This window comes from Hyperolius riggenbachi, chromosome 5 (assembly GCF_040937935.1).
Source record: "Hyperolius riggenbachi isolate aHypRig1 chromosome 5, aHypRig1.pri, whole genome shotgun sequence".
NCBI lineage: Eukaryota > Metazoa > Chordata > Amphibia > Anura > Hyperoliidae > Hyperolius > Hyperolius riggenbachi.
The window spans coordinates 278397855-278469943 of record NC_090650.1 but is presented as its reverse complement, the minus strand read 5'-3'; the positions used below and the strand labels follow the sequence as shown (position 1 = coordinate 278469943).

General features: G+C 41.6%; 1 long non-coding RNA gene across 2 annotated transcripts; it reads left to right on the top strand.

Moving 5' to 3' along the window:
- The first annotated feature begins 22219 nt into the window (after positions 1–22219).
- LOC137518748 (uncharacterized) lies at positions 22220–54132 on the top strand. Of its 2 annotated transcripts, none has more exons than XR_011020890.1 (3): positions 22220–22309; positions 36786–36932; positions 53878–54132. It is a non-coding gene; the product is annotated as an uncharacterized lncRNA (long non-coding RNA). The 2 variants fall into 2 exon arrangements; XR_011020891.1 differs by lacking the exon at positions 53878–54132 and adding an exon at positions 39624–39811.
- Positions 54133–72089: the final 17957 nt, after the last annotated feature.

Sequence of the window (72089 nt, the reverse complement as noted above, 5' to 3'; positions counted from 1 at the left end):
CAGAGAGCTCTGTTGGTGGGGTCAGATCACCCCCAGGTGTGTTTGTTTATTTTTTTTTAATCTTTACTTTATTTTTTTTTATTAAATGTCACTACCGCCTACCAAGCTGAGATGTGCGCAATCTCCTGCAAAAGCCAGCCCCAGGACTTGACGCCCGATTAGGCGGTCCTGGAGCGGTCACGCCCATAGGTAGTTAATCCCTTGGCAAACCATGTATTGTTGTTGCGCAATTTCAGTGTGGGGCATCTTTTAGGACTGTCTTCTACTTGTCTTGTTTTTGCTTATTTTTTAAAATCAAGGATTCATTCGGATCGCTTAGGGCTAGATGCTATATATGTACACACACACAGATACTGTCATCAGCAGGGCTCAGGACTTGATCCGTTCCTTCATACAACAATTTGGGACTGAGTGCTATATTGACAAGTGGCTCGCTAACCAGCTATTGTTTTTTTTTTTTAATTTGGACTGCAGTTTGGTTCATTGTTTTTAGAAAGGATATAAAACTCTGTCCATTAGGAAGAGGATGAACTTGTCTAAACAGGAAAGCAGGAAATGTTGGCACCGGCGGCTAGTGGAGATTTGGATGCCCCATAGGCGCTAATGCAAATATCGTTAATAAAAGAAGAAATTTGGGTGCCCGATAAATATCGTTTTCAACATTAGAACATTAACATTTTTGAAATATGTTATGGTTTTGAAACTTGCATTGTTATAGTTTTTGTCATATTATTTTGTTTGTATGTACAAATGTTAAGTTATCAAATATGTTATTGTTTCTACGTTTGTAAGGATGTTTGTGCTGGGGGGATGGTTAGGGTTAGGCACCACCAGGGGGGTCTTAGGGTTAGGCTCCACCATGGGATGGTTCTGTGTGAGAGTAGGGTTAGGTTAAGCTGTATCTTTTTCATTTTCATTTCCCATCTGTTTTAAAATGATACTTATCGTTTACATGTTTTCTGCTTCACTTTGCGCCCAGTTGAAAACGATCTTTATAGGTTGCTATGATTTTGTTTTCCAGCTGCGCCCATTTTTTTCTTGCAACTCTATTGCAGGCACGCCTGAACAGGTAGTGGCTTTATCTCCCAGTAGTTACTCTTTTGCTGACAGGAGCTTTAGCAAAGGTAATCTAGACGTGTGCTGCCTTACTTTAAATAGTTTACTATAAAATGTTCTTCTCTCAAACATACTAAACTAGAAAGCAGCTTATTTTACCAGAGGCTTCTTATGATCATTAAACATTTTTTTTATAACAGACAAGCCAAGGAATGTACTTTTTCTAAACCATTTATGGTTTTATAAACGTTTGTCTCACATCTATATGAATGACATATTTACCATATCATAAAGTAGTATACTTTGCCTGGTGACAGCTATAGATCAGTTGAACCTCTCAAATCATTCTTTTCTTCATCATTAATTCCCAACTTTTTGCTTCCCTTTTAACTCCAAGCTGGAGTGATTTAAAAGTGCCTTTCTTCTCATATCACTCAGAGTGTGAACAAAGCTAACATGAAAGTGCTGTAGATAGGTAATCCAGGGGTCAGGAATCTGATCTATTTGGCTTCTATTACACTATTATACTTGGAGTGATAAGTTCAGGTCTCTATTACGTTATTATGCTTTCCAAGATATGCTTCCTAGCTTTAGCTGTTTGAAGATTTGAGTAAGTCTGTTGACTATTCTGACACAGAGAAGCTTAATTTGAGATTTTATGCGGCAAATAAGGCTACAAAAAGGTTTATACAGTATGTGAAATGGGACACAGATTTAAGCTTATTAACATAGGATTCTGTATTCCAAGGATGCAACATTTTATTTTAGCAACTTAAACATTCGATAGCATTTTAAAAATTGAAGGAGCCCTCAATTCAAGCATTGAGGTTTGCAGCACAATAAATGTCCATGTAAGAGACGAGGATAAAGTGAACCCCAGTGAGGAAGAAAGATGCCATACAAGCTTGCACCAGTTGGACATATCAATCCTTTATGCTTAAAGGGAACCTAAACCAAGTAAAATTATTTAAAATAAACTGACGGCAAGGTAATTATGCAATATTTACTTCCAGGTACATCATGTACCTGGAAGTAAATATTGCATACTTACCTTGCCGTCGGTTCCTCTCAGAAGCTCACCATTTTTTTCTAACAATGACTACTTCTAGTTCCGACTAGATCTAGTCAGAACTTAAAACCTTAGGGCCCTTTTACACAATATCAGTTGCTATCAGTTATAACTGAAACTGATATGCAAGGTAATGTCCATGTTTCCCAATGGCTCAAGTGAACAATTTCACAGGTTAATGGAGTGCTGACCTGGAAGCTGTTATGGGGTCATTGCCATTTTTAAAATAGAGGACAGAGAAATCCATTGATCCCAGTGGACAAATAGAATGGAGAGAGGAGAAAGATATTGAGGAGTAGACAACGCAGGAGGTAAGTATGACTTTGTGTATGTTTATTTTGACTTTTATTTTTCAGTAGTTCAGGTTTGCTTTAAGACTCATCTGATTGTACACGTACAACAGCTGCTTTCTTTAGTGTACTGCTTCCTAGGGCAACAACTCCCCACTTCCATGCGTTGCTCCCCATTTGCAGCCTCCCTTTTTTCATTTCCAGCCTCCTCTTCCATACGTAGCAACCTTTCATCTCCAGCCTCCACACTGGACAGGAGATACCCTAGGTCTGGACCATGTGACCTTTCCAGAATCTGGCCCTGGTGATGCAACCTCAGCAGCTCTTCCTCCTTATCCATGGACCTATGAGGCCAAGCTTGCAGGTCCATATGTAACCTTGTGCATGTGTGTCACTGCAATGGACACTCACACCAAGGGTTAAATATGCAATTACTTTTTGTGTGAAGTGCTGCTGTAAAGGGAGCCTGCAGGTGCCGCCAGGGGGAGCCTATGAGCAGGAAACAAGCAAGAGAAGCTGGACATGTGCAGGGGGAAATGGCAGTTTTGTTTTGGCAGTTGAAGGCTAGTGAGGGGGAGGAGCCTAGGGAGCTATTGGGACTGAGTTGATGATGCAACAAGAAATGAGCTTGATGTGTGATGATATGTAGGAGAGGTACAAAAGAGCAGTGATTTGTGAGACAGACTGAGCAAGGCATAGCCACAGACAAGGGAGCACAGTCACAGATAAGAGAGCACAACTTACAACTAAATCAAGGAAGAGAAAGTGAGCTGCAAGCATTACAGGAGAGGAGAGCGACCACTCACAACTACAGGCCTATAAAGAGCAGCATTACTGGAGAGATAAGCCAGAAGAGAAATAAAAAGGAAAAGACCAAGAAAGTAAAAATAACCTGTAACGGAGTGAGGTAACAGAAAACAGCAGAGACACGACAGTGACACAGAGACAGCAGCACAGCAATGCATACAAGAGTGAGACAGAGAAACAAGTGACAGATTACAGAAAAAGAGTGAAGACTGCAGTGCAGTGTCTGGAGAGATTGTGTGACCTCAGCTGGCAGACAAGCTACAGAGGAAACAGTAGTAAAGAAACCTTATAAAGACAGCGGTGAAGAGGTGGCAGACAGCAGAGTGTTGTGTGAGGAAAATTCTTGCAAGTTAATGCTAATAAACTGTATCACATATTTGTTTCTTGAACTAGGCCTGATCCTAGCAGGCTGAAGCTATATAATAGGCCTACCTATACTCATTCTGCTGAAAAAGAAGCATATGAATGTGTTTTGTCTCTGAACTTTTTATACTTATGATTTAATACAAATATTTCTTTAAAAGAACTTGATTGGTGTCTGTAGGATTTCTTTACAGTTCATGCATTCTGGAGGTGTTACATATGCAACACTTACCTGCTGGGTCTGTGGAGGATAATGCATACTACTTCAACATCTGACATAAAAAATACATTTTTCAGGTCTTGCAGAAAATGGAGATAAAAGTCACCAATAATTACTTTCAGACCTAATTGTTCACGTATATTTTATGCTAAATAGTGCAAGACCAGAAGGTGGGAGGTAAAATCATGCTAAATTAGTCATGTAAACATTTGCGCTATCAGTTCTCAGGGATTCGTAGACTAGGAACTTCCCTAGTTTGTCTGCTTTTCCATACTACAATCAAGATCATTTACATACACTATTTAGAATACATCCAGCTTCATGTGAATTTAAACCATGGTCTGTTAAAATTTTGCTGTGTGTGTTTGTCCTGCCTCTTGGGCTTACCATTTCTTTTACCTATCCGACATGGTGACTGTAGCAGAATAGGCTAGCATATGTGGACCCCCTGATTCTAGCCACATCCCATGAAATTTGCATGCATGGTCAGGTAAGTTCATCTTCAAAGTTTTTTTTTTTCCATGTAGATATGTATGCCACTGTGGACGCACTAACTGTGTAGGATTTGCATCTGCTACCAGCATAGCTACCAGCATGGCAACCCGGAATGTGTTCGCTTTGTCGTTCCAGGATGACCTTACATCTTTTTGGTATGTGGAACCATCAATCTCTATTTTATTGTAGCTTTTAGGTGTTCAGCTCAGAGGGAACATGACACCCTAATGACTATTGGTGCCCTAATATTATCAATCCCTGGGAATCAGAGTAGAGAGCTCCAACATTCATAACTAATACATGATTTAAACTATTGACATCAAACCAAAACTGTAATTTCAGTTTTGACTTATCGGACTTACTTTTTGAACTTCATCAAAATGGCTTCCTTTCCATATTTTAAATAACAATTCTACTCAAAACTGATATCTTAGTTTTCAATAGAATAGATCGATAACTTCAGATGAGCACATTATGTACTTCCATTGACAGCTGATTTATTTTATAAATTTCCTCTGAATTAATTGGTATTATCCACAGCTATAGAAAAGAAATTCCAGTTTTAAATATGGCAACTTTTTTTTTTCTGGGGTGAAGGTCTTCATCGAGGTAGATTTGTAATTGCTTGTGAATTTTACATCTTCAGTAAAAATATGGAACAAAATAAATGAGGAAGGTCCAGTAAACAAGATGATTTGTGGCATTTTAATTATTTCACTAACACAACACACTAGTAAGAAAAATTAAATATACATAATCCGTTAAAGCAATTTATTATGTGACAAATACAAGATAGCAACCCGCAGTCCCAGTTATGAGGCTAGTGTGATGTGCCAACGCTAATGGGAAGCTGCCCAATTCTGCTTGTGTCTGTCTGTTCACCTGATAGAGAAAAATATTATGATGTTAATGGCAAGATGCTTTTAAGTCCTTATAACATAACTGTTCTTTTATCATACCCTATTCTCCTGGTCATATTTAATAACATCTTACACTGAACAATGGCATGCAGTAAACCATATCAGGCAACTGGAATTGGGTTTCACATTGAAACCAAATATTAAATTGATGTTAAAGGTTAACTTACTGCACATCATGGGACACTTTGATCACAGCACAGGAATGTTACATTTTCAACTTTAATCCCAAAAACTGAGAAAGTTATAAAAAACGACCAGTGTCAAGTAGGAGTAATTCTCCATTTTTGCAGTAACATCTCTTTTTAACCCAACTCTTTCAAGTAGTATTTCACATCTTAAAATCACCAGGCAAAAACAACAATACTGAAGAAAAAAAAACATCTTCCAGGTTCATAACCATTGCAAGGTACTGTACTGTCTTTCTTTGCCTCTTTGACATATCTTCTCAGAACTGATTACCTATCTCTCTATGATGAACTCTGCTTGAACACCTCCTTAGCGGTAACCCCGTGCTGGGCACGGGGTAAGCCGCCGGAGGGTGCCGCTCAGGCCCTGCTGGGCCGATTTTCATAATTTTTTTTTTGCTGGACGCAGCTAGCACTTTGCTAGCTGCGCCAGCACTCTGATCGCCGCCGGCCCCCGCCCGATCGCCGCTATTTGCTGCGGCGCGCGGCCCCCCCCCCCAGACCCCAGCGCTGCCTGGCCAATCAGTGCCAGGCAGCGCCGAGGGGTGGCCCGGGACTCCCAATGACGTCCCGACGTCAGTGACGTCGGTGACGTCATCCCGCCCCGTCGCCATGGCGACGGGGGAAGCCCTCCAGGAAATCCCGTTCTATGAACGGGATTTCCTGATCGGAGATCGCCGAAGGCGATCAAAGCGGGCGGGGGGATGCCGCTCAGCAGCGGCTATCATGTAGCGAGCCCTCGGCTCGCTACATGATTAAAAAAAAAAAAATTTAAAAAAAAACTGCTGCGCTCCCTCCTGGCGGTATTTTTCATACCGCCAAGGAGGTTAAGGAGGCTGCATACAATCGCTAAACATATTCAATTTTACAGTTTTTCAATAAAAGTGATCAGTTGCAGGAAAAAATAAAAAGTTTTATTTTTGTTTTTTTGAGCCAACTCCTTTGTGCATGCCGCTCCCCTGCCCATCTCCTGATGTCATGAATGCATTGGCCCCTCATCCCTTCCAACCCTCCCCCCCCCCACCACCACCACCACCACCACCACAACAACAGGATGCATTGTCATCTACACAGCTGACACATGTCTGTACAGGCCAGCCTAGCGATGTATCGATCCCCGGGTACCGATTCCCAACAGGCAACATCAGTCAAAGGTGTGTATGCAGACACAGATTACATTTGATTTCAATATCACTTCTGCACAGATGATTCTATTTAATTTGTGTCTTCTCTCATCCTAAAACAGGAGCATAGCAGAACAGATTATTTTCCCACAATCTCAATCTAACTTCCTGCCTGAAATAACAATAAAGAGTGCTAGCATTTCAGCAATCCCAGAGCCACAACTAACTGCTGAGGGAAATATTTGATTCCACAACATTTGTTTTAGCTAGATTACTCATGTAATCACTAACTATTTTTTATCATATTCCTTTTAGAACTATATCCCATTTTTATACCCCCCTCCATTCCTTTAGCTCCCCACATCCTGCCCCCCCCCCCCCCCCCCATTCCTTTAGATTGTGCTCTCACCCTTTGGATTGAATTGGATTTTGGATTTTGTTTTGTTTTTTTTGTGTCTTGCAATTTGTTATTCATTTTATTCATCATGTTACTTTTGTCACTGTAATTACCAATTCTGTATTTTGTACCAATTCTGTATTTTGTATATTGTACACTATTATCTCAATTATGCTCCCTATGCACTATATGCACCATATAATGCCATAAACAAACAGTTGAGTTTATTGGCTTTTCCCTAATTGGCTTTAGACTATGATGGATTTATGGCTATGGTAGGGATTAAATGTTGAGCTTTTGTTAAGGACAGCTAGTGACAAGACTACTGCGCACTCTGTAAAGTGCTGCAGAAGATATCATCTCTATACAAATAATAAATAGCAATAATAATCTGATGTTGATGTAACATCGCTGTATTATATAACCATGTAAATGACAATGCACTATAATGACAGTAGATAAAAAGAATTATGGTAATAATAATGAACTGTTAATGGTTGGGAAGATAGGTAAACCACTTTTCTGATTATTGAATTAAAATTAACAATTGTTACATTGTTTAAAAAAATAGATAGAAATGATAGATAAAATAGATAAAATTATAGATCGGAAAAAAATCTTGCTTTTAGTTAGATACAGAGTAACAGATTGCCCAGCAAGCTCATGGTGAACCAAAACTCCTTGAAGTGTGTAAGTGGCTAAAAAAGACCAAAAATCCCTCTTACTAAAAATGTTATGCAAAACAAAAGTTTATATAGAAGTTATAGAAGTTATTTTTGATTATTCAGGTTGGAGTGAGAATATAAGGTCTCCTACAACACATCACTGCTGGATATGCAAAGTGTCCCTTTGTTGTCCTTAAAAGCCAGACACACCTCCAGAACTGCTGAAATGCAATGATGTATCAGCTTGTTAATCATAGAGCCACACTAATCCTACATGCATACAGACTGTTTTGGACTGGTTGGTCCTCATTAGTGCATGGCATGGATTAATGTGGCTCTTTGAGGTGGGACTTAAAACACCTAGATTAACAGTTTGCCCAGCAAGCTCATGGTGAACCACAACTCCTAGGAGTGTGTAAGGGGCTAAAAATGACCAAAGCCTAATCGAACTTCTTCTTTCAGCTTGTATCATCAATGGCACCCTCTCACTGCATGGTCTGGTGGCGAACATGCGCTGTGCACTCTGGAGTTTTCCAAAGGGATTAGTGTAGCAGGAGAGCTGCAGTGATTTCACTAGTGGGGGTGTCAGAGACAGGGTGGGGAGGACACCTGGCTTTAGTCTGTGGCCTAGACACACAGCCAGGATTATTAAAAAAAACTATCTGCACCAACAAACGCAAGAGATGGTATGACCCTCACAAAGTCCTGATGATGAAACCCTCAAGCCTCTCTGCGATTGGTTGCAGAAACAATTTGTAGTAGGATTCCTTAGTGGGCAGTGCCGGAAAGTCAGTGTGTGGGGGAGGACGGGACACCTGGCTCCGGTGTTCTTACATCGGCTGGCACTCTGTGCTAGGACCTCGGGGAACAGTTGCTTTGGAGAGGAATACAGCTTGGGGTTCCACAAGATGGCACTGCACCATGGACATACTAGGTTTAGCATATTTTTTCTCCTGGCTTTTGTCCTTTAAACCTAGATGGTCAGATGTGTCTTATGGTGTATAAACTAAAGTAGCTTTGTTTTAATACAGGTACTACTTCAAATGTACTAAGGAACCTCAAGTGAGAGACATACAACTTCATTCTCTTGTGAACAACGCCAGTCACTTGGCTGCCATCATGAGCTGTTGGCTCTAGCTGCTTTTGAGTCACACACCTGCTGTAAACATTCAGTCAGTGGAGTCAGACCAAATCCAAAGCATCTGATCTACATGTTCATTCAGGGCCAGCAACTTACATATTAGATGCAGAGAATCAGTATGGGAGACAGGCAACTGACACTTTTATTAGAGTATTACTAAGTATTCCTCTCATTTCAATAACCTTTAACTTTGGACTAAATAGTGTTTTGTTTAAAGTGTACCTGAGGCGATATGTGACATGATGAGATAAACATGTGTATGTACAGTACAAAACATTAACCACTTCTGTACCACGTGTTTTTTTGCTGATCGGTGCTGCGTGGGCTCTCCAGCCCGCAGCACCGATCAGATAGCAGCCAGGCCGATCAGACTTCCCAACTTTTTCCCCACTAGGGGGATGACCTGCTGGGGGGTCTGATCGCCGCCGCCTGCTTGCGCTTGCGGGGGGCTCTTCAAATCCCCCCTCCGCAGCGCTTACTGGCCTCCTTCCCCTTCCCTCCCTCTCCCTCCCCCTGTGAGCGGTGCGCCTGATGGGATAGGCTTTAGCCTATCAGATGCCGGCGATCCCCGGCCAATCAGAGGCCGGGGATCGCCGATCTCCTCTACGGCGCTGCTGCGCAGCAGCGCCGTATATATGTAAACACCAGGGAAGATCTTCCCCGTGTGTTTACATTTATCCTGCGAGCCGCGATCGGCGGCTCGCAGGGTGTTCACGGAGACTCCCTCCGTGAACTGACATGGAACGGCCGCTCATACGAGTGGCCGTTTCCATGGAATCCACTTCAGGATTCAGGGGCGTACTTAAGCGTACGCAGAATCCTAAAGTGGTTAATATCCAGGCTGATTTACTTGTTTTATTTTGCTGCCTAAAAGACTTAATTTCTAGGCATGGAAGTGACAGCTTCTGTCTTGTCAGTAACTTGTGGGAAATACACTATAGAAAACATCACTGATAAGCAAATTACAGCCATAAAAGTTTTCCTGGCAGAATACAACTTCTGAGTGCAGGGAGAGATACAATACATTAACTATTGACATGTTTTCTAATTCTGGGACACTTAATAGGCTGCCAGTGATTAGAGACAGTAAAACATTTAACCTACTTTTTAAATGTTTAAATATAAAAGAAAACTCTGGGATACTTAAAGAGAATCTGTATTGTTAAAATCGCACAAAAGTAAACATACCAGTGCGTTAGGGGACATCTCCTATTACCCTCTGACACAATTTCGCCGCTCCTCGCCGCATTAAAAGTGGTTAAAAACAGTTTTAAAAAGTTTGTTTATAAACAAACAAAATGGCCACCAAAACAGGAAGTAGGTTGATGTACAGTATGTCCACACATAGAAAATACATCCATACACAACCAGGCTGTATACAGCCTTCCTTTTGAATCTCAAGAGATCATTTGTGTGTTTCTTTCCCCCTGTTCTCATGCACTGAAGTTTCAGGCTGCTTGTTTCTTCCTGCAAACAGCTTTGCCCTTGTCTGTAATTCTTCAGTATGTGAAAGCCCAGCCAGCTCAGAGAACGATTTATCCAGCTTGTAAAAGATAAGAGAGAAGAGAGAAGCTGCTCTAATCCTAAATAACACACAGGCAGTGTGCATAGAGGGGCCTGGAAGGGGGAGTTCATAGCAGAACCACAACACTGAAGAACTTGGCAGCCTTCCAGACACAGGCTGACAAGTCTGACAGGGGAAAGATACATTGATTTATTACAGAGACAGTGATAGTATAAAGTGCTGCAGTAAGCCAGAACACATTAGAATAGCTTTTTGAACTTGTAGGATGATAAAAAACAGGATGTCATTTTTGTTACGGAGTCTCTTTAAAAAGTCACTTTTAGAAGTAGGAGAATAAATATAATTGTTTGTCTCATCAGTTTATTTTCACCTCGGGTTCACTTTAAAATCAGCTTTAAAAAGAGAGCATGCAGCACAGTTCTCTTGCTGAAATAAGTATCATAATTAACTAACGTTCACTAGCTTCCCAGTTAGAAATGTAATGGAAAGCAAAAGCATAGGATGCATGAAAGTAGCTGAAACCTCTAATAGATAGCTATTGGATTTTAATTAGCCTGACACTGCTATTTAAATCTGCTGCTATACTTATGTACAGTTATTATTATAAGTCATACAAGTTGATAAACAGAGGGAAATCAGGAGGAGAGGAAATCAGCATTTAATGTACATTAATAATTAGTCTTTGCATTATGGCATTAAATAAGGTCACACATGTTACAAGTACATTTAAATATGTGTCACGAATGTTCCTGTGCTTTTATTAACGGTTATTATGATTAGTATGATTATTACACTTCTATAAGGAAAGCCGGGGTGACTAAAAGGAGGTGGCACGATCTGTTTTCTTGCCATCTCTGCAGGGTCCCCCTTTCCTTTAAATTATGAAAAAGAAATGATGAAAAACTGTAAAATAGTATTGGATGTACATTTTTCCCAGAGTAAATTGTACTGTACAGTAATTTATTTTCTTTCTAGGTAGCTCTCTCTTAAAGGAAATGTTTTTAGTCTGATGGCTCCAACCTCTTGCCAACAGGTTCTGTGTTCTCAGGGTTTTTTTAAACAAAAAAAAACAAAAATGAACCTGAACCAAGTAAAAAATGTTTTAAAATAAACACATGATGTACCTGCAAATATTACATGTTTACCTCGCCATCAGTTCCTCTCAGAAGCTCACCATTTTCTTCTCACAATGATTCCTTACAGTTCTCACAAGATTTTGACAGAACTGAAATATACTAGTTGCTGTCCATTATATATCAGTTGCTGTCAGTTATAACTGAAAGGACAACTGATGAGCAAGGTAATGTCCATGTTTCCCTATGGCTCATGTGGGGTATATTAAAGTTTAACAGTGTGCTGTCCAGGTATCTGTTATGGGGTAATGGCTATTTTCAAAATGGAGGACAGAGAATTCCATTGATCACAGTGGACAAACAGGACGCAGGAGAGGAGAGAGAGATACGTAGACTACATGGGAGGTAAGTATGATGTGTGTATGTTTATTTTGACTTTTCATTTTAATTTCATGTTTGCTTTCAAGCACACTGAATGGCAGTTGCTTAGTCCAACTGCCACAATAGTGTGCAAGCAAATAGACTGGCCTTTTGACATATTTGTATTATTATTATTATTATTTATTGGATTTATATAGCGCCAACATATTACGCAGCGCTGTACAATAAATTTGTAGAGATCATTGTGAGTAAATGTATGTAAAAGAATAAAGGGACACTTAGGTTTTCCCATGAGTAGAAGAAACAGTCCAAAACCTAATGGTTGCATGGCTCATGGTGCCATGACATCTTCTGCAGCACTTGCTTTGTCACACTATATATTCCACATAGGAGCAAAAAATGGAATCCTAGTCTAACACTCATACAATAGTCTAAGGCCAATCTGTATGCATGTATGGTCAGTATTTTTGTGGGATGAGGTAGGAAACTGGCATTCCTGGAGAAAACCTAAACAAACATGAGGAACAGATACAAACTGCAATTAGAAAATGTCTTGGAACTCAAGAATGCTATGCCTTCTTTTACTGTGCTAATGAAGTGATATAGATTTTCTACCAGATTAGGGTTAGGGATAGGGAAAGGAGATATTGAACTTATGGTGGTTTATCATTAAGCAAAATATATTTTAAATAAGACAAGGTTTAGGGATAGGACTGTCTGTTTCTGGAGAATAAACTGACTTTTCCACTGCATGGGGCTATCACTAGGCCTAACTCTGAGCTTTAATTTCATTTTTTTCACTTCACTGACACAGTGAAATGAAGGATAGCGCTTTCTCCTTTCAGCGCTAGAGATCCTAGTTTAAAGCTAGGCAAGTACACTATCTGTGTGGAGTTTGTATGTTCTCCCTGTTTTGCTTAAGTTTCTTCTACAAACCCTTGTTTCCTTAAATACCCCAACAATAAACTAATAGATGTATTGGTTCCACCCACAACTGGCCTTAGATTGTGGTAGGAACATAGGAAGATTAGGACTAAGATTAAGAGTGTGAGAATTTCTTATGGAAAGTTAGTGACATGATTATGTACTCAGTAAAGCACTTCAGAAGTGTTCAGGCCTAAATAAATGCACAATACCAGTAACAAAATAATAATAATAATAATAATAATAATAATAATAATAATAATAATAATAATAGATAAGATGATTATGTAATTATAAGTTCTTATTCAAGGAAAACTTGAATACTTATTCAACTTATTCAAGGAAAAATTCTACTTCAATGAGAAATTCTTCTTTGTGGAGAATTTAAATTTAGGATAGTTAATGAGGATTCAGAATAGTTAATTGTGTAATAAAAAAAAAGGATAAAAAAAATTATATTTTCTCACAGACTTTAATGGTCGAAATCTGAATTGCAGCTGAAACATGGAAGATGAATTTCAAGTTGATTTCCAGCTACAAAAAATTCAACCTCGAAGCCTAACCATCATGCTCAACTGACCCTAACATCTAACCAAAACCAAACACTAACCTGCTGAAACCCTAACCTACCCTGGTCTTGCTTTCCCATGAAATTACTGACCCTTATCTGCGGAAATGGGGTGTCCCAACTGAACTCTCCCATTGCTTGTGCTCAAGTTACCAAGTTCTAGTATTTCCTGCTTCATTATTTATAAGATGGTGGAATTAGAATTAGTCACCCAATGAGAAGAACTCCCAATTTTCTATACAGGCCTCTTCTGCTCATGTTCAAGGTCTGAGTGTGCTGCAGACTCAATGCATGACATGATGCATATCTAACAACTTACCTTCAATATCGTACACCAAAATTCACAAAAAAGCAAAGTTCAAGGGGTCTAAATCAGATGTTAACATTGCCTGAAACCTCTCGATCCTCTGATTCTTTTAACCCTTCAACAACAGCCAAATAAAGTAAAACTGCAGAGTGTGCCTTCCCCAGCCTGCATACATTTAAAAAAGTTGCGGTCAAATTTAGGCGCGATTTATCGGGAAAAGAAAAATATCGTAATTTAGAAATATCGATAATTTAACAGTATTTGTAATGTAAAATTTATAATTCTGATTATTATTATTACAGGTATAAAACAGATGTGAGATGAAAACGAAAATATAATGTTAAATATTGTAATGTAATTCAACAACATAGCTTAACCCAACCCTACTCTCACACAGAACACTCCCTTGGTGGTGCTTAACCCTAACCACCCCCCTAGTGGTGCCTAACCCTAACCCCCCATGGTGGTGGCTAACCCTAAATGTACCTAACCCTACTCTGACACAGAACCCTCCCTGTACCTATCCTTAACCCCTAGACCCCCCTGGTGGTGCCTAACCCTAACCACCACCCCTGGTGGTGCATAACCCTAAAACTCCCCTGGTGGTGTCTAACCCTAACCACCCCCCTGGTGGTGTCTAACCCTAAATTATCATAAATACTTCATATAATATCGTAAATAGAAATGTCAAATATCATTATTATATCTGTACAGTGAATGTTATATTTTCGTAATTACAAAATGATATGTATTTGGACAGAATTTGCTTACATTCCATCATTAAACATGTTCATTTACCGTTATTACACCAAAAGACTTTTTAAGTTATGGTTATGACTGACGTTTTTCTTTATTTAGCGTTATGATATTCGTTCTGATATATTATCATAAACTTTAAATTACCGATATTACCGATTCCACAACAAAATTAGGAATATTACCGAGTTTACTTTATCGATTTACATAAAATATCGATTTTAGGCACTTGCGCCCAAACATATGCAAAATTGAGTGTAAATTTACAAAAACGATAATTAACATTAGAAATATAGCCGCGCCCAAATCTATTAGCGCTATTTTTAGATGATCCGCCCAGCCTGGCAGGGTATGCCAAATGGGCAGCAGATAGCTTTTATAGTTACCTGTCTGGACTGCTGGATCGACTTTTTCTCTCCCCCCGCGCGGCAGAGATATAACCCCGACATGTCTCTGTTCCGATCGCATGATATGACATGTGATCATGATCCAGGAGATGATGTCAGCGTTACAGCACTGCCCAGTGGTGGAAGAGGGGTGATGGAAGATCTTCTTTCATCACTCCTTTTCACCACCAGGTGGCACTGTAATGTTGACACAGTCTCCTGGATCCAATCACATGTCGTATCATTTCATTAGATGTGATTGGGACCCAGAAGATCTGTCAGAAGTTCAGAGCCATGGCAGGAGGAAGAGAAGAATCCATTTGGAACAGGTAATTATAACTGCACTAGACCAACAACATTTTGCCGGCAAAGGTTTACATTGCATGGCAGTCTTCAAACCAAAAATGTTGTTTGAAGCTGCTAATGGGTTAAACAGAATGCTAGAATGATTTCACCTATGGTAATTGTGTTAACGGCAATACTAACAATATTTATCTACTGCAGTAACAAAAATGGAGCAGTTGCAGTTTTAGTTGTAATTTTTCTCTAGAGTGATAATTCCTTAGTGCCTATGTATGATTGGCACATTCCCAGCAGAATTCTTCCTATGTTGTTTATTTTCTATTCAAGGATTCACACAAATGCTCTTATCTCTACAAAAAACATTGCTGTTAGTGCCATATCAAAATCTGCTTTGCCAGTGACTTGAACATGCTTGGGAATATACTGTATGACATGACATCAATTACACTTAAGAGTGATGATGTCAAGAGTTGTGAAATGTCTCTAGGCAGACAGAGTGACAGAGTGAGATGAAGCCAATGTGTGAACTCTATGCAGGGGCCTCCTCATAAAACCAATTTCACAAACTGGTGAGATAAGCAAACATCTATAAAATTCTAACACTGTAGATTTGCTTTTTTACACATCAGATGTGACTTAAAACAAAGTAAAATGATCTCATTAGATATCCTTCCAACTGTTGCAATTGTATATTGTGTCACTAGAATGTAAAACAAGAGAAGTAAAAAAAAACGCTGGTTAAAAGAAAAGAAAAAGTGGGCCACAAACTAGTTGACCTTTTTTATTGATATGCGGCCGACTTGATCATTTGATCGAATTTGCTAGATATCAATGATGCAAATGATTTCCAAATGATCCATTATTAGCAAAAATCGATCCATTCAATCAATCGCAGCAGATAGAAAATTTCGCTCAATTAACAGTCTGTTGCTAGCAACGTTCGATGATGGCCCGATCAAAACAGAGCAGAGCTTCTATCTCCTGTCCATTGTAGAGATGGGAAGTTCGGATCTTTTCAATGATTCGAATCGGATCATTGAAAAGATCCGGATCTTTGATCCGAATCTCGAATCATTTTACTAGGGAAGCATTCGGGGGTGAAATGACTAGCAGGACAGGACTTTCTCTGCAGTGGACAGAGAAGGGGAGGGGGTGGACGGACAGAGAAGGGGAGGGGGTGGACGGACAGAGAAGGGGAGGGGGTGGACGGACAGAGAAGGGGAGGGTGGTGGACAGACAGAGAAGGGAGGAAGTGGACGAAGAGGGGTGAGCAGAGAGCAGAAATGTTTTTTGCACACATTACCCACATGTTGCAATCATATGCTCACAGTGAAAGCAAGCATTCCCCACCCCAATGTGTCCTGTTTTCACCTCCAACACGCATCATAAATGTAGGGAGAAGTGAAGTGCAGCTGTTTAGAGCTGAGTGCAGGAGGATCATATTGCACAGCAATCACAGTGCCTGCCCTTCTAGCCCAGCACGCTGTCTGCAGAGTTACTGAGCTGTGCTTCTGAGCCAAAAGTTTCCCATTTGTTCACTATGCAGCACTACGGAACAGACAGCCTAAAATCAGCAGCACATTCCAGCCAGTATGTGTGCTCTACACATATCTGGCAGTGGCACCGATGTCCCCTCTCTCTCATCTACCTGTCCCTGCAAGGCTGGCTCCCCTCCAACAGAGCGATCCATCTCTGCTCTGCTTCCAGGACCCCGCTGCCCACTGAGAGGGGGGCGTGCCGCTCCTGGCTCCACCCCCTTTTTCATCCGAATAATTCATTTTGGTGATCCGGATGATTCGACTCACAAAAGAGATTCGGATCAAAGATCCGAATCGTTCATGATCCGGACAACGGTTCTGGTGTCTTCTCTCCCTGCTGGCTGCTACCTTTTTTCACTTCCATGTCCCCAGGTGCTTGTGTAACATAACTAAAACACTGGAGGCCTCTAGTGGTCACGTAAGTTGCATGCCACACTGCCCCTTGTGTCTGTCCTCACATCACACAGACCCCCAGGACTCAGGAGAGAAGAGCTGAGACTCATGGGCAGACAGGTGAGCTGCACTGCACAGTCCGGGGAAGAGGAGTTGCTGTAATCAAGGAAAGTAATTCAAGGGTTCCCGGATCCTCACATAGCCTACTATCCTAGTGCAAGGTTCCTCTTCATCTTCTGGCTGTGCCCCCAGACATGAAGGAGTGCATCTCGACTGGGTCTATGCGAGTAAGATCTGCATAGGGCTAGTGAAACAAAGCTAATCTGGCAAGGCTTTTTACTTAGGTGCACTTGCATTTCATCTTACTAAGCATGTGCAGAGGTTACTCGTGCATGCAGTCCACCCAGTCCAGATGCACTTATCCACAGCAGGAAGTGCAGCAAGAAGACAGATATTCAATAAGCTTTTGTCAAACCATTATAGATAGAGGGATTCTGCACAGGAACAGTGAGCTTTAGAAGGAGCTAGAAGCTTCTGGACCATTCAGGGGCTTTCCACTACTGAGGTAAGAACTTTTTTCCCCTGATTACGTGTTTCTTTTAAATGCTATAAAGTAGAATCCCTTTATAGTAAACTCCAAGGGACCAGGAGAGGTAGTTTACTATATCAGAATCGGTCATCCATTGTATATTTATACAGATGCATTTGCTGGGACCTGAGGACTGAGTTTACTATATCTAGAGGTTTACTATATCAGAGATTACTATAACCAAATTCTACTGTATATAAAAAAAGAAACAAAAGAAGAGGGACGTCCCATTCAAAGTTACCCTTTTACCCTCCTCACTACCACAGACTTAACCCCCATTCAGCTAAATCTAATCCTAGTGCTTAAATTTAGCGGCATTGTTCCGACCAACACCCACGCTGTTACCCCATAACCTCTTGGAGAGTTAATGGAAGTGGAGACGGGACCCTTGTCCAAAATTGGGTCAAGGATGCCACAACTTACATATGATCTCAGCTGGATAGGATGGAGTGCAAAATCACTTCTGTCTATTTCTTGACCATCAAGGCTGCATGCTCCCATATGGGAACTACAGAGGTGACTAATAAAGATGTCTGCATGCAAAATGATAACCAAGGTAACTGCAGCAGTGGACATCACTCCACTTTGGCATAACTATAAATATCCTCACTTGGCGACTATTCATAGAGGTTATTGGCATGCAGATCTGAGAGGAAAGCAGTTCTACCCAAAGAGCTCCTTTCCATTGCAACGCAAAGCCGCACATTACTCCCAGGGGGGGCGGAGCTTGCGATCCCATTTATTATACTGTATGTGACGCAATCTCACCAAAATTTAGGCTACCATGGTGTATCGTATTTAATAAATTTAGGCATTCAGTGGTGAATCGCAGCGCATGTATGAAAACAGCAGACAGTGCAGTCTATGCACTGTTTGCTGTCCCCGCGATTGCGTTTCCATAGGCACACCTGAAAGTCTGCATATGGAAATGAGCCCTTAGTAAATTCGACAAAAAGCAACTGTGATGGACCTCTCTTCCCACAGCCTAGTCTAGAGTGGCAGGGACATCCTGTCCAGCATTCTTTCAAACAAACTTATCCAAGGTTAGTTCCTGCTAAAGTCAGTTTTATACTGATTTGGCACACTGCCTTACGCAAACAGCGTAATGCAGGTTTTGCAAGTAGCGTAACTAGCGTTATACATAGAATGTATACACTGCAGGTATAACATGTTTTGTTGGCCGTCCTTTAATGTACTAGTCATACATTACAAATGTACACTGTATATTTAAAGCGGGTTATGATATTTGCATAACCCATATTATGATGATTGTGTAAAATCCAGTAATCTTTATGTCTGTGTATAGTAAAGATTGCTGGATGAGCCCCACAGGTAATTATGATGACTACAAGTGTTGTGTTTAGGTCCACCAGTAACTTTTCTTTCCACTCCCTATCCCCTCAGATTATAACCTTGTTGAGGGCGAGGCAGAGCTCTCTCACCTATTGTATCTTGGTATTGCTGTATTAATTGTGACTGATCCTTTTATGTGTATTTAGTACACGATGCATAATACAAATTTTAATGATCTACAGTATACTGCCTTTGTTAATCCCGGAAAGGCATCTGCAAAATAGTTGAAAATGAAATCTGTTGGCACCATATATCAATAACAATAATATTAATCATTCAGCAAGGAGCAGACTATGAAAAATGTTAGTGATGATGACATGTCAACATGTAGAAGATAAACAGAAACATGAAGTCATGAAATGATAACATACTTCCAAAACACATAATATTGGTGTTGTGCATATCTTTTCTGTGTTACTAATTCTAAATGCTGCTAGTTTTACATTTCCAACATAGAGAGATTACCATCTGTTTCTTCATTAAACGGCATTCTTCACTAACACACCTTGCTGGGGCCTTGCTGGAAGTTCACTCTCCTACACATTCTTTACTTTATTTGGACTTTCTATCAGAGACATAAATAAAAATGAAAGGATGGACTCCATAGTGAAACGGTTGTTGTGTTGTATCATGTGTGCTTCCATGAAAAACAACTCCATTAGTGAGACTTATGCCAATGCAGATTGTTGCCAGTTTCAGAATAAAATTCATCATTTTCAGGAAGCAGTATTGGATGAACTATATCTGACAAATTAGTCTGATCCATGTAAGTAAATGGTTAAAGTTGTAGTATACCACCTCTTCTATAATGCAGCCTTGGTCACTAATGAAATATGAAAAGATGATTGGGAGTTTATTGAGTAAAACAGATGGGCGAATCATTTCACCAAGCTTGAGACTTGACAAAGGAGGGGTAAATATGCAGGAGTTGGAAATGTAAAAGCCAGTGCTATGCCACACTAATGTAAGGGTAATATGTGATGTCTGGCATGCTCACATGCTGTGCTCACCTAAGGTCTTACGTAGCTTTCCCATTTTATGTTTTGTATTTATAATGAGGTATACTATCAGAAACAATCCAATTATAAAAGTATTGCAGAAAGACATACATACTGATTAGTATAGTGCCATGGGCAAAACATTTTACTTGCAGCACAACAAATACATTCACCATAGCCTTTAGCAGGCTAAATAATTATATACCAAGTGTTACATGTAAGTGCTACAAAGCAGACTTTGACAATCTGGGTAAGGTAGTAAAAGTGTGTGTACTTTAAAGGACAACTAAAGTGGGAGGATCATGGAGGCTGCCATATTTATTTCATTTTAAACAATACCAGTTGCCTGGCAGCCCTGCTTATCTATTTGGTTGCAGTAGTGTATGAATCACACCACAAACAAGCATGCAGCTAATCTTGTCAGATCTGACAATAATGTCAGAAACACCTGATCTGCTGCATGCTTGTTCAGGGTCTATGGCTAAAAGTATTGCAGGCAGAGTATCAACAGGACAGCCAGGCAAATGGTATTGCTTAAAAGGAAATAAATATGGCAGCCCCCATATCCCTCTCACTTCAGTTGTCCTTTCAGGATAATTAAGCCGGATGCTGTAATATTGCATTGCTTCAAGACACTGTATATCTCAATAGGGATGAGCGAGAATACAAAGTTTTCATGGTGAATGGGGCCTTTCTCACTTACCAAAGTTTCACGGGAGACAGATTGTACATTCTTTTATTTCACTTTTATTTTACTGTTTAAGACAGTGATGTGTTGGATTGTGTTATGCCGGCACTGATTGCACCAGATACGTGTAGCAAAAAAAATTGTACAGTCATTTCACTCTTTAAGAAACAGATGTGCTGTATAGCATTGCACCAGCAGTGATCACACTAGACTGGTGTTGAAAAAAAATGTACATTCATTTATTTCACTGTTTAAGGCACTTACATGTTTGTAGCAGCACTAATTGCACCATATAGTTGTACCAAAAATGATCTTAGGTCTTGCTTAGGACATGGACATGTTGGATAGCATTGCACCATTAGCCAACACTGCCTCTACCTGCAGCTGTTGCCCCCTTCAGTATCAGTATTACATTGACGTGACTTGTATATACATTTGTCTGTGGGATTTCTGATGCAGTTCACCCAGCTCATGCTGCCAAGTAACAATGCAGTCCATGAGGTCCATCCTCTTGCTGCTGTTGGTGCCTTTCAGTATTCCATTGATGCTACAAGTATGTACACTTATGGGTGGCATTGCTGATCCACTCCAATCAGTTCATGCTGCCAGTTAGAAATGCAGTCTCCCTGACAATAGCTGATCAGAGGCCACACAATGCTACTGCTCTCACTAACAAATGCTCTGTCTCATGTCTTCCAACCTTGGGTCTATTGTCACAGTGTTACTTCCATACACCTTTCTGAGAGCATTCATTCCTCTTCATGAGAGAATTCATTCCAGATGTCATCCAGTTCAAGATACTAGTAATGCAGTCTCCTGCTGTTTTATTGGTAGAGACTGCTGCTAGTGGGCTGAGCCAACACGTATTGCCATCATTCCTCAACCTCATGTCCTGCTCAAAGGGAACCTGAAGCAAGAAGTATATGAACACTGCCATATTTCTTTCCTTTTAAACAATACCAGTTACTTGGCAGTGTTGCTGATCTATTTGGCTGCAGTAGTGTCTGAATCACACCAGAAACAAGCATGCAGCTAATCTTGTTAGATTCAACAACAATGTCAGAATCACCTGATCTGCTGCATGCTTGTCCAGGGTCTAGAGCTAAAGGTATTAATGGCTGATTTTATGAAGGATTTCTTTATTGTATTGACTATTGTACGGAGCCTTCTACTTCTTATAGCTCAAGAGTCTGCCCTAGGACTTAGAATAAACCAGGGCTGTGGAGTCGGTAAAAAAATCTTCCAACGCCAACTCCTCACTTTATGAAATCACAGACTCCAACTCCGGGTACCCAAAATTGCTCCAACTCCGACTCCACAGCCCTGGAATAAACTAGTAATATTTTACATGAAATGTTTGCTTCCATATTACAAAAGACTAGTGAAGTTGTTTTGTACTCAATGACAATGGGTAACCGAGACAAAACAGCATAATCCATACTGCTTCAGAGTGCTACACATAACTAATGTGTGATTTCAGCTTCTGCTTGGCTGTGGCCTAAAATGGCAATTGCTAAATCTTGCCCTAGGCTCGCTAAAGCGTTTATACAATTTTTTTGTAATGATGTTGCATATATCTATATCATTGTTTACATTTTGCAAAACATTTTCTCTGTACTTAAAAACGCACAATCTGTGATATGCAAATGTCAGTTTGATAGCATCAACTATTATAACTGCTGTCAACAAGATTGAACTGGAGACATTGTATAAAGGATACAGGGCACATGTAAGCCTGTGTAACATAATTAAACTACAACATTTCCAGATCAGTTATCTGACGGCACGCGGGCAAGTAAGGAAAATGTTAAAATGAACAATACACATACAAGGATAGTAAATAAACAATGTGGGACAGAGGAGGCACTGCAGCATCACAGCCTGGAGGCAGGAACTCACAGGGGGGAACAGCGGTTTAATGTCTTTAAAGGCTTTAAGGATGGTAAAGAGATATCGCTTAGCATAGTTATTCATTGTTCCACTAAGATGATCTTTTATCCTGCCTTTTTTTCCTCAAATGTGAATCATATTCACATTTTATGCCCAGATATACATGCTTTGAGAAACACATACAAACAATGTGAAGTTACTTTTCACCTATTTGCTACTCTCGAAAAGTAGGTTTAGAAGGAAAAGTGTAGTTTTAAACAGGTTTATTTAACTGGAATGTTAGTATAGAGAAGCTGGTAGCCGCAATCCCGAAACAGCTAAAAGAAGCACCAGCTAATTTGGCTGCTCGCTAAAATAGCGGCTGCCCTTTTGATCCTGGAGATTAAGGATAGGCGGGGAGTTAAGAGTGGGGGGTGGTTAAAGTTAGGTGACCACAAAAGTTAAGATTAGACGGTGGAAGGTTAAGGTTAGGTGACCACTGGAGTTAAGGTTAGTTGCCCCCGACCAATGGGGGGGGGGGGTTGTTAAAGTTAGGCACCCCCCACCTAAGGGGGGGTTAAGGTTCGGCCCCCCACAGGCTATCTCTGTGTTGGTTTGGGATTTTACATACATGTTTATTTCATCATGTCACATGTCAGTTCAGGTAACCCTTAAAAGTTTTGCATCAACCAAACACTGCTGCTACAATCTGTACTCTTCTGCTCCTTATTGTCAAGGTGCCTGAAAGCAAGAACAAACATGTCTGGCTTTCAGAGCATATAACAGCAGTCAGGATTGCATAATGTACCACTGGTCATAAAAGTACAAAATAACTGTAACAACATAAACCTCAAGTTCAGGGTCAATTGTTTTATATGTATTTAATATTAATAATACATTACTACAAATCAAATCTAAAAAGTTTAATCAAAACATTGTAGTGATTAAACTAGAAAATACCTGCTGCACCAGTTCACAGATCAACCTATACTCACCAACAACCTGCTTACACCACCCTCCAACCTTCCTTTCCCATCATTCTGAAGCTGATCATCCCACTAAACACTGAAATCCATAACAGGCTACTAGCCAGTAGGGAGTCATGGCATCAGCTGGCAGAGCAATCACAGCTCCCCTGTCAAGCACTCCTCCTCCCTGTATGCCCATGTGACTATAAGGGGAGTGGTTCCGACTCTCTGGGATTGTGCCGGTGATGGTAGGCTCTATAAATCAGTGCAGCAGGTTTCCCTTTTTTATTTGGAAATGTTTTCAATAAAACTTTCAATACACAATTATTAAAAATGAGTTTCTATTAAAGACATATAAAACCAGCCCTAATGTGGGCTTTAACCGGTTAGCAGCCCTGCCCTCCTTATCTTGTGTGAGATAACTTAGGGCAGGGCATCCTCAGCTGGCTCATCTCAGGCTGCTTAAAGGAATACTATCGATGTATGCATTTATTTTTAAATGCTGTATGTTGTAGCACACATTAGGACAAGTACTAGGAGCTATTTGATTCCTCACACAGCTGTTCCTCTCAGCTGTAAAATCCTCCGTCAGTTTTGGCGTCAGTGTTGGATACAAAATGTATCTAATACTGAGCTCCCAGAGGGCTAGACCATGTCTCTGCAAAGGGGAGATGCTATCAACTCCTCAGTTTATAGTTTAATTATCACCTTGCTGAAAGAATCTTGTTGATATGGTGGTAAGGGGTTAAAGATTCTAGCAATGTGTGTTTATTATCTTTGCTTCTCTTTACTGATAAAGATACTAATAATGCTAATTGTAGACAGTGGTCTGCCCCTCTCAGCAGCTTGTAAAGTGGATGCAGCCTGGAGTGAATCACCTCAAGCAGGCAGCCAGTCTGAGTGTAAACACAGACTCGTGGTATATAGCTAGTTATATTCCAGCAATATTCCAGCTCATTTAGTTACCTGTTACCACCTCAGATCAGCCTATTTCTCCTCATGTTTGCTGCATGCTGTGAGTGACACAGTGAAATATATTTGTGAGCTGTGTGACAGAGTAACTAAGCAGCTCAGGGTGACCCAAACTACTATGAGCTGTGTGAGAAATGAATTTTTAAGCAGGGATAGTGAGAGAGAGACCTGGGTGAATAAATAAAGTGCCCCTAGCACTAGTGGTAATGTGTACACTAATATAGAGTATTAAAAAAAAAAATGTCGTTTCAATCGATAGTACTCCTTTAATGCAAGCCAATGAAGAGCGTGCGCAGGGAGCAATAAGCGATTTGTTATTTATCTCCTCTGGACGCAGGACCGTCTCTCTTCTTCCCTCGCCAAGCTGTAAGTGTGATATCCTCCTCCGGGTCCCGATCACATGTTAGGACATGTGATTAGGACAAGAGGAGGATGTCAACATTAGAGTGCCACTCAGTGGGGAAGAAAAGCCAATAGGCCAACTTTACCCTTCATGTAAAGCAGCATCCCCCACTCCATATGCAGTCACCCAATCCCATGCGGACTATCTATAGTATGTACAGCAGCACCTCTCTTTCATATACACCTCTCTTGGGAAGAAGAACCCCTTGTTCCTTGTGTTGTTCCCCTTTTGCAGTTTCCCTTTTATTTTTGCAGCCTCCTACTCCATATGCAGCTGTCCCTCTTCCATGTCCAGCTGCCCCTTATTCTGGGGAGAGACATTGGGAGGCAGGAAAAGATGTTTTGCTGCAGCACACATTTTTTTCTTATAAAGGCTGTTAAAAGATTAAAGCAAACCAGAAGAGTATAAGAATTAGGTGGCCAGGGAGTTAGCCATTCAGCACCTTCTGTCACTAACCTAAATATACGCTCTATGCCACAGTCATCACTCCTGACTGGCGTAAGCAAATTTTGCACCACAAATGCAGTATCCTGTGACCATCTATTTTTTTCTAACTTCAGGTTTGCTATAAATACATAACAAAGTAAAAAAAAAAAAAAAAAAGTATGCAACAGTTTTCCAAAGAGCTAAATAAATAATAATGGACCTACCTTCTGTCTGCGCAGTTCTTGCCAAATTAACACTGACATTTCTGTGCTTTCCAAGGCTATTGAGGAGTCAATTAGTAGGCATAGTCTGTGAGAAAATCGATCTCCCTATGAACAAAACCCAGAAAGGTTAAGTTACTTTATAAAAAGGAAATCTATGTGATGGAGCAGCTTAAAACAGGTGTTTTGTTAAACAAGAAACTAACATCTCTAGTTTTTCAGTTAGGCAAAAACAACATCCTGAATTTTATGGGAAAGTCTTCCATTATCAACTCCCCAGTGTAATGCATCCCTGTATTATCCAATAGTTAAAAACAAAAGTCTGGTTGTTAGATTGTTGCCAGTCTTACAGATAATGACTGTAGTGCCTTTTTGCAAGGCCTTTTCATTTTTATATTACTTTTATCATCCATTCATCCAGTTTCTTTAATTTAATTTGTGCTGCACAGAAATTAAATCACAGTTAAACATCAGTCACAGTAATAGCATTGTTTAAAATCTAAAATGATTTAATTCTGTAAATGTTGTCACATATCTGCCTGAATTGCAGCAGGGCAGCAAGAGAAGCTCTAAATAACCACATATAAACAGACAACAATAGGTGGTGGAGCAATGACTTCATTTGCAGCCTATCACATGGCACACTAAACAGATGCCATTCAACATTGTTGTTCCAATAAAATAGGCATGGGTTGAAAGAAACTTCTATTTACAATAGTGCTAAATGCAACATAAGGGTTCTGACCAAGTGAGCACATGAATGTGAGAAACATGGTTGATAGATCTCCCCTTTTATTGCATGTATTTGTTTATTCTATAATATTCAGCTCTCTGACTTTAGAGTTGTTCTATATTGTAGGCCAAGCTCATACTATGCATGTATCAAATATGTCATAAACAAAAAATGCCCCTATTTCACTTCATTCTTCCCACGTGCTTGAAATGACCACTGTATGGGCTGGTGCACACCAGAGCAGTTCTGGAGCATTTTTAAAAACGCTAGAGATTTGAAAACTGCTTGGGTAATGTATTTCAGTGGGCTGGTGCACACCAGAGCGGTTCGTTTTTTCCACAAACGCAAACTCGGGGGCTGCAGCATTTTTTTTTGTTTCTGCCTCAATGTTATATAAGTATAGGAAAATGGAAAACTGCTCTGAAAAACTCTAGATCAGAGCGGTTTTCCAGGCGTTTTTGTTACAGTAGCTGTTCGGTAACACCTTTACTGTAACAATATATGAAATCTGCTATACAAAAACACTCCAAAAACGCTAGGCATGTTTAGAAAATCTCTCTAAACATGTCTAGATCGCTCTGAAAATCTGCTTCAAAAACCTCTAGCGTTTTGCGGATCTGATAGAGGTTTTTGGTGTGCACTGGCATATAGAGGCACGATTCAGCGCACGACATTATGGTAGGCAGAGCAGAAGAAGCCAGAAAAGGCAAATGAGTATTAAAAGTATAATTTTACATAATCATAGAGCAATAAAAAAAAAAGAAATTATGTTGTTGTCTGTGCCCACATAAGGTGAGCTTGCTGAGTGAGTAGCGATTGGTGATTGGCCATTGCTTAGACAAGGTAAGCTATACTATGTGCTGAAAGTTCAAAAGGACCACATTTTACATCTGAAAATAGTGTTTAAAATGGGAACTTGCCTTTCATAAGTTCTTCATTATATAGGTCATCCTGTGCCCATCCTCCCCCTTACAAATAGAACAGCCCCCAATCCCTTATGCAGAATACTTCAAAATCCTCTCAACATATCCAGGGCAACGATTTTAATTACATGTAAGACATGCCAAATTTCAGCTTTGGACTAGGTTATAAATACAGAGATGCCAAGCTGTTATTGGACCCAAAGCTGTGATACTCCGTTTTGTTGATTGCCTGATGAAGCAGGATTGTGCCCGTGAAACGCGTAGCAGTATTTTATAGGAGTATGTGAATAAATTGTCTGAATCGCAAGCAACAGCATCGTGTCTGTTTTTGAGTGGCAGGTCCACCGCCGCCACCTGAATATTTTAAATGTTTTAGCATATTTTACTCTTTTGGCGCCTCTGTACACCTTTACGTTAGGTTATAAATATGGACTTTTTATAGCAAATTTTGGGGTCAGGAGTAGGGAAGGATAAGTACTTTGTTCCATGCTGTTCATGTGCCTACTGGGGCAAATTATTTTTACTTCACATTCCCGTGACATGGGCACAAATATAAATCAAGGGTGTCATAGGGGAAGAAAGTGAGCAATCACAGTAAAAACTTGAAAGACGTATTACTTCTTCCTCACTCAGCATTTGTCAACATTGCTGCCCTGTTAAAAAGATTTACTAGCTTCCTGTTTAGGCAAGAAGTGAGAAGACTTCTCCCCACGGGGTCGAAAGCAATAAAGAAAAACTAAGGTTGCAACTGTTTCATAAGCTAACAAAAATTAGAATAAAACTTTTGGGCCAGGCCGAACTTGAAATTTCCCATAGAGGTACCATGATTTTAACATTTCATGACAATGAGTTCCCATGTAGTAATGATCTCTTTTTGCAAACAAATGATTGAAAGAAATGAGTAATGAATCCAACAACAGATCAAAGTATATCTTGAATAATCCAGATTTACTATATATGGCTTCGGGTTGGGTTGAAAATATTTAAACATTCGCTTATCAAAGCCTACAATTTGTTATACCTTTCCAGCATTCGTTCCGCACACTGATCATTTTCACATTAGCAGTTATTTACACTCTCCTTGTTTTGGATGACTGAAAAGCACAGCCTGTCAAAGAGCCCATTCGTTTTCATCCATTCAAATATATTCATAGCGCTAAGAAAAATACAAATGTCATAAAAATCAAATAAAAATTATAATACAAATTGGTGTTCATGTCACTAAAACTCATTTTCTGGGTTTGTACCATTGTACATTTCGTGCCTGTCCTGCACAGCAGGGGGGCAACTAACATTGGCTTCAATCTCCTTTGGCACAGCGCACATCCCACATCCTCAGAATGTATTAACCTACATAGAAATGGTTTACATTCCCAGCCTAATAAACAAGTATATGAATATTTTGGAAAATATCTGAAAGACCAATTTTCTAAAGCACTCAGCTCTAATGATAAATGCATCTGCACCAGAGCAAAGCCTTACTGTATGCATGGGGGAAAAAATCATGATCTGCCTCCCATTTGTTTTACGCAAATCAGTCTTGAATATTAAAAAAGCTACTGAACTAAATTGGCTAATTTATTAATGGTTAAGCGACATCCTTTTGCAGTATCATACTGCAGGCTAAATTTAACATCTGTTTCAAAGCTATATAATTTGCTAATAGAAAAGGTTATGTCTAGATAGATAATAGTGTCTCTTAAACATTAAAATTAAATAAAGCTCCCGGCTGTTTGTTGAAATTCTGAACTAAATTTATTTAGAAACTTTTTTTTATGCAAAGCAGTCACTTTTGCTTTATGCTCCACAGCAGGGAATATAATAAGCTCAAAATATTAGTTAGAACCTAACGGAAGGGAAAAAAAACATTAGTTTTCCAGAAAAAAAGAAATAACTGCTTGCTCTCTGGATATTATTTTTAAGGTGTGACACTGGTTTGACTCTTTTAGTCATCTATGTCAATCAGAGTCTTTCTGACTTATACTTTTGCAGGTCTGGGTTCCAGTGCAAAAAACAATCCCTCATAAAGTGCAACAAAAGCCCTATAGTTATAGTGATACACTGATGGCATCCAACGTAGGCCCTTAGGCAGTGGGAAGGTCAACAGTCGTTTTGTTTGATCTATTGGCCATGTTGGAAGGTAGAGATGGCCCGAACCGTTCGACCGTGAACTTATTCGCGCGAACTTCGGTGGTTTGGGTTCGTGGTGAACTGCAAACTATATGCGAGTTCGACCGGCCCCCTATACTACATCATTAGGTTCAACTTTGACCCTATACATCACAGTCAGCAGACACAGGGTAGCCAATCAGGCTAAACTCCCTCCTGGAGACTGCAGGCAGTCACACGGCATGCAGGCAGAGATGCTGTGTGTGGGGACTGACTTAGTCTTTATGCAGGCCTGACCGTGCTTTGCAGACCACGTGGTCAGATGGACCCTTGACCCAACTCTGTGTGCCAGAGATGACACCACTTGCCTTTCAACATCATGGTACAGTTTGGGTATCGCCTTTTTTGAGAAATAATTGCGGCCTGGTATCTTCCACTGCGGTGTGTGGCTTTGCTTTTGTGTGCTGCTTTTCCTCAGGTGGTCATCCCACTGCAGTTTGTGCTTTGTCATCATGTGCCTTCGTAAGGAAGTTGTCCCTATGCGGGTCTTGGTCTTTCCACGGCTCAATTTTTGGTGGCAGAGAGTACAGATGGCATTTCCCTCATCTGAGGCTGACACACAAAAAAAATTCCACACCACTGAGCCCTGGGGTGATGGCACTTTGGTGGTGGCGGCCGATTGAGTGTTAAGTGGGGTGCCAGAATCAGAACAGGAGGAGGAAGATATGTCACGCTTCCGTGCGGAAGCTGGGGAAGATGAGGTGTTCTGTGTTAAATAGTCAATTACGTCCTGACAATCTTGGGGGTTGATGGCACGCGCCTTCTGAACACTGTACTTTGGTCCAGGGCCACATGAAATCATGACAGCATGACTTAGAACAGACCTGCCAGGTGGCCTGCCTCTGCCTGTTTTGCCTATATTGGGGTGGAGGATGAAGTGAAATATATGCACTGACTTGACTAATACAATGTGCAGTCACACAGGTGCAGTGAACAGGTATGCAGAGACTGGTATCAATACAATGTGCAGCTGTCACACACACAGGTACCGTGAAAAGGTGCAGTGGCTGACTGGAATACAACACTGCATGCGCTCACGTAGGTAGGTAGGTGCATTGAACAGGTGGGTATGCAGTGATTGTTATTACAAATGTGCAGCTGTCACACACACAGGTACCGTGAACAGGTGCAGTGACTGGTGGTATATAACACTGCGTACACTCAAGTAGGTAGGTAGGTGCAGTGAATAGATGGGTATGCAGTGATTGGTATTACAAATGTGCAGCTGTCACACACACAGGTAGTCACTGAATGTGCTGAGCGCAGTAGGAATTACAGAGGGGCCAAGGTCCAGCAGCTGCGACTTACTGACAGGGCTGTATATGCAACACAAGTGTCTGTGGGACACACACACACAAAAAAATAGATCACAAGAACAACATTAGCTCTCAAAACAGCTGTTGAGGAGGAGGAGTGCTTTTTAGCAATAAGTATCAGCAAGAAGGAGCAACCTAACAAGCCTAACACTAAGCTTTCCCTATGTCAGCAGGTTCTCTCCCTTCTCTAATTACTGCAGCCACACGAGTAAGTGAAAAGGCTGATGCTACATGCGTCCAGGGTCCAGGACTCCAGGCGGATTCCTGAATTTTGAAGGCCGCTGCTAGCAGCGGTCACTATGATAATTTTTCTGGTGCGTGTACATGCCTGCCTAATTTTTCTGGCTGCACTGCAGCTGCAACAATAAAACAAAAGGCAATTACATGTGTCAATTCCCCTTCGCGATCGTTCCGTTGCCGCGGTGAAAGGGCTTGCGTATCACAATGAAGCAATGACCGACGGCTATATGAGTGTCTCGGGGGGGGGGGGGGCACCCAAGATAATAGCCCACCCAAGATAATAAGGTTGTTGCTTCATTGTGGACAGACCAAATGCAATTAGCTGGACTGTCACTGTTCTGTCATTGAGCTACCTCAACCCGGCGACCATATGGGCTGGAAAGCCGCCATCACCTGCACTCTCGTCTTGGTGCGCACCAGTCCAGCACGGCCGTCACTACACAAACAGCTGTGTGCGGTGCGTTACACAGTGAGTTTGGTCTGTCAGTGTGAAGCAGTACACTAATTACACTACCTGATTGATGTATACAGATGCAAGATGTTTTAAAGCACTTTAGCCCTCCAATTTAGCATGCAATGTGATTTCTGCCTTTAAAACGCTGCTGTGCGTCAAATCCAGATTTTTCCCGGGGACTTTTGGCATTTATCCCACTCCTCCATGCAAAAACTCAGATGTTAGACCCCTTAAAACATCTTTTCCATCACTTTTGTGGCCAGCATAAATGTTTCTAGTTTTCAAAGTTCGCCTCCCCATCGAAGTCTATTGCGGTTCGAAAAGTTTGCGCGAACCAAACTTTTTGCGGAGGTTTGCGTTCGAGGTTCGCGAACCTAAAATCTGAGGTTTGAGCCATCTCTATTGGAAAGTTCTCATACATTTTTTAGAAAAAAATCTGAATAATCAGAATCAGAATCAATTTATTTTCGCCAAGTAAGTTTGCACCTACAAGGAATTTGTCTTGGCAGTTGCTTAACAAACACAAACAAAAACAATACAAGGACAGACAGTGTGAATATTACAAGTTAAGGACGTTATAAGTATAGTGGCAGTAAGCAATGTGAGAATTGTTCATGTTTAGTTCTGTGCTGATTACTTTCAGTCCTAGCAGCTCTAACGTGGTTCAGCATTAAGTATGGCTACCGCTTGAGGAAAAAAACTGTTCCTGTGTCTAGAGGTTTTGGTAGCGATTGACCGGAATCTTACTCCTGAAGGCATGCGCTGGAAGATGGAGTGAGCTGGGTGAGAGGGGTCAGAGGCAATTTTGGTTGCTCTCTTTCTGCACCTGCTAGTGTAAAGATCCTGCAGGGAAGGTAAGCTACAGCCAATTATCCTTTCCGCTGATCTGATGATGCGCTGCAACCTCCCCTTTTCTAATGCTGAGCAGGAGCCGAACCATACAGTCATAGTTGATGTTTTGGTGGATTCGATGATTGCAGTGTAGAACTGCACCATTAGATTTTGAGGTAGGCCAAACTTTTTCAGCTGCCGTAGATGGTACATTCTCTGTTGTGCTTTCTTGACAATAGTGGCAGTGTTGTTGTCCCATTTTCAGTCGTTTGAGATCGTGGACCCAAGAAACTTGAATGACTCTACTTGGGTTATTGTGGATCCATTTATGGTTAAGGGGAAGTGCTGGGGGGGGGAGATCTCCTAAAGTCTATTATCATCTCCATAGTTTTGAGAGCATTTAGTTCCAAGTTGTTGCTGCTGCACCAGGAGGAAAGCTGTCCCACCACATGCCTGTATGCATACTCATCCCCGTTTTGAATGAGACCAACAACTGTTGTGTCGTCTGCAAACTTCAGAACCTTAACAGATGGATCTGTGGAGGTGCAGTCATTGGTGTAAAGTGAGTACAGCAGTGGGGAAAGCACACAGCCCTGGGGTGCACCAGTACTGACTGTCAGAGAGCTTGATGTGAGTTTACCAAGTCTAACATGCTGTCTTCTGTCGGTTAATAAGTCAGTTATCCATTTGCAGATGGGTTCAGGTATGTGTAGCTGGGAGAGCTTGCTGTGCAGCAGGGATGGAATTATGGTATTAAATGCAGAGCTGAAATCTATAAATAAAATCCTGGTGTAGATTCCTGGGATATCTAAATGTATGATTAGTAGATTTGATTTTTTTTCAAACAATGCAATCAACCAAGAAAATTGGTATAAAGGCCAAGTTCGTATTATTAGTGGTGTATACACTAAGATTAGACCAAAAGATTGAACTAGGACTACCAATATAAATGTTTGGTATGGTAGACAGTGTAGGGCGGTTGAAGTAGCCATTTACAGGATACTGGGCTTTATTCAATTCACTTTTTTCCTACGTTTTTTTCCCTAGGTAATGATGTTATTCCTTAATAATAAATTGCCTTTTAAGCTATTATGAAGCAAGAATAATTTTGACTTTATCTCCTGCTTTTGGTGCTTTTTCCACTGCAGACTGCTGAAAAGTTATTTTAAACATAAGATAAAAAATTATCTCCTAGGAGAAAGATTTGGAGAAACAGTGAATTGAAAAAGGCCCACTGTGAGTTAACATATTACCCAATATATTGGCCTGAAATAAGGCATAAATGAACTGTCTGTAAACTCCACATACACAGGGCTTATCGCTTCTGTGTTAAAGGGACCCTGAGCAGGTGTTAAAAATTAAATAGTGACTTACCTGGGGCTTCATCCAGCCCACCGTAGGCCACACAGTCCCCCGGCGTCCTCCTGGCTCCCCCCCAGTTCCAGCTGGCTGCTCTGTTATGGGACGACTTCGGCTTGAAGTCGTCAGGCCTGCTACCCGCTATGCCGATATGCGTAATCACGCCGGCCGTGTGATCAAGCCGGGTGGCGTGAGAAAGAATTCAGCGCATGCGTGGTTCTCTAATATTGAACCGCGCATGCGCAGGACTCTCATGCCAGTTGGCATGATGACCCTTAGCCGGTCAGCGTGATTACGCATATCGGCAAAGCGGGAAGCAGGCCTGGGGACTTCAGGCCGAAGTCGTCCTATAACGGAGCCGCCAGCCGGGACCGGGAGAAGAGCCAGGAGGACGCTGCTTGCAGCCTACAGTGGGCTGGAAGAAGCCCCAGGTAAGTCACTATTTCATTTGTAACGAGTGTTCAGGGTCCCTTTAAAGTAGAAGAAAGAGTAACTTTTTCTCCTGAGTTTTCTCCTTGGGGATATTTTCACAACTTGTTGTCAATAAATTGCAAGCAAGAAAGTTCACAAAATAATTTCCATAGTAATTTTTCACCTACTTTTTGGTGCTGTGCTTAACATTTTTTTTAAAGAGAAGAATTATCGCCTTGAAGAAAACTCAGGAGAAAACGATAATTGCATATGGGCCATTGGTCATATGCAACTCACTTTTTCTCCTGAGTTTTTTTCCTGGGAGATCCTTTTTTTATCTTCTCTGTAAAACAACTTTTCAGCACTTTGCAATTGTAAAAGTACCAAAAAGTCATTGAAAAAGAACTAAGTACAATCAGATAGCTGCGCTCAGTCTGTGCAAAAGATTCCTCTTACTCCTGTAGTTTCCTCTTGAGTATGGATACACCTCAAATGATAAACAAACAGAACACCATATGATAGTGCAGGCTGTTAAACAAACTCAACACCCCGTAGTGCACAACACATATACAGGCTTACTACACTTGTGAGGGTAGGGGCGGAGGACCACCTCCACCAACCACAAACAGACGCTCCCCTCAAATGCCTATATCTTCCCTGCTCACCGTCATGCAGTCAGGTGGATACTTGGCAGGGGCACCTTTAAAGAGAAACTCCAACCAAGAATTGAACTTTTTCCCAATCAGTAGCTGATACCCCATTTTACATGAGAAAGACAATGATTTTCACAAACAGACCATCAGGGGGCGCTGTGTGACTGATTTTGTGCTGAAACCCCTCCCACAAGAGGCTCTGAAGACCGCGGTACTGCTGGCAAACAGTTACAATGTAACAATGTTCAGAGACAGGAAATAGCTGTTATTAGCTGTCTAACAGACAGAGCAGCTAGAAACAGCTAAATAACCTGCCCACAGTAACAATGTCACCATGTAATAAATGTCAGAATGTGAATCTGGGAGAGGAAAGATTTTACAATGAGCAAACACTGACTAAATCATTTATACATAATTATGGTAAAAAATGAAGCACTTTTTTTACTACATTATTTTCACTGGAGTTCCTCTTTAAATGGCATTCCTCTGTGTATGATTGCTAATCACCAGTATGCCTGTTTAGTATCTCTGTCCTTTATAGCAACCTCAGAGCAAGCACAGAAAGCGCCAATGTGTAAAAACATTCATTTAATGAACTGTATAAAAGTATTGCGCGTACATGATAAAAAACTTTAAAAGCATATCACAAGAAAGCACCAATCACCCGGTCCAGGGCCACGGCACGTCTCGTCTCCCGCCGTCTATCGTTTCTGGCGTCCTCCTCACTGCACCCAAGCCACGCCCTACCGGTTTCGTAACGACATGTGACTCATCAGGGGCTACTGTGCATGCGTATGGAGGACCAGTACATGCTCTTAAGCCGCAGAGAGGGCGTGTCTGCGGCTCAATGCCGCTGCCCTTCTTCTGCGCAACCACACGCTTTCTATGTGGTGCTTCCTGGTCTAGTGCTGTAGTCACATGACCATGTAGGTCACAGCATAGCTCAGTAGGCACCTCCCACCCTATTAGGTTAGCACCACCCCCCTTAGTCTTCACGATACTCCTTGTTCCCATGGAGACATTGCGGACGCTCCCATACGCGTCTCGCAATGCGTCCATACCACCTTTCTTTTAACCGCACCAGCCGTGTCCTACATCTGGGCGGGCAATCGGTTTACATTATTCAAGACACAAGCTCTAAACTGGCATAACATCAAACTCCTACCCCCTAATCTTCGCTCCTGGGAACAGTAGTAATACCCATTGTTGCAATCACTTTTATTCCAACATACGTTACTGATACTGGTATGTAGTGGTCCTCCACACGCATGCACAGTAGACCCTGATGAGTCACATGTCATTACGAAACCGGTAGGGCGTGCCTTGGGTGCAGTGAGGAGGATGCCAGAAATGATAGTCGGTGGGAGACGAGACGTGCCGTGGCCCTGGACCGGGTGATTGGTGCTTTCTTGTGATATGCTTTTAAAGTTTTTTATCATGTACATGCAACACTTTTATACAGTTCATTAAATGAATGTTTTTACACATTGGCGCTTTCTGTGCTTGCTCTGAGGTTGCTATAAAGGACAGAGATACTAAACAGGCATACTGGTGATTAGCAATCATACACAGAGAAACGCCATTTGAAGGTGCCCCTGCCAAGTATCCACCTGACTGCATGACGGTGAGCAAGGAAGATATAGGCATTTGAGGGGAGCGTCTGTTTGTGGTTGGTGGAGGTGATCCCCCGTCCCCTACCCTCACAAGTGTAGTAAGCCTGTATGTGCACTACGGGATGTTGAGTTTGTTTAACAGCCTGCACTATCATATGGTGTTCTGTTTGTTTATCATTTGAGGTGTATCCATACTCAAGAGGAAACTACAGGAGTAAGAGGAATCTTTTGCATGGACTGAGCGCAGCTATCTGATTGTACTTTGTCTGAAAACAGGAGTGGTAATTGTACATAGCGCGCAACGCCTATCAGTGACTTTTGTGATCCTTAGCGCTGTTATATTGTGTGTATTCTGTTTATTGAAAAAGAACTATTAAAAGTATTTTGAGTATTTTCTTGCTTTCTAGTGGTTTAAAGAGCATTTTATTGATAAGGTGTGAAAATATCACCCAGAAGAAAACTTAGGAGAAAAAGTGAATTGCAAATGGTCCTGTATGTAATTTGATACACACAAAAAGATCAATTTTACTGAATTTCTTACATATCAAAAACTTTCAGAAATTATGTGCTTTATATTTGGGGTCAATTCTTGTAACGGTCAACTTTTCCTAAAGACCTGGAGATGATTGAAACTATCTGTCTTGTCTTGCTCTTTCCCTTTACACATCATTGTCTGAAAAAAAGTAATTTATACTAATTTTCTTTTGCAGATTTACTGACAGTGTGATTAGTCCTAATACTGAATGTTGTGTTTGAAGGAGAGCGTAAGTCTAGGAACGTATTCCCAGCAAGAGCCTGTTGTCAAGCAAAGTTGCAAAAAGGTTATCATGGCTACATTACATAGCCAAGCAACCAAGGTAAGTGACATCACAATTTCCAGTGTTTCCGTTTTGGATGTTTTTAGTTCACTGGTGATTTACTCTCTAGTAACCAGGCGCTGACATAGGAAGCTGGAGATCTGTAATTGGAAATAAAAATATTGGTAGACCTGGCTATACAACTAGTATGACCCATAAAACTGAACAGAATTATGTACCTTTTAAGAGATACTTTGGTTCATGAATATGTATTGCAACTGTAGGGTACCAGAAGTGACATGGGACAAAGGGCCTGATGCACAAAAGCATGGTAATATTGCCACGCACAGACATTGCACTGTGTACCGTGAGTTATGCTATAAAAGCAACCCACGATGGTAGCGTGACCATTGCTAAGGTAAGTAATGTGCATTACCATAGCAACGGTTGCATTATTTGAGTACCACGGGTTGCACTAATAGAGTGACCCTCGGTACACAGTACCAGTAGCAATAGTAATATTGCTGTGAGATGTTCAAAAATAATACGGCACTTTCATGCATCAACCCCTAAATGAGATAAACATATGTCCATACTGTCCAAGCCCTTCTTAGAACTAGGTTGCATTCTTTTTTTTTTCTCACTGTAAGAAACTAGGACTGTAAATTACACTTTCTATTAGTAACTCTTCCTTGCTACTAAATAGAGCAGTAGAATATTGTAGAATTTTGTACCGTGTTACTAATATTGTACTGTGTACTAATTAGAGGTTGTCAAACACCAGTGTAGCTGAGAAAAACATGCAGTACAGAAAATAGATAACATTTCAGTAGTTCAAAATTTGTCTGCATGAGAGATTAATAACGTAAAAAAAAAAATCTACTCTCATACTCACATAGATTTCAGCCTTTACAAACAAAATAAGACTATCAGATTCAAGGAAAATCCTATTTAGCAATCAGACTAATGATACAATCATTTATCGAATGCATTTATATTATATTATATAGGTTTGCTTTAACACCACATTAGCTGATGACAATACTAAATGCTTACATACAGTATTACCAGCTGTTGGAATCATAACTTTATGATTTCAACGGTGTTATGCACAAATTGGAAAATTTACATGAAAGGCACCCTGTAAGAAATCAAATGTCATAATTCAATATAAGGTTAATGTATTTTAATAAGTGTGATAAATCAATAGCACAATTTGAAAGTAATCAGGAAAAAGTCCTTTTGAAACATTCACGAATGCTGAATTGCCTGAGTGCCATATGGATCAGGTCAACAGGCATATTGTTCAAGTTGATACATTGTACACTAGGTCATATGACAAAGTGACTTCAACCTGTACCACAGGAGAACACATTATATATCTCCAAGGGAATACTAGATAAATCATATTACATATCTGTGATCTCAGCACTCCAAGGATCAAACTATTTTCAATAATTCTTCAATGACCTTCACAACTTGGAATTTTAATCTTATATATGCCATTTGCTATAACATCAGCATTTTAGACTAAAATTATGTACTTGCCGTTGACAGTAGGGTGCTCTTTTTTATAAATTATTATTTTACACTTACTATAATTTTCTATACAAATTGTTTCATGTGAGTGGAGTCTAGTATGGGTGATAATGTAGCAATCATCTTGCAAAAGCAGGAAAAAGAAAACAGGTATGGTAAGTGAAAATAATTATCCACCTCTCTTAATAACATAAAAAAAAACAAAAAGATGATTTTAAAAAACACAGTCTAAAATAACTTGTTTTCCATGACTTGAGTATACAAAGACTTCAAAGAACCACTGTCGCAAAAATCTTAAAATTTTAAATACATGTAAAAACATACGAATAAGTATGTTTCTTCCTGGGTAAAATCAGCCATAGATTACTTTTCTCCAATATTGCTGTCACTTACACTAAGTTGTAGAAAATCTGACATTACTGACAGGTTTTGGGCTAGTCCATCTCTCCATAGGGGATTCTCTGCATTGTCTTTATCCTTTTTAAAGACACTCTCTGAAAAAGATTTATACGAAGATTCTGGCCAGCCTCCCTGCTCACTGTACATTTTTTTTAGCAGTTGGATGGAGCAACTGCCATTTACTAAGTGCTTTTGAAAATAAAGAAAGCCTTGAGAACCCCCCATGAGGAGATGGGCAGCCCAAAACCAGTCGGTTCTGTCAGATTTCTACTAGTTTCAGTAAGTGACAGCAACATAGGAGAAAAGTAATTAATGGCTCATTTTACTCTGGAAGAAACATGCTTCTTATATGTATAGGATTATATATATATTTGAAATTTTCTACTTTTGGCAACGGTGGTCCTTGAACCTGGATCGTGTAGTGGATAAGGGCTCTGCCTCTGACACAGGAGACCAGGGTTCGAATCTCGGCTCTGCCTATTCAGTAAACCAGCACCTATTCAGTAGGAGACCTTTGGCTAGACTCCCTAACACTGCTACTGCCTATAGAGCGCGCCCTTGCGGCTGCAACTCTGGCGCTTTGAGTCCGCCAAGAGAAAAGCGCGATATAAATGTTAATGTTGATGTTAAAGAAAACATTTTCCTTCATAAACCAGTAGTATACTAGTACTATTGAAAGTAATCTGCACTGCAGATCCTCTGTTTTATAATAACTATCAGTCAAAGCAATTTTCATTGACAAAAACATACAGTCCCTATCAATTGGGTAATAGTGTGTTTTGCAAAGACTTTCTCTGTTTTTTTTTTATTCAGCAAAGCCACCACAGTTCATCACTGCAATTTTCAAGAAAAAGAAAGCACAACTCTTTGATTATATTCCCTTGTTAGTGAGCTCTGCAAAAAAATATCCTGTATGCCATTAATGTCTTGGGTACCCTTTCTCCAGCATCATCTCCTCATCTCCAAGACGTCTTCAGTGTTGCAGGAGGAGTCATGACTAATAAAAGCAGACAGCTGAGCTGAACATAGAACATTTAACAGTTGTCAAAACTTACCAAGTCTAGGCATCCAATCTGTTCCAGACTCCTATTCCTAATGCCACAGACTAAATATTTATCAGGTCATGCTGATTCCATCTGCTTCCCTCCCACAAAGCCTTATAAATCACACTTTCAGGTATCTTGTAAAAAATAACATAAATGTCTGCCTGTAGGTACCTGCTGCTACTGCTAGGGGCTGAGAGTAAAGTTTCAAACATGTCTACAATTTCTGGCAACTCACATCTTACCCAAACAAAGGTTCTTTTTATTCGCATACCTACTTCACCTGAAAACTCACACACCTTTTCACTATTGACCCGCACTGGTGCTTTTTAGATTGTCATAATCCCTTTAATACTTCCTACTATACTGTCTGTGTATAACAGGGCAGTCACCAGTGGTCGCACTACACTGAAGCCACTAGGACACTGCCCCCCAACCCCCCCCCCCCCCCCTCTAGGCTCTAGCAGCATGCGCCGAACAGGAAAAACAAGCTCTCTGTAGCAATTAGGGCTGCTCATTCGGATTTCGCGGAATTGAAATTTCCGGATTTCCGAACTCGGAAAACGGAAAAACAGATTTCTGCAGAAATACTGCATTACTGCAATTCATTAATTTTAGCCCAATTACAGAACTCGAAATCAATGGACCAATCAGAGTAGGCAGAAACAACTCGGGAGTATTTGGCCAATCAGAGAATGCAAAAAATTACAAAAAAAAACCCACTACTCGGAAATCGGAACTCGGAAATTGGATTTCTGCAGAAATACTGCATTAAGGCAATTCGGTGATTTTAGCCCAATCAAAAAACCGGAAGCATTGGACCAATCAGAGAATGCAGAGTAAACTCGGAAGTGTTTGGCCAATCAAAGAATGCAAAAAATGACCCAAAAATACACTACTTGGAAATCGTAAATCCAAACTCGGAAATCGGAAGCCGATTGGAAATCCGTGAAATCGGTAATTGGCATTGGCGGAAAACGGAATTTTGGCATTTACATTTCCAACCATCCCTAGTAGCAATGCCCAGCTACAGATATAGGGAGTTACACAGACAAACAGAAGCACAGTGTTTCTGCCCCTCCTCCCCCCCCCCCCCCCCTTTCCCCTTAGCTCAGCTTGTAGAGCCATTAGATGCAGGCAGAGTTGGAAGGCAGAGTTAGTTTGAAATGACTAATTCATGACCTGGAACAGGTAGGACTGAAGCATGCCTGCTAGGTACATCTGTAGTTGACTTTCCTTCCATGATAGCACCATCATTTGGATCATCTGCTCTGCTAAAAAGCCTTTGAGAAGAGCCATTTCTGAACATTTTGGTGCCCCAGGCCAGTCAACTTTCGTGCAGCCCCCACCCATCTTGTGAGTAGAAAGATTGTAGCCTAAATACATTAATTGTGTTGGCACCAATAACATATTGATAGCATATATACAGAAAGTATGTTCTTTATCAAAATTAGTCTATAAAGCATACAGAGGTTATTACCAGGCCAGATACTTCTCAGCAGCACAAACCCTCGCACCCCACATAAGAAACTTTTCCCATAATTGTGAGGGATGTTAATCCACTTACTGTATATACCGTATATACTCGCAAGCAAGCCGACCCGCATATAAGCCGACCCCCCCACTTTTAACTGAAAAAACAGGAAAAAATGATTGACCCTCATGTAAGCCGGGGGTAGGAAATGCTGGCCGTGTGATTCCCTCATGTGTGTCCCAGTATAGCTAGTATAGTGTCCATTATGGGTAGGTAGTGCCCTGTATAGCTAGTAAAGTGCCCAGTATAGCTAGTATAGTGCTCAGTATAGCTAGTATAGTGCCCAGTATAGTTAGTATAGTGCCCTAGTATAGTGCTCAGTATAGGTAGGTAGTGCTCAGTATAGCTAGTATAGTGCTCAGTATAGCTAGTAAAGTGCCACAGTATAGCTAGTAAAGTGCCACAGTATAGCTAGTAAAGTGCCCCAGTATAGCTAGCATAGTGCTCAGTATAGCTAGCATAGTGTTCAGTATAGCTAGCATAGTGTTCAGTATAGCTAGTATAGTGTTCAGTATAGCTAGTATAGTGTTCAGTATAGCTAGTATAGTGTTCAGTATAGCCAGTATAGTGTTCAGTATAGCTAGTATAGGGCCCAGTATAGCTAGAATAGTGCCCCAGTATAGCTATTATAATGCCCCGGTATAGCTAGTATTGTGCCCCAATGTAAGTAGATAGTGCCCAGTATAGCTAGTATAGTGCTCAGTATAGGTAGATAGTGTCCCGACCCCCCCCCCCCCCCCCCCGCCGCCGCCGCTGCTGCTGCTATTAGCTTACCCGGCGGCTTCCCATATCCCTCCCTCCGTCTCCTGCACTGGCTTGTAAATAGTTTGCAGCAGCTCGCCCCACGGCGGCTGCTGTGTGATGACGGAGGAAGCTGTAGGCAGAGCGGCTTCCTGTACGGGCGATGTGTATCGCCGTTGCTATGGGAACCGCTCTGCCTACAGCTTCCTCCGTCATCACACAGCAGCCGCCGTGGGGCGAGCTGCTGCGAACTATTTACAAGCCAGTGCAGGAGACGGAGGGAGGGATATGGGAAGCCGCCGGGTAAGCTAATAGCAGCGGCGGCGGCGGAGGGGGGGGGGTATAAGGAGCAAACATGACTCGCAAGCAAGCCGACCCCCCAACTTTTGGCCCACTTTTGGGGGGTCAAAAATTCGGCTTGCTTGCGAGTATATACGGTACTTGTGTATAAGCCTCATTTTTCAGCACAAAAAATGTGCTGAAAAGTTACCCCCTTGGCTTATATGTGGGTCAGTGGAGCAGAACAGGTTTTGTTACTGGCAGAGGAGCTTAAAGGGGCACTATGGCAAAACATTTTAAAATGTAAAATATGTGCAAACATAGACAAATAAGAATTACATTTTTTCTAGAGTAAAATGAGCCATGAATTACTTTTCTTCTATGTTGCTGTCACTTACAGTAGGTAGTAGAAATCTGACAGAAAAGGGACTTGGACTAGTCCATCTCTTCAATTGGGATTCTCTGCAAGTCTTCTAGTCTTTATAAAGATATTCCCTAAAAAGGATTTAAACAATGATGCTGGCCAGCCTCCCTGCTCGCTACACAGTTTTTTTGGCAGTTGGTGTAACGATCAGTGTCAGCACACAGAGAGAATCTGATTATTGGTGATCTGCAGTATCACCAAGAATACAGATGTAAACCTGATTATTGATGATCTGCAGAATCATCAACAATACAAGTATGACTAACCTCTGGACACCTAGTAATGTGTAAGTGTTTTGATGCAACAGTAGGCTATCTCCGGTGGGGCGGGAGACGCAGAAACTATGAGCATGGACCACCTGAGGAGCAGGTGGCCCTAGGCTGTGTGGGAACTATCTCCTAGGAGAGGGGATAGAGATAACCTGGGAGCCAATGATTCCCTGCTATACTGGGAATCAGACTATACTGCAGCCAGAGGACTCCTAAGGGGTAGAGCCCTTGGCTGTACTGCAGAGAGGACTCTCTGAGGAGCAAGAGGTCCCTGCAGCTAATTGACACTTGGTAGAATAGTGCCACAGGTAGTACAGAGAGACTGGACACTCCAGGGATGAGTGACAGTCAGAAGGGTCAGCCAGGCCAGGTCGGCAACACATGAGCAGATAAGGTAAAGAGACAGAAGGCTGATTCGGTAACCAGGTACAGGCTGGGTCTGGCAACAGGTAGACAGATATGCAGAGGTACCGAATCAGAAAGCGAGAGAGAGGTCGACAGAGCAAATGGTCATAACAGATATAGAACAAGATTCTAATCTAGGGTGTGAGGTCCGTGGTGTCAACACCCAGGAACTGGTCTAAAGAATAACACAGCAATGACACCGTATTCCTAAGCTTGGGTGTGAGGTCCTTGGTCACAACACCCCGGAACTGGTCTAAAGTATAACACAGCAATGACACAGTATTCCTAAGCTTGGGTGTGAGGTCCTTGGTCACAACACCCCGGAACTGGTCTAAAGTATAACACAGCAATGACACAGTATTCCTAAGCTTGGGTGTGAGGTCCTTGGTCACAACACCCCGGAACTGGTCTAACACAAGCGTAATCTGGCTAAGTGTGAATTCCCAAGGTCATCCTGGTTCTAACACACTGGGGGATCTGACTATGGTCTGAGTGCTCACACGTATGTATTCGCAATGGCAGACAACCTGAGACTGACCAGCGAGATCTATATATAGTGCAGGGCTCCTCAGCGCCACCCAGTGCCACTCAGCCAATGACAGTCTGCGCTGGGATCAGCTGACCAACCTGATCAGCTGATCCCTCTCCTCCTGGCATAAAGGTCCTGCCTCCCAGCGCGCGCGCACCTAGCTCTCCATCTGTGTGCACTAGAAGGCTCAGACAAACCAGACGCATGCTGCTGTGTGGAAACCGCCGGTCTGAACGCGGAGACAGCCGCCCCGCCGCCAGACCGCGTGGCGGCATCACCGATATCCCTTACCGTTGGACAGTGAAACTGCCATTCATTGAGTGCTTTTGAAAATAAATAAATCCCTGAGAATCCCCCCATAAAGAGATGAACTAGTCCAAAACCTGTCGTTTCTGTCAGATTTCTACTACCTACTGTATATAACAGCAACATGGGAGAAAAGTAATTTATGGCTCATTTTACTCTGGAAAAAAACATACTTCTTATTTGTTTATGTTTGCACATATTTTAAATTTTTCGCCATTGTGCCCCTTTAAGGATTGTGCACTAGTGATCCTGCTCTCGCCAGCTGGCTCCCTGTTGTGTCTGTGCCCCCCATTCCCTGCTACATGGTGTGCAGTGTGCACTGCTCAAGACTACCTGTGTTCCCTGGCTTGTGAATCGGAGCCTCCCAGCAACATGTCAGTGGTACAATGATCAGGGATTCTTCCTGCATGGCAATTATTGTCTCTCATATCTATGACACCATCTAGAGGCATCTTAAGACACAACTGTATCATCATCCTTGGGGCACATCTGGTTATGGGGAGAGGGGCTGACTTGCACTGGGAGCACATCAGGATAATGGGTAGAGGGCTTATATACACGAGTCAATCACTTTTTTCTGGTTACAGCAGGAAAAGTTGGTACCTCGGCTTATACACGGGTCAGCTTATATGCAAGTATAGGTATGTTAAATCCATCCACTTATAAAAAATTATACTGCTTAACTACAATCTGGATCTTTACAGGTCAGAATAATGCCTTGGAAAAGCAGAGCAAGGAGAGCAAGAGTTGCAACAATGAATAAAGAAACAATTACAGCTTAATTAGCACATAGATAACTATGTTAAGATATTGGGCTTGATTCGCTAAAGCGTGCTAACAGTTAGCACGCTGGTGAAAAGCCCATTATCGCGCCTAAACTCAGTTTAGGCGTGATAAACTCGCGCGCAAAGTCCCGCGCACAACCACGCAGCGCGGTGCGTGATTGGCGCCCATTAAACCCAATGCGACGTTGTACGCGGGACTTTGCACGTGAGTTTATTCCTCAAAATGGTGCTAACCTACTTAGTGCAATGATTATCACGCCCAAAAGTCTTTAGGCGTGCTAAGTAGGTTAGCACCGCTTTGTGAATCAAGCCCATTGAGTAGTGTTCATTTGAGTGTTAAAATTACCATGCACATCTTTGTTAATGGAACTAGCAGTTTTGTACAAGGATTCCATAGCACATTGTAGTGCCCCTCCTGTACGTGTTACTTCAGGCATCTGCCTGTATTTTCTATGCCTAAAAAAAGCCCTGCCTTTGAGTTCTGTTGGGATGTTCACAATTGGTTTTGGTCATTGCTAAACTAATTAGCCTTAGTTTTCTCACCTAAATTAGGCAAAACATATCTAAAGTTGGTCATACACATGGGCATCTGCAGAAGGGGGAAAATGTCCCTTTGGAGTTTGAACTTCCTCTGTTGTCTGCATGGATGCAGAGGGGGAAACAATCTATATGTACCGGCAGCACTGTGCTGCATTCTCTCCTGGACACGCTGCCACACATTTTCAAGATAAGTTTTAAAAACAATTGGACAATTCACCAGTGATGAAAATATGGCATCACCCATATGTAAAAACCCTTGAAAGCTCCCCAAAAATGTATATTTTAGAGAGGAAAACGCCTTCAAAACTTACACTAGTTTGCAAAGAATTAGGAAGTGCTTTAGGTCTGCTGGGATTTTATCGCTGCCTTTACCCCATTGAGATGTCACCTTATTTCTTGTGCAGGGGATTGGGGTTAACTTGACAAACAATAAGGTCCATCTCTCAAATGGAACACTTGCAGAAATTAAAACTGACTAGGAGTCCTAACCATTCCCCAGATTTCAGAGAAAGTTCCCGATTAAACTTTAAAGAGGAACTCCAGTGAAAATAATGTAATAAAAAAAAGTGTTTCATTTTTACAATAATTATGTATAAATGATTTAGTCAGTGTTTGCACATTGTAAAATCTTTTAAATCCCTGATTTACTTTCTGACATTTATTACATAGTGACATTTTTACTGTTGGCAAGTGATGTAGCTGCTGCATGCTTTTTTGGCAGTTGGAAACAGCTATTTCCCACAATGCAACAAGGTTCACAGACAGGAAACTGCCACGAGTACCACGGTCCTCAGAGTTTCTTGTGGGAGGGGTTTCACCACAATATCAGTCATACAGTGCCCCTTATGGTCTGTTTGTGAAAAGGAATAGATTTCTCATGTAAAAGAGGGTATCAGCTACTGATTGGGATAAAGTTCAATTCTTGGTCGGAGTTTCTCTTTAAAGATAAGAGGTTTACATTTCTCTGCATTTTCTACAATTAAAGGATTTCAAAGATTCTCATTTCAAAAGACTCATAGACCAAAAATAAAATGTTGGCATGTGTTATGCATTACTGTTCGCTGACAAAAGCGAGACAAGTAGCTTCTATTATTAGCGGAATATACTTGGCACAAGTAATGCAGAGGAGGTGATGAGGGCATAAACAGCACGAACCAAAACTGAATCCAAAAAATGGAAATTACAGTACAAGAACTGCATGAAGCAAACAATCCACATCTGAGCCTGCTTGTCACAAAGCGACAATTAGCTTTTAATATCTAGCAGAATTGTCTTTATAATTAGGAAGCTTAATAAGACAGTTTTGCAAATAAACAAACTGGATCTGTGAGTAAAATCAAAACAAGGCAATAGGGTGGAAAGAAAGATCTCTTCATAACCCTTACAGAGTCCGTCTTACTTTAACTGAAGGGAGGGTGTTGTGCAATTTAGGAGAGTCAAAGAAAGTAGTGCTACTCAACAATATATATATATATATATATATATATATATATATATATATATATATACATATACATATATATATATATACATATATATACTGTATATATATATACACTGTATATATATATACTGTATGTATATATATATATATATATATATATATATATATATATATATATATACTGTATATATATATATATATATATATATATATATATATATATATATATATATATATATATATATATATGTATATATATATATATATATATATATATATATATATTGCTTAGGCAGGGACTTACATTTAAAGAGAGGTGGCATAAAATAAAATAAAAGAATAGATACTGTATATTATGGCGTATAAGACGACTGGGTGTATAAGACGACCCCCCAACTTTTCCAGTTAAAATATAGAGTTTGGGATATACTCGCCGTATAAGACTACTCCTCTTCCAACGCACACCAAATGAAAATTAAAAAAACATCATATACTGGTGCTATGTATGAACATATACTGGTGCTGTGCTGTATGTGTTACCCAGTATATAACAGTATATAGGTGATTGACTGGTTGGATTTGTAAAACTCTCCCTCTCCCTAAGTGGATTGGTCAGCTCTCCTTGTCTACCTGTTTATCAGTGCGGTATGGAAGAATAGATTGCGCTGTGCCCATAAAACACGCCTCTTTCACCCTTCTGGCTCACCCTTGTATCTCCTTCTCTGCCTCTCAGTTCTTGCACATGTGCACCTGTGCCAATTTACTACAGTCCTTAGCAGAAAGATCTGAGAATTGGTAACAGGATAGGGCACATCACCTGGCATCAATGACACCCGGCGTATAAGACGACTCCTGACTTTTCAGATGATTTCAAGGGTTAAAAAGTAGTCTTATACGCCAGAATATACAGTACTTGTCTAAAAAAGGGGCTTCCTCATCCTCCTCCAGACAACCGTTCCTGCCCAGGACCGTCAGCTCTTCATGCAAAAGTGTGACTGTACTGTGCCTGCCTGAGTACGGCCCTGCCTGAGCACTACGCCGAAGCTGCACCAACTTTATGCGAAGGGATGCCCGGTGGGGAATGCCACCACGCACATATATCTGACAAGCTCTTGTCAGATATGTTCCAGGGGTTCCACGTGCTGGGGGGCCAGGAATATGTGTGAAGCCTCTTTAAGATCCAGAGGCTGCTCTCTTCTTAGGTAATAATCAATTTTTTTTATACCGCCTTGGGTACACTTTAACTCAACCTTCTAATTGAAACCTCATTTTAACAAGTAAATAATAGAATGGGGTAAGGTGACTTGGCACCTTAAAGAAAACCTGTACTGAAAAAAAGCTCCCCTGGGGGGTACTCACCTCAGTAGGGAGAAGCCTCTGGACCCTATCAAGGCTTCCCCCATCTTCCTGTGTCCCACGACAGTCTTGCTGCAGCCCCCGAAACGCACAGGCGACAAATCTGACAGCCTGTGCAATACTTACCTTTTCGGGCTCCCGTGGGGGCGCTGTTGTGGCTGTTGTGGCTCTTCTGACGGAGATAGGCGGAACTAGCCGATCTCCGTCGGGTCTGCTCTACTGCGCAGGCGCAGGAAACTTGCGCCTGTGCAGTAGAGTGGCCCGAAGGAGATCGGCTATTTTCGCCTATCTCCGTGGGAAGAGCGGATACTGCGCCTGCGCTGGAGCCAAAAAGGTAAATATTTACATCGCCGCTGCTCCGGGAGGATTTTCTCCGCCGCCGTGGGACCAAGGAGGACGGGGAAGCCTCAATAGGATCCGGAGGCTTTCCCCACCCGAGGCGAGTACCCCCCAGGGGAGTTTTTTCATTACAGATTTTCTTTTTAAAAAAAAGCACAGAGACAACGGGACCCCAAATAGCGCAATAGGACACTGAAAGGGAGGAAAGTGGATGAAAGGGAGAGGTACTTACAAGATTGGGTTGCAGCAAGAGCAACAAATCAAACAGGCATGTGGAGATTAACAAACCCATCTCCACTTATTCCAAAATGTTCCGGGATTGGCCGCTATCTAAAAAAGGTCAGGTGCCAGCTGTAGTTGAGCTGCTAGGGACCTGAGCCCCTCAAATGGGTAAGGTGTATGAAGGGGATAACGTTTTTCATGGGTCTCTGCCAATAATTGTACCAATTGTAACACAATGCCGAGCTCTGAGACCCACGAAATGCGTTGCCTGTGCGTATTAAAACTTTTTTCTATTACTTTAGTGTCATTACTGAGGTAAGCCACATCTTTCATTTCATTTTTAGCAGTTTTTTACCGCAATTTTATATTGAATTGGGTGCCTCTTATGCCCTTTGTACAAGTTAATATAGGGATTAGCACACAGATTTCCCGGAATTCCAACCTTTGCATCAGAATTTCACAATTTCATGTTAAAAGTCAGAATTCACTGAATTTTCACATCTAATTTCCGAAAGTTACACAAAATTACCTCCATGAAAAGCAAACAGGCGCCCAATGCAAACATTTTTTCGCACACATAGTGAAAAATGTGTACTCAGCATGCTCAATGGACATCAGTGAGAAAGTTCTATGCGAGCATGCATTCTTCTGCTTGAGCCATTTTTCTCTTCTTCCACTCTTCATATGGAGCTCCTCTCTTTCATCTCCTCCATTGGTTGCTCATGGAACAGATGATTAAACTTCTAACTTTTGTATACAATGCTTTCTCCATTATGGTGCTTACTTATACCAGTACACAAATGTACAGCTACAATTCTGTATGCAAGACATTCAAACAAAGGTGTGTGTAATAGATCACTGTGGATTTTGTCAAATGTATTTGTGCAGCTAGTGACAAAAATAGCATGAAGTAACTATAAGGTGCAAGAATACCTAATTAAGTAGAGAGAGAGAGAGAGAAAGATGTTCCATCTTGAGTTGCCTACCAGCCCTGAAGGTGCCCATTATCAATCCAACTTCACAAACAATCGTTTGGGCCTAGAAACATACGGGAACATGATGAGCAATCTTTTCAGACCAAAATATCCATTCCAATATAAACGATCATTTGTCGCCTATAGGCACCATTAACGACACCCCATCAGATCGATCAACAGTTGATTGTTCACGGGATTGTACCATTGGCCTCCTAGGTGGTAACCTTGAGTCAGGCTCAGGGTGGAAAAAATAAGCCAGGAGCATTAATCCCGAGCTTGATTCAGGGTAGCCATTGGGAGGTACGGGGAGGCAGCGGCCGCGTGGCGGGTTTTCAACTCACCTCCCCTGGGATTCCGACGCTGGCAGCCTTTCTTCTACCAGTGCTTAAAGGATCTCAATCCCTCGGGTGAGAACACCATTTGTCATCATGACAACAGATGGCAATCTCACTATAGGTGTACACCACCACCCGGAGGATGGAGGCAGAATTGCAGCGCTAGATCCCAGGGAGGTAAGTAAGTGTAGGGGCTGCTGCAGATCTCTGTGCAGTTAATTTTTTTTACTGCTTTTAGAGTTTAAAAACATGTGGAGGACACTTGCCCTTTACAGGTCTGTAAAATGACCTGTATATAATTGTAGCTTATGTTGATGGTTCCTGTGATTTTAACAACCCCAGGCTCATCTAAAAGATAAAAGGAGACCAGGAGCCGTATGGTGCAGAATCGTGTTAGAAAAGCAAATTGCTAAGGATGTATATACTCACAAAGGTGGGTTGCAAACCCTTGCAACCACCATCAGAGCAGGAGAAGAAATTAACCGTCCCCGTTTTCCAGGTCTGTGACAGGAACTGGGTGGTCGCACTCTGGAAATTCGTTAGGACAACTAAAAAACTATCACCTCTAAAGAGGTATGACAAGACACTAAAAACAGGGGAGGAGGCGCCCAATGCATAAAAAACAGGCTAACAAGCTGTTAGCCTTATAAACAGAAAGTAATCTTACCTCTCTTAAAGAATTTGGACCAGTTTATTGTAAAATGTCTTTTATTTGAGCACATAAAATTGACAACGCATTTTGTGGATGCTTGCCCACCTCCTCAGGTCAGTAAAAAAAAGGTGCCTTAACTGCTATGGCTGTGTAGCAAGCATGAGCGTCTCTCTGTAGACAGAGAGTTGGAATTAAAACCCAGTTACCGGTTGATGGTAAGTCATCATGAGTTATTACTCGAAAAAAAATCATGTAGAGTATGACAGGTGTTGCAGAAGGTAACTGATAGTATATTTAATTGGAGGTTGTCCTATACCTGCAGTGAACGTACAGACTTTCTCAGACTGTATGCTGAAGATTGCTGAAGATGGAGAATCCAAACTATCACTGCACCAGACAGCGCAGCAAAAAGGGAAATTCACAGTCTGCTAAACACGCCTACAGCCTGCTGTTGTGATTGATGTACAGAGTACAGACATGAGAATAATTACTAAATGCAAACTAAAATGGATCTCTAAGACACTCACTGCAGCTCAACATGGGTAGCTGTAACTAAAGCTACATACACACCTTGTTTTTTATTTGGCATGAAAATCTACAGTGTGTACAGGTACCCCTGATGTCAGAGGCCTCCCCTTCAGCCATCAGACAGGGCAGAAAATCATTGGCCAGTGCTACTGTTGTCCCTGTAGCTAGGGGCTTCCACACCTCCCCTCCCCTCCTCCTATGTGTCTAATCACACGCCTGTACCCACATCGCAGACATGAATGAGATCACAGAAATGATGGCTCATCGCACAAAAAAATTGTTGGGTGGCACAAAATCTCAGGGTCGGTACAGGCCATTACATAAAAAAGTACTCTGTACCATATCAAGAGCAGATGATTGTTTCCATGTTTCAATGTCTCACTGCATGCTTGCAGAAACCCAAAAATGAACCTGAAACCAGAGTGTCTCAAGTAAGGAAAACATCCTGGCAGCCTGCCCTGAGATATGCCCTCTGCTACTCCTTTTATGTATGTTAGAACGAACCAGGGCATACACTCATACAGCTAGAAGATACAGTGCTGCCCATAATAATTATTCATACCCCTGACGAATTTTGACTTAAAGTTACTTTTATTCAACCAGCAAGTAATTTTTTGACAGGAAATTAAACAGGTGTCTCCCAAAAGAAAATAAGATGATGTACAAGAGGCATTATTGTGGGAAACACAAAAACATTTCTCAGCTTTTATTTACATTTGAACAAAAAGTGTCCAGTCCAAAATTATTCATACCTTTCACAATAATCAATAGAAAAGCCTTTATTGGCTATTACCGCAATCAAATGCTTCCTATAATTGCAGACCAGCTTTTTTATCTGCATTCACAGTAGCCATTATCACCAGTTTTCTCAACACAAATTTCTGATGCACAAGGAAAATAATAAACATAATAGGCCAAAAAATGAAGGAGTGGGCCAGAAGAGAGTGGTGACTGTTTTTACTGAGCTGCTACATCATGCAAAAGGACATCCATTACAAGGCCTGTAGATTGGACAATAATTTGTAGCAACCAAGCTAGATGTTCTCCCTAAACTGTGAATTGCTGGTGCAACATATATCCAATGTTTAAACTGAACACAGTGGATAAAGTAGAGAGCAGGATCTGCAGGGAGACACCTGGTGGTGGACAGAGGAAAATGCAGTAGCATGGCATCCTTTTTGTACTGCTTTAAAGAGAAGTCAAGGTGAGGGGTATATGGAGGCTGCCGTATTTATTTCCTTTAAAGCAATACTAGTTGCCTGGCTATTCTGCTGATTAAACCAATACTGGAGTTTCCACGGTAGCAGTGCCAGGTATTGATTGTCCTGGATTTTGCCGGTGCCAAGCCTCGACCGGACTGCTCACACGGTCTCCTAGTTACACTCAAGTAAATCACGAGGCGGCACACCACTGGCTGCAAAGATGCATGAATTTGAAACTATTCTGCTGATTCTCTGCCTCTAATACTTGTAAAGTGCCTAAGTTGCAGCAGTTTTGTTTAGTATTAGTCCAAACCTTTTGGGGTGGAGTATTGTACGCTACATGTTTCAATAATACGAGCAGAGCGACCGACCAGCACCTGCATAGCAGACCTGGAATACTGATCAGGAACAGTTTAATTTCCTGCAAGCTCTGATGATGGTTGCAGGAGTGCAACCCCCCTTTGTGAGTATTATTTACTACCCTATTTTGAATTAACTTATCCCTACGATACTGCATTGGGCCCCTGGTCTCTCTCATTGCAGAATCTTAGCGATTGAATCTACGGTATAACCATCAAAAGTCGTCCCACAGTCCTCATATTGTTTTACAGTACAGAAAGAGTTAAAAAACCTCAGTTGCTATCTATGCAAAAGAGATACAGTCCTGTTTTCTGAAGCACTTAAAGAGTCACTGAAGCGAAAAAAAAAAAAATATGATATAGTGGATTGGTTGTGTACTATGAATGATTACTAGAAGATTAGCAGCAAAGAAAATATTCTCATATTTTTATTTTCAGGTACACTTCAGATAGTGTTTTTTCTAACATTGCATCATTCTATAATATGTGCAGAATACACAACACTCAGCATTCAAAATGATTCTTTCAGAGCAGTCTGTCAACTAATGACCTCTCCTCTGGCAAAGAAAAAGTAAATAGTTCAGGAACAGTTGAGATAATAAAAGTCATAAAACAGCCCTCTCCACGACTTTGAAAGTTGTAGAGCTTAATGGCTTTTTTGCATAGAGATTACAACTGGAGTTTCTTAACTCTTCCTGTACAGGAAACAATTAGACTGATGTATCTGATCTTAATGTTTTATTTCTTAGCTGTACTACACATACAAATCATAATATCATAATTTTTTTTTCGCTTCAGTGTCTCTTTAAACAGCAAAGAGACAGTGAGAGACAGCTTGAAATGCGCGGCCCATCAATTGAGTCTTTCAAGAACCGCGCTTGTGCAGATTGCTCACGGTGACGGGTGCATGCTCAAGCCGGGCGCACTGGCGGACCGCACATGCACAGTTGCGCATGACCGTGGCCGAAGTTGCGCACCTCACTGAGCTGTCAGCGGGACTACGAAGGGGACCCAGAGGACACTGAGGGACCTTGTGGGCTACAGGGGTTTGAGGAAGCACCAGGTAAGTTCAGATTTTCATTTTGCTTGTCTGTTCAGGGTCCCTTTAAAACTGCATCTGTGACAAAATGATGCAATGTTATAGAAAACAAGCTATATAACTGAAAATAAAAATATGAGACTCTTTTCTTTGCTACTAACGTTGTATTTCTTATCCGTACTACACATACAATTCATTATCTTATACTTTTTTTTTCGCTACAGGTTAGCTTTAAAGTGATGCATTTTATTTTACATTATACTTTTTAAAGCAGAAACCATCTGGGATACACTGTAAAGAAAATCCCACCAAAGGTCCCAGTTATTTTCAGTAAAAAATAACCTCCTATATTTATTTGCTAAGCTTTAATAATCCACCATGGCAAAAAAAAAGTGATTTAATCGATACCATTTGTATGCTATTTTTTTCTTTTAAGACTATCCATTTCAAATTCAAATACTATGGGAACAATTAAAATATGTGCAGTGATCTGTATTTAGCAGGCATATATTTTTCACAATGGAAAAGCAGCAGTGAGGCCTATTAAAATAAGCTCAATCTGCCAACAGCTATTTTCAGACTCTGATTTATAAATATTGTCTATCATTTCACAGCAATTAAATACTTTGAAAAATGCGATTATTTTCAGGCCAGTGCAGGAATATCTGCGGGGAAATATGTTTGATATGTCTATGCCTTAACGGAATACGTAATATCATTTTATGGTTAAATATATTTAAGATTTATATCAATTGAGATCAATATTTTCCAACGTAAATGCCTTAAACTCTTTCATGGGTGAGTAATAGAGCATCGTGACAAGGTAATTTAATAATTTTATGTTTGCTGGATCTTCACTGCTTGCTGTTCTTGGCAATGTTTTAGATGACACATGATCTATTTTTGTCTCTATCTCAGCTGGTGATGTCATTTGCTCCAGTTCCCATAACATGAGTGATACCAAACAACAAACTTTGGTTAACTTTTTATCATCAAACTTTCAAGTAGCTGAAATGATTAGACATAAGAGAGAAGTGAAAACAAAAATGACAAAGATGGACTTCTTCAGGAAATTGTGGAATCAGAGGTACTAGTGATCTAATTAAAGGACTAAAGTGTGCTCCGTTAAGATATATATTATCCTAAAAGGCATGACTCCTTTGTGTAAGGGCTAAGAAAGTATTGCTTAACCACTTCAGGACCACAGTCTTTTCGCCCCTTAAGGACCAGAGCCTTTTTCTCCATTCAGACCACCGCAGCTTTCACGGTTTATTGCTCGCTCATACAACCTACCACCTAAATGAATTTTACCTCCTTTTCTTGTCACTAATACAGCTTTCTTTTGGTGCTATTTGATTGCTCCTGCGATTTTTACTTTTTATTATATTCAGCAAAAAAGACATGAATTTTGGCAAAAAAATGATTTTTTTTAACTTTCTGTGCTGACATTTTTCAAATAAAGTAAAATTTCCTATACATTTGAGCGCGAAAGTTATTCTGCTACATGTCTTTGATAAAAAAAAAAACCATTCAGTGTATATTTATTGGATTGGGTAAAAGTTATAGCGTTTACAAACTATGGTGCCAAAAGTGAATTTTCCCATTTTCAAGCATCTCTGACTTTTCTGCGCACCTGTCAGGTTTCATGAGGGGCTAAAATTCCAGGAAAGTACAAATACCCCCCAAATGACCCCATTTTGGAAAGAAGACATCCCAAAGTATTCAGTGAGAGGCATGGTGCGTTCATAGAAGATTTTATTTTTTGTCACAAGTTAGCGGAAAATGACACTTTCTGACAAAAAAGAAAAAAAAAAAAAGTTTCCATTTCTTCTAACTTGCGACAAAAAAAAATGAAATCTGCCACGGACTCACTATGCTCCTCTCTGAATACCTTGAAGTGTCTACTTTCCAAAATGGGGTCATTTGTGGGGTGTGTTCACTGTCCTGGCATTTTGGGGGGTGCCTAATTGTAAGCACCCCTGTAAAGCCTAAAGATGCTCATTGGACTTTGGACCCCTTAGCGCAGTTAGGCTTCAAAAAAGTGCCACACATGTGGTATTGCCGTACTCAGGAGAAGTAGTATAATGTGTTTTGGGGTGTATTTTTACACATACCCATGCTGGGTGGGAGAAATATCTCCGTAAATGACAATTTTTTATTTTTTTTTACACACAATTGTCTATTTATAGAGATATTTCTCCCACTCAGCATGGGTATGTGGAAAAATACACCCCAAAACACATTATACTACTTCTCCTGAGTACGGCGATACCACATGTGTGGCACTTTTTTGCACCCTAACTGCGCTAAGGGGCCCAAAGTCCAATGAGTACCTTTAGGATTTCACAGGTCATTTTGAGAAATTTGGTTTCAAGACTACTCCTCACGGTTTAGGGCCCCTAAAATGCCAGGACAGTATAGGAACCCCACAAATTACCCCATTTTAGAAAGAAGACACCCCAAGGTATTCCGTTAGGAGTATGGTGAGTTCATAGAAGATTTTTTTTTTGTCACAAGTTAGCAGAAATTGATTTTAATTTTTTTTTCTCACAAAGTGTCATTTTCCGCTAACTTGTGACAAAAAATAAAATCTTCTATGAACTCACCGTACTCCTAACGGAATACCTTGGGGTGTCTTCTTTCTAAAATGGGGTCATTTGTGGGATTCCTATACTGCCCTGGCATTTTAGGGGCCCTAAACCGTGAGGAGTAGTCTTGAAACCAAATGTCGCAAAATGACCTGTGAAATCCTAAAGGTACTCATTGGACTTTGGGCCCCTTAGCGCAGTTAGGGTGCAAAAAAGTGCCACACATGTGGTATCGCCGTACTCGGGAGAAGTATTATAATGTGTTTTGGGGTGTATTTTTACACATACCCATGCTGGGTGGGAGAAATATCTCTGTAAATGACAATTATTTGATTTTTTTTACACACAATTGTCCATTTACAGAGAGATTTCTTCCACCCAGCATGGGTATGTATAAAAATACACCCCAAAACACATTATACTACTTCTTCTGAGTACGGCGATACCACATGTGTGACACTTTTTTGCAGCCTAGGTGCGCTAAGGGGCCCAACGTCCTATTCACAGGTCATTTTGAGGCATTTGTTTTCTAGACTACTTCTCACGGTTTAGGGCCCCTAAAATGCCAGGGCAGTATAGGAACCCCACAAGTGACCCCATTTTAGAAAGAAGACACCCCAAGGTATTCCGTTAGGGGTATGGTGAGTTCGTAGACGATTTTATTTTTTGTCACAAGTTAGTGAAAAATGACACTTTGTGAAAAAAACAATAAAAATCCAATTTCCGCTAACTTTTGACAAAAAATAAAATCTTCTATGAACTCATCATACACCTAACAGAATACCTTGGGGTGTCTTCTTTCTAAAATGAGGTCACTTGTCGGGTTCCTATACTGCCCTGGCATTTTAGGGGCCCTAAACCGCGAGGAGTAGTCTAGAAAACAAATGCCTCAAAATGACTGTTCAGGGGTATAAGCATCTGCAAATTTTGATGACAGGTGGTCTATGAGGGGGCAAATTTTGTGGAACCGGTCATAAGCAGGGTGGCCTCTTAGATGACAGGATGTATTGGGCCTGTTCTGAAGGATAGGAGTGCTAGGGGGGTGACAGGAGGTGATTGATGGGTGTCTCAGGGGGCTGTTAGAGGGGAAAATAGATGCAATCAATGCACTGGGGAGGTGATCGGAAGGGGGTCTGAGGGGGATCTGAGGGTTTGGCCGAGTGATCAGGAGCCCACACGGGGCAAATTAGGGCCTGATCTGATGGGTAGGTGTGCTATGGGGTGACAGGAGGTGATTGATGGGTGTCTCAAGGTGTGATTAGAGGGGGGGAAATAGATGCAAGCAATGCACTGGTGAGGTGATCAGGGCTGGGGTCTGAGGGCGTTCTGAGGTGTGGGCGGGTGATTGGGTGCCCTAGGGGCAGATTAGGGTCTAATCTGATGGGTAACAGTGACAGGTGGTGATAGGGGGTGATTGATGGGTGATTAGTGGGTGTTTAGAGGAGAGAAGAGATGTAAACACTGCACTTGGGAGGTGATCTGATGTCGGACCTGCGGGCGATCTATTGGTGTGGGTGGGTGATCAGATTGCCCGCAAGGGGCAGGTTAGGGGCTGATTGATGGGTGGCAGTGCCAGGGGGTGATTGATGGGTGGCAGTGACAGGGGGTGATTGATGGGTGATTGACAGGTGATCAGTGGGTTATTACAGGGAATAACAGATGTAAATATTGCACTGGCGAATTGATAAGGGGGGGTCTGAGGGCAATCTGAGCGTGTGGGCGGGTGATTGGGTGCCGGCAAGGGGCAGATTAGGGTCTAATCTGATGGGTAACAGTGACAGGTGGTGATAGGGGGTGATTGATGGGTGATTGATGGGTAATTAGTGGGTGTTTAGAGGAGAGAAGAGATGTAAACACTGCATTTGGGAGGTGATCTGATGTCGGATCTGCGGGCGATCTATTGGTGTGGGTGGGTGATCAGATTGCCCGCAAGGGGCAGGTTAGGGGCTGATTGATGGGTGGCAGTGACAGGGGGTGATTGATGGGTGGCAGTGACAGGGGGTGATTGATGGGTGATTGACAGGTGATCAGTGGGTTATTACAGGGAATAACAGATGTAAATATTGCACTGGCGAATTGATAAGGGGGGGTTTGAGGGCAATCTGAGCGTGTGGGCGGGTGATTGGGTGCCCGCAAGGGGCAGATTAGGGTCTAATCTGATGGGTAACAGTGACAGGTGGTGATAGGGGGTGATTGATGGGTGATTGATGGGTAATTAGTGGGTGTTTAGAGGAGAGAAGAGATGTAAGCACTGCATTTGGGAGGTGACAGTACACGGGGGGGGGGGGGGGTCTGGGGGGGGGGGGGTCTGGGGAGAATCTGAGGGGTGGGGGTGATCAGGAGGGAGTAGGGGGCAGATTAGGGACTAAAAAAAAAATAGCGTTGACAGATAGTGACAGGGAATGATTGATGGGTGATTAGGGGGGTGATTGGGTGCAAACAGTGGTCTGGGGGGTGGGCAGGGGGGGGGTCTGAGGGGTGCTGTGGGCGATCAGGGGGCAGGGGGGGGAATCAGTGTGCTTGGGTGCAGACTAGGGTGGCTGCAGCCTGCCCTGGTGGTCCCTCGGACACTGGGACCCCCAGGGCAGGAGGCAGCCAGTATAATAGGCTTTGTATAAATTACAAAGCCTATTATACACTTTCCGTGCGGCGATCGGGCAGCTAGTAACCCGCCGGCGCTTCCGAACGGCCGGCGGGTTACAGCGAGTGGTGGGCGGAGCCAGTCCCCGGCGGCTGATCGCGTCACAAATGACGCGATCGCCGCATAGCCACTCCCGCAGCCGCCCCCGCCGATGGGCGTATTGCGGTCGTTTGGGCCCGGACTTTGCCGCCGCCCATCGGCTGGGGGCGGTCCTTAAGTGGTTAAAGGACCACTATCACAAAAAATAGTAACATTTAAAATACATGAAAACACATAAATAAAATTTACTATAATTTACTTTTCTCCTATGGTCCTGTCACTTACAGTAGGGAATAGAAATCTGACAGATCTGACAGGTCTTCGGCTACTCCATCTCTTCATGGGGGTTCACAGGGATTTCTTCACTTTCAAAATGCACTTAGTGAATGGCAGTTGCTCCATCCAACTGCCAAAAAAGTGTATGGTGAGCAGGGAGGCTGATCAGCATCTTTGTATAAATCTTTTTCAGGTAGTGTCTTTATAAAGAATAAAGGCCATGCTGAGAATCCCTTATGGAGTACACATCTGACAGAATTGACAGGTCTTAGACTAGTCCATCTCTTCATGGGGGAATTTCATTAATTTCTGTATTTTCAAAACCACTTATTGAATGGCAGTTGCTCAGACCAATTGCCACAGTGTGTGTGTGTGTGTGTGTGTGTGTGTGTGTGTGTGTGTGTGTGTGTGTGTGTGTGTGTGTGTGTGTGTGTGTGTGTGTGTGTGTGTGTGTGTGTGTGTGTGTGTGTGTGTGTGTGTGTGTGTGTGTGTGTGTGTGTGTGTGTGTGTGTGTGTGTGTGTGTGTGTGTGTGTGTGTGTGTGTGTGTGTGCATCTTCATCTTTGTGTAGATTCCTTCCTGGGACTGCTTTTGTAAATAGTAAATGACATACTGAGAATCCTCCGTGAAGAGATGGACTAATCAAAAACTTGTCAGCTCTATCAAATTTCTTACTAACTAATGTAAGTGACAGCAACATAGGAGAAAAGCTATTTATAATTTATTTTAGCCTGTAAGAAACTCTAGAAAGGCTATTTTTTAACAATTAGGCCACTGCAACTTTAAGACCTCCCTTCAGGGGCATACAACTCAGCATACAAGTGATCCCCCCCCCCCCTTTTCTGCCCACCAACAGAGCTTTCTGTTGGTGGGCTGTGATTGCTGCAGGGTTGTTTTGTTTAATTTTTTGTATTTATGAATGTTTTTTTTAAAATACAATTTACAATTTTTTTTATTTATTTTGTTTTATCACCCCCCCCCCCCCGCTAGCAAATAACAGCGAGCAGCTCTTGTAGGCATTAGCCTATGACAGCCGATCGTCCTCTTGCCTCCCAGGGGTCAGCCGTGTCACACGGCTGTCCCCAGTACAGCGCTTCCATAGATCGCAGCTCTGTACTATGTAAATAGACGAGCTCCAGCATTCAAGCGGAGAAGCACGTGCATAGACGTGCACGATGCCCTGCAAAACCCCGCCCCAGGACATCAAGCCAATTGGTGTGAAGTAGTCCTGAGGCTGCCGCCGCCGCGTTCACCCCAATTGGCATTATGTGGTCAGCTAGGGGTTAATGTTATCCACTAACGTGACATTTAACATAAAAACAATAGATTGCACTTTATGTCAAAATTCTCAAATTACAACAATATTCTGAGTATAAAAAATGAATATATATACCGTATATACTCGCAAGCAAGCCGAATTTTTGACCCCCCAAAAGTGGGCCAAAAGTTGGGGGGTCGGCTTGCTTGCGAGTCATGGGTGGATAGGTGCTGTCCCTCCCCGCTCCCCCCGCGGCTGCCGCTGCTATTACCTTAAGCGGCGCCGCTTCCTCTATCCCCGTCCTCCTCCGGTAAGTAACTCATTCACAGCAGCGCGCCCCCCGCTGCTGTGATGACGCAGGAAACCATAGAGAGCGGTTCCCATAGTAACGGCATCGCCGCTACAGGAAGCCGCTCTCTATGGTTTCCTCGTCATCACAGCAGCGAGAGGCGCGCTGCTGTGAATGAGTTACCGGAGGAGGACGGGGATAGAGGAAGCGGCGCCGCCTAAGGTAATAGCAGCGGCAGCCGCGGGGGAGCGGGGAGGGACAGCACCTACCCACCCACCTACCCACCCATACTGGGGCACTATGCTAGCTATATGGGGCACTATGCTAGCTATATGGGGCACTATGCTAGCTATATGGGGCACTATGCTAGCTATATGGGGCACTATGCTAGCTATGGGGCACTATGCTAGCTATAATGGGGCACTATACTAGCTATAATGGGGCACTATACTAGCTATAATGGGGCACTATACTAGCTAAACTGGGGCACTTTACTAGCTATACTGAGCACTATACTGGCTATACTGAGCACTATACTGGCTATACTGAACACTATACTGGCTATACTGAGCACTATACTGGCTATACTGAGCACTATACTGGCTATACTGAGCACTATACTAGCTATACTGAGCACTATACTAGCTATACTGAGCACTATACTAGCTATACTGAGCACTATACTAGCTATACTGAGCACTATACTAGCTATACTGAGCACTACCTACCTATACTGGGCACTATCTACCTATACTGGGCACTATACTAGCTATACTGGGACATACTGGGGGGATCACGCGGCCAGCGTTTCCTACCCCCGGCTTACATGAGGGTCAATCATTTTTTCCCTTTTTTTGGGGTAAAAGTGGGGGGGTCGGCTTACATGCGGGTCGGCTTGCTTGCGAGTATATACGGTATGTGAGCTGCAACATGCGCAGGCTTGTGGTGGTGGAGCTCAAAACAATAGTGTACTAATTAGTATACTATCGTTCTGCGCTCAATAATGTGAAGGAGTTTATGTGGTGTCACCAATGGTTAGGGCTATAGGCATCCAAGTTCAGGTTCCGAGGCTCTCAACTGCCAGATTACCAGAGCTCCTTCTAAGCCAAATATCCTCCTTGGTGTACTCCACGCGCCCCTGGTCTCAATTCAAGCCAGCCGCTCCACCCCGACAGTTAGTTGTACACCAGGGAGCTACCACTTGCACCAGTCTAGGGATGATCAATGAGATGCAAATAATTTTGAGTTGATGCAGGATTAGGCAAATGTTGTATGCAAATGTATGAAGCTTGAAAATGGACCAATCAAATTTTACCTCAGCATGGATTTGATTGGTTAATTTTAAAACTGCATAAATATACATACAAACTTTGCATAATACTGCATCAACTCGAAACTATTTTGCATCATATTGACCATCCCTACACAAGTCACACCAGGCTTCCATTGCAGTCAATGAAGACACTCTCAGGCCTATGGGACTTGACCCACCCCCCCCAACCTATGCGTTACGTCCACCCCTTTGCAAGCTTCATCAACGTGTGCGCCGTGGATAAATGAGGACCTTCAAATCTAACATCACAGTAATCATGTATTCCATCCCAGTCACCTGTTCCAAACTCATACAATATAATAGTAGCTAAATTGCCCGAAGGCTTCTACAACTGTCATTTGGTTAATGAATATTAAAATTACTATTTTATTTCTTTAAAAGAAGACAGACTGGTATAGTTTCAAGCCTTGTATACACGTACAGAGCAGGGCAGAAGATTGTAGAGATGTGCCACTAGCCTCCAGGCTAGCAACACACTCTGTTGCTATGTGAGAGGGAGGAGGAAAGACAGAGCAGCACACTAGGTGCATCACAGAGCAAGTGGGGTGAGACCCACAACCAGGAAACCCATTTGACAGGAATCACATAACAAGTACTGCTACCATCCCCCTCAACCACCCATAACAAGTATGGCCACAGCACCTACTCTGGGAAATTGGAGGTGACTTCATCCTATAGAAGGCCGTTCCCCCATAGAAGCTGTTCCCCCTATAGTCACACCTCTGTTCCTCCATCCAGATGGAATTACAAATCTCTAACAGGTTAAAAGAAAAAAGAGTATGTATTTTAACTGCACCATGAGAATGAATGCCTACAGCTTTACACTGCATTCTTCATTTTTCTCTGAAGAATATCTGAATATGTAATATAGTACATGCAATCATAAAGTGCTCACTCTACTTCTGGACTATCAATGCAAAAGGGTTTTTTTTTATACATTCTGCACAAATGACAGTACTTAGAGCCACAAAATGTTAAATTTACGTCAAACACAAAGATGAAAATCAGTACAGTTATTCAAGATAAAAGGCAAAATTTTAAATTATTTCCACATTCAGAAGTGCACATTTCTTCTACTAACATCAAAACAAAGGTTTTCCATACAGAAAATATTGCATGTTTCACATTTACAGAGCTGAAGTCTTCCATAAAAGATATTGACAACAATGTACCAAATCAAAGACAACTTTGTGCTGCATTTTTTCTAGCAGATAATAAAATCTCTTCAACAACATTAACTTGCCTTAGAACTGTGAAATGTGAACAAATCTGCCATAATTGAGGGCAGAATAGGGCGACTGTCTACCCAAACAGACCTAGATTCATTAGCAAACCTTATTATAAAATTGCAGAAAATGCATGGAAATTGGCTGGATAATGCCATGTTTGTCACAACATGCATAAAAGCCATCTTTGCTCGGCTGCTATATCAGTAGAAAGTGTACACCTCCAACCATAACCTTTTTTCCAATGGGATGCCCAACCTTCTTTCTCAAAGAACGGAGCTATTCTAAAAATCATACTGGTAGTTGAAATTAACCCTTAGACTGCCAGCCTTTTTTATTTATTTTTTTAATTACACACCAGTGTCATTTATGTTTGAATTGTGTATAAAGGATTCCAGAGACGAAAAAGCTAAATCTACCTTTCGTTTGGGTCCCTCGTTGCAGCTCTGGTCCTCCCCAGTGTACCACCAGCTGTCGGTAAGGATCGCCTACCCATCGGCGGGTCGGTGCTTCTGCGCATGCATGCATGCAGATGTCAAAGGGTTAAAATGTGTATATATATATATATATATATATATATATATATATATATATATATATATATATATATATATATATATATATATATAGACACTGGGAAGAACTCATGCTTAGAACTGTCTATTTATTTTGTATTTTATAATGTATCCTAATTTACTGTATACCTAGGCCTAAGTGATAACTGGGACTTGTTTACAGTGCTGAAGAGATAACAACAAACGTTTTTTAGATGTTACCTTTAATTACTAACTACAAGATTTCCTAGCAAGCTTTCAAAACTTTACATTTCTTAATCCAGTTCTGTATTATGTCCGAAGAAGAAACCTAAAGTTTTGAACACTTGCAATGAAATCTTGAACAGTTTATTCATTAAAGCTATTACATAAACAATTTTTATTGTTATGTCTTTTTCTTCATGGCCTAAATAACAACCCCTGTTAGAGGGATTATTAGAGATAATTATGAGTGAAAACTACAGGGCTGATTTAAAGACAGAAATACATACAGAAGCAACCAATCAGGTTCTTATTGGTTTATTCAGTCAGTAGCTGTATAGACATTTAAAGATCTCAAAAAAGGGAGCATTGCAATTCATTATTTTAATTATCTATGTGAGGGAAGTATTGTACAAAATAGTATCCACTGAAATTTCGCAGCTTAATGACAGCAGCGAGCGTTATAAATTCCCTGCGCATGCAATGCAGCTATAGTGTGCGCTGCTAAATTACGTTATGCTACAATAGTTTAACGATCGCTTTGTTAAACTTAATGAGCGCTCCACTGAACCCCACCCTGACCCCAGCGGGTCCAGTGGCTTCAAAGGACGAGCATTCCTGCACTTTGATTGGCCCTGTAGGCTGCCTCACTGGACCCACTGAGCTCAGGGCAGGTTCAGTGGAGCGCTCTTCAAGTTTAACGACACGTTCGTTAAACTATTGTAGTATAACGTAATTTAGCAGCGCACGCTATGGCTGCATAGCGTGCGCTGTAGATTATAACACTTGCTGCTCTCATTAAGCTGCTAGTGAATCAACCCCTTTGAGGCATATGGGAGAAAAGCCCTTTACAAATAACGTTGTTGTCATGAGAGTCATTCTAAAGTGAGAGAGGATTGTGCTTGCAACAAAAGCTCCTCTCCACAAAAGCAATGTAATAATCAGGTCAGGGAACCCCTGAAACAGTTCACAACACAAGTGAATTACTTCTATTGTTGGGAAACAATTCTAGTGAAGGTAACATAAAAAGAATACACTCTGGAATCTTCAAACACCATTATCATCTATATACTGTAGATAGAAATGTGGTTTCAAGTTTCATGGATCTGGCATTGTTACAGCTGAAGTCAGACGTTTACATACACTTGGGCCCTTTCACACTATAAAGTGTGCTTTGTGTTATGTTGTAACACAATGCACAATCTTTCTGATGCACCACAGAAGACATTTAGTAATGAATGGCAGACACTAGTGGGCTGTCCACAAAAAAAGTGTATCAGTGCACTGGAGCTGCGCCAAAGGAAGTGTGAAAGGACCTATTTGATGCAATGGATTTTTTATATACTGTCTGCAGTGCACTGTACCACTGTGCTTATTAGTGTGAAAAGAGCCTTAGGGTGATGTCTTCAAAACACACTTTATAACCCCTCCAGTGATTTTATGCTAACACACTATAAAACAATCATATGATTTAAGACATCTACTTTGTGCAGTGCAAAAGTACATTTTCCGACACCAATTATTTCATTTTTTATGGACTATGTCACAATTCCGGTGGTTCACAGGTTTACATACATTATCTTAATATTTGGTAGCTTTCCCTTTAAATTGGTTAAGTTGACCCAAATGTTTAAGTAGCCTTCCACAAAGCTTTTGCTAGCTACTGGAATTTTGGCCCTTGCTTGTACATGATTTTTCAGTTATGCCCAGAAAATGTCAGTCAGATTGAAGTCATGGCTTTTTGATAGCTACTCCAATACTGGGTCCTTATTGTCCTTATAGGACACATCCGAGCTGTAGGAAAATAAAAAAAATCCACTTACCTTCCTCTAGCCCCTGCCAGCTGTCCTGTGCCCTCGCCGCAGCTACGCTCACCGATGGTGTCCACTGCTCCTGCGCGATCTGCTCTCAGAGTCGCACTGACATCATCCGGACTGTACTGCGCAGGCGCAGTAGTTCTGCGCTCTGAGCAGTACAGTCCAGATGATGTCAGCACAACCAGTGAGCCGCATGCTGGAACGCAGAAGAAGCCGACCCGAAAGCCAGCCTGGCGAGGTCGGCATCTGCACCGGAGGGGACCAGGAACCACTTGAGCTGCGGCGAGGACACATAACGGATGCAGGGGGATGGAGGAAGCCACAGGTTAGTGGATTTTTTATTTTTATGGTGCTCGAACTTTCCCTTTAAGCAAATTTGCCACAACCTTGGAGGTCTTGAGGTGCCTGTCCGATTGGAAAACCGATTTATGACTGACCTTCAGCTTCCTTGCTGACATCTTGAGATGTTCCTGAAGTATAACAACATAATTTTCCTTCCTCACAATGAGATTTATTTTGCACTGTTCTTCCGGCAGGAAAATGCCTCTTAGCATAGTGCCCCCACCTCTATGCTTGATGGTTATAACGGTGCTTGTTGGCTTTCAAGCCTCACCCTTTTTCCTGAAAAGACATTTGTCATTATGGCCAAACATTCAATTTTAAAATCATAAGCCCAGAGTACATTTCTTCAGAAAATAAGGCCCCTGACAGTGGCGTAGCAATAGGGGTTGAAGAGGTAGTGACCGCATCGAGGCCCTTGGGTTAGAGGGGCCCCGAGGGGCCCTCCCTCAAGCAAAATATTAGCTCTCTATTGGCCCTGTGCTGGTAATAATCACTTCTATAGATGCTTTAAATAGTAGTAATCATTAACAAACTGTTCCCCATCCCCTATTACACATCTGACACTGTGGAAATCCTTGGCAGGTTTTGATACGCTCTATCAATTTTTGTTATGTATAGAGTGTAAAACTTGCACCGGGGCCCATAGCTCTTTAGCTATGCCACTTGCCTTTGGTGACTTTGGAGCAGTGACTTCTTCCTTGTTGAGCAGCTTTTCAAGTTGCAAAGATTTAGGACTAATTTTACTGTGGATATAAATACTTGGCTAACGGTTTATCCAGCATCTTCAGTAAGTTCTTTTTTGATGTTCTGTGATTTATTTGCACCTTTTGTGCCAAGGGAAGTCTGTCTCTAGGCGACCCTTGTGTGGTCCCATGGTGTTTATACTTGTGTATTATTGTGTGTATACATTAAATCAGAACCTTGAAAATTGTTTCCAAGAATGAACTAGATTTGTGGAGGTCCACAATTTTCTTTTTCTACGAGTTCTTGGCTGATTTCTTTTTTTTATCTCACTATCATGTCAAGCAAAGAGGCAGTGAATTTTATGGCTGGCCTTAAGAAACATCCACCCGTTGGCTCCAATTAGGGTAACTGGCTATCAGGAACAAATTGTCTAATTACCTAAAGGCTTGACATCATTTTCCACCATTTTCCAAATGTTTTCAATGCGCAGCTAACAAAGTATATGAAAATCTGTGACCTTCTGGAATTGTGATATATCTGAAGACATCCTAGGAAAAAAAATACTTTACTATTGCACAAAGTAGCCATTGTATAATATATGCCAAATTGATAGGGTGTTGGTATAAATCTGTGGATAAGTTATAAAGTGAGTTTTTAATAAATTATCCTAAGTGTATGTAAACTCCTGAGTAAAAAAAACACGAATGGGTATCCTGTGTTTCACTTCACTGCAGATTTCCTCCTTTCAGTTGCACAATGTGCTCTTGCTATAGTCCAATGACTAAACATATCCAGGATCATATAAGGTCGCACTCCATATGTACCGATAAAGTCACACTCTGTATATGCCGATAAGGTCGCACATTGTATGAGCTGATAAAGTAGCACTTAAGCGTTAAGAAGTTTTGAATCAGGATGATACCATTTATTGGCTAACTTAGAGATGGATAAACAGTGAGCTTTCGACTTATAAAAAGCCTTCATCGGACTGGTTCCTGACCAAAACTGAAAAACACAGCTTATATACACTGACATACAGAGGAGAAACATTCTTTAGCAAACATAAATGTAATTAGATGCCTTAACTTACTGTTCCTGGGTTCTTATGTCTGTTTCACAAGGTTTCTTCACTCAGTCAGAAGCCTGGATGGCGGCTGTTTCATCAGGTCAAGCCATCTTCACCCCTCTGCTACTGTTCAACTGGGTAGCTACTTCCGGGTGCCGTGATGTACTGGCCAGTGACATCACTTCCTCCAGTGTACTGCTGTATCCCACATACGTCTCCATTTATCTCTTTAAGGGTTGTTCTCGTTTCTGCCTGTAACCTCCTCTAAGTTCAACTGCCCTCCAGAGTCTCTCCTGAATCCAGACACAAATGCTAATTCTGTAAAACACAACATATGTGAATAATTAATAAACTGATAATTTGTGTTTCATCAGAATGTTGTGTGGTATACTTTTACAATGAAGGTAACAAAAAAAACATATCTTGATAAAAGGATACAAAATAGTCTATATTGATCAGCGCAGATGTCACTCCACAAACACAGATATAACCTTCAGTATCCACCACCTCACCGATAGTGAACACACTCACCAGCTCCTCTGATCATAAGAAATGATCATATGCGCGTGTTCAAACAAATCTCTGTCCCTCTCGTCAGTAATGCATTCCTCCTTCCTCCTCTTCAAGTTCTCATTTGCATCATAAAACATATAAAAATGCTCCACATAGCGTAATACAGTTACCATAAAATGTATTTTCCACTTTACAACATGTAAAATACACTTACGTATTTACCATGTATGTCTATTACAGGCATACAGGCAAGCGCAGGTTTAGAAGGCAGCGGACCACTGACAGCCATTCACTCCAAGCAATACCGCTGTCTCGCCGACATCAGCGATCACCTCCGTATCCTCGCCTGTCCTGTAGCTCCTCCCCAGAGGATCAGAGGAGCTGGTGAGTGCGTTCACTATCGGCGTGGTGGTGGATACTGAGGATTATATCTGTGTTTGTGGAGTGACATCTGCACTGATCAATATAGACTATTTTGTATACTGGTGAAAAATGAAATTGGAGCATCAATTCAGATCGGCAGCAACTTTGATTGTATTGTGGATTGTGTGGGTGTCATGATCGCTGCTGCAGCAGGCATTGCTGGAAGTAGTAGTGCTGCAGCTCAGGTAGTTCTGATCTCTTTCCATGCAAGCTGCATAGCTTTGTCTGCCTTTCCCTGCTGTCAGCTTGTGACTGATTATCATTCACCTGTGTGGGAATCTGCATGTCTGCTCCCATTGGATGACCTCAGTATAAAGATCTGCTTCCTGCAGGACTCCTCGGGTTTTCATAGCTTCAGTTTAAGCCTGTCTTGCTGTCGCTTCAGCCCCCGATCGTGTTTCTTGTTCTAAAGATACTTTGCTGGTTTTGCATCATATATTGGTTCATTGCCCATATATATGCATACCAGCACGTTTATTATTTTCCTTGTATTCGTGTTACGTTGATACATCAGTGACGCTGATATATACGTACACGAACTGTTTATATCCTGTGTTCAGTTAGTCAGTTCTAGCACGTTGATCACCCGTGCTGAGCTAGTTATCCTGTTCCTGGTCCTGTTTGTGGATTGCGTTCATCTCTGCGAGGAGATAACGAATCCTTCTGAATCCTGTCCTGTTACCGTTTGTGGATTGCGTTCATCTCTGCGAAGAGATAGCGAATCCTTCTGAGTCCTGTACCCTGTATTACTCCAGTCCTAGTCAGCGTTCCGGCTTATGTCATATATCGGTTCATTGCCGATATATACATATGTTAGTCAGATGTTACAAATAGTTTCATTGATAGCTGTAATTGTAATACGCTAAGAAAACATACTTATTGTATATTTGTCTGTGTTACGTTCATCTATCTTGATCCTGCTATTTCCTGACTATCCTGTCCTGTCTTTGTGAGGCACGCCATCGCTGCAACGCATTGGCTGCCTCATTCCAGTCTGTCTTGTTGTGGACGCTTGCTGTCACTAAGTAGCGGCTAGCTAGCAAGCGTTCATTCTGTCTACCTGTCCTGATCTCCTCAGTTCTGGTTTATGCGCTCAGCGCTACTTTGCGCTGAGACGTTATAGCGAAAGCATTGTTTGTGGCTGTCGGATCTGCACCGGCTCTGTGCGCCACAATCTCCTTTTGGAGTCAGTCCTCCCCTCCACTATACTGGGGATAGCCTGTTTCCTTGTGCTAGTGTGTGTACCTCCTCCACGTCAGCTCATGCGTTGCATGCTGACTGTGGAGAATACACCACCAAGCCTTACATTATGAAAACCCCATTACCAATCCCTATTGTGGGGGGGATTTCCAGAAATTATGACACTGTTTGTCAGGGGTCCTGCTCCTTTAAAAAATTTGAAAAGCTTGGTCCTGAAGTTACAGACAAATTTATATCAGAATTGGTTAAAGTTCTGGCCAATCCCGACTTTCGGGCTTCTGCAATTTCTGCCTGGTCTGATTGGATTGTTTGTGCTCTTTTTAAGGGCAAACTTTTTGATTGGGCAATCGATGTCTTAGATCACACTCAGTTTAGACAAAGTCCTTTGCAATTTATAGCTTTTGTAATTCACAATTGGTTGCGCATAGATCCATTGCCTTTTCCTCTTAATGAACTCCTGGCAGCAGGCCAATCAGATGCTCCTTCAATTGCTTGCAAAAATGATCAGCAAGCAGAAAGTGTTACTGATAATTTTCCTGCAGCCTTGAATAAATCACCAAAAACAGCAGGGTCTAAGGCAAAACGCAAACGTTCTAAGAAACGTGTCCGATCTGCAGAGTCGTTATCCTTAGCGACTAAGACCTATAATGAGATTCTGCCATTAACAGATAATGAAATGCAATTGTCTTTCAGGGGAGTTAAATGGACTTATGAAACTACTAATGAACTTTCATCACTGGCTAGGGAAAATAAAGATTTTTGTTTAAAAGAATTATCTGAGTATGATTATGAGGAGATATTACAGAGTATTGAACAAATCAACTTATTTGTGAAGCAAGGAAAGTTTGCATACACTACAGTTCAACACTTGCTACAGGTATTGGAGATTCTTAAGAATAAGGAATCTGCCAATCACCTGCTAATTAACCCAATATATGTCCCTGCCACAATCATATCTGCAAACTATGATCTGCCTGTTAAGTATGCTTGGAATCCTCCATTTGAGAAAGGAGAGATGGAAGCTCTGGTCAATGAATGGAGGAATGATTCAAGTACATTTTGTCAATTTTACAGTGCAAAAAGTGAATTAGTATTGAATGCATGCATTAAGTCTGCCTATAACCTAATAAAAACTGGTGTGTGTGGGTATGACTTTGTGGCTCCATTGATCGATGTGTGAAAAATGATTTTGGACGATTTTTATGCGATTCAATCAGTTGATACCAGGGAAGACACACTGTCAATTGGAGACTGTCCCACCTCTCCAGTTACTGAGTCCCTGCCATGTCTTGTGAATGTTCCTGTAACTCCACCCTGTACCATGGATAACTCAGTGTTACTTCCCAGTAAAACAGAAGCCACTGATACTTTCTTAACCTTGCCCTGCACAAATTTCTCAGCAGAGAATCCAGAGATCCTGTTGACTTCTGAGTCCAGCCTAGCCAGTACTCATGAGTCTTTGTTCAGTGAAACAGACACCAGAAAAATCTTGCCTGCCTCTGCAAACACTTCTGCAGAAATT